The sequence below is a fragment of a genome, unplaced genomic scaffold (genome assembly GCF_019419815.1).
Source record: "Pyrus x bretschneideri cultivar Hongxiangsu unplaced genomic scaffold, Pyrus_bretschneideri_v1 Contig4, whole genome shotgun sequence".
NCBI lineage: Eukaryota > Viridiplantae > Streptophyta > Magnoliopsida > Rosales > Rosaceae > Pyrus > Pyrus x bretschneideri.
In genome coordinates this window covers 1,417,659-1,472,879 of record NW_025999723.1, presented here as the reverse complement: position 1 = coordinate 1,472,879, position 55,221 = coordinate 1,417,659, and the positions used below count along the sequence as shown (strand labels likewise).

The 55,221-nt window shown below is 37.7% G+C and overlaps 5 protein-coding genes across 5 annotated transcripts; 1 reads left to right on the top strand and 4 right to left on the bottom strand.

Moving 5' to 3' along the window:
• The first annotated feature begins 1,385 nt into the window (after window positions 1–1,385).
• Window positions 1,386–8,505, top strand: LOC103967217 (histone-lysine N-methyltransferase ATX4). Its single transcript, XM_009380495.3, has 23 exons — window positions 1,386–2,982; window positions 3,089–3,144; window positions 3,231–3,420; window positions 3,756–3,884; window positions 4,019–4,087; window positions 4,188–4,256; window positions 4,359–4,450; window positions 4,539–4,631; window positions 4,816–4,951; window positions 5,059–5,164; window positions 5,244–5,343; window positions 5,481–5,605; window positions 5,725–5,870; window positions 6,226–6,330; window positions 6,467–6,531; window positions 6,634–6,853; window positions 6,987–7,073; window positions 7,182–7,238; window positions 7,308–7,397; window positions 7,508–7,594; window positions 7,776–7,850; window positions 8,008–8,108; window positions 8,207–8,505. The coding sequence occupies exons 1-23, from the start codon at window positions 2,047–2,049 to the stop codon at window positions 8,295–8,297; spliced, it is 3,225 nt and encodes a 1,074-aa protein (XP_009378770.2). The 5' UTR covers window positions 1,386–2,046; the 3' UTR covers window positions 8,298–8,505.
• A 787-nt stretch (window positions 8,506–9,292) lies between these two features.
• On the bottom strand, window positions 9,293–11,325 carry LOC103948029. The gene is made up of 2 exons (XM_048565329.1): window positions 9,809–11,325; window positions 9,293–9,555 (listed from the first exon to the last, which is right to left on the bottom strand). The coding sequence occupies exons 1-2, from the start codon at window positions 11,192–11,194 to the stop codon at window positions 9,502–9,504; spliced, it is 1,440 nt and encodes a 479-aa protein (XP_048421286.1). The 5' UTR covers window positions 11,195–11,325; the 3' UTR covers window positions 9,293–9,501.
• Window positions 11,326–19,998: 8,673 nt separating this feature from the next.
• Window positions 19,999–27,137, bottom strand: LOC103948028. The gene is made up of 5 exons (XM_009359017.3): window positions 26,080–27,137; window positions 23,234–24,131; window positions 21,512–22,877; window positions 21,344–21,424; window positions 19,999–20,843 (listed from the first exon to the last, which is right to left on the bottom strand). Exons 1-5 carry the CDS (start codon window positions 26,705–26,707, stop codon window positions 20,169–20,171), a joined length of 3,648 nt encoding a protein of 1,215 aa, XP_009357292.2. The 5' UTR covers window positions 26,708–27,137; the 3' UTR covers window positions 19,999–20,168.
• Window positions 27,138–27,914: 777 nt separating this feature from the next.
• LOC103948027 (splicing factor SF3a60 homolog) lies at window positions 27,915–32,823 on the bottom strand. The gene is made up of 12 exons (XM_009359016.3): window positions 32,545–32,823; window positions 32,264–32,377; window positions 31,849–31,953; window positions 31,321–31,463; window positions 31,141–31,237; window positions 30,509–30,673; window positions 29,905–29,976; window positions 29,391–29,549; window positions 29,185–29,262; window positions 28,932–29,060; window positions 28,480–28,626; window positions 27,915–28,410 (listed from the first exon to the last, which is right to left on the bottom strand). Exons 1-12 carry the CDS (start codon window positions 32,716–32,718, stop codon window positions 28,264–28,266), a joined length of 1,530 nt encoding a protein of 509 aa, XP_009357291.2. The 5' UTR covers window positions 32,719–32,823; the 3' UTR covers window positions 27,915–28,263.
• Window positions 32,824–33,298: 475 nt separating this feature from the next.
• LOC103957973 (LON peptidase N-terminal domain and RING finger protein 1-like) lies at window positions 33,299–34,313 on the bottom strand (the record flags this gene model as incomplete). Its single annotated transcript, XM_048565812.1, has 2 exons — window positions 33,299–33,302; window positions 33,661–34,313. Coding segments are annotated over 2 exons (657 nt in total), but the record flags the coding sequence as incomplete, so codon positions are not given.
• Between the last annotated feature and the right edge of the window lie 20,908 nt (window positions 34,314–55,221).

Here is a 55,221-nt window from a genome sequence, read left to right as displayed (position 1 = left end):
TAAGCTACTGCTGTCGAACCTTTTTGGTGTCAAAATTTGTTGAAACACCATAACCATCAAAGCTTCATGGAAGAACGAACTCGTATACGCCTGTACGGGCGGCCGACCCTTCTAAATTCTCACAAGGCGGGACTCCGAGCAGGCGTTAGCGACACAAGAATACAAAAGTCCTAATATTGTAATACACGTGGTTCTATATACAGGCATATACGTGATCCAACTGTCGAACACAAGACTTTCTTTGTGCCCAATCCCTTTCTTCTTAAAATTCAACTCCAAGAACACATTGTTTGACGATTGTCTTGTGCTGGTAGGTTGGCGTTGACCTCCCAAAAAATTAGTGGTTGGTGAATCTCTACACGAAATCTCAAAAACCCATCCACCTAAAAACACAACCAATCTCAAAAAACAAACACCCACCTTCGCAACACAACCCACAACATAAAAATGTTGGGAAAAACATCCTCAACCGTCTCTCACGAGCTATCCGTCGATGCAACCAAAAAATAAAAAATAAACAAACCTTATCGAAAAACACCAATTTACAAATCGAAAAATATGAAAGAAAATGTCTAACTTCCATTTGGGCCTGAAAACAGAGGGAGGCCACGATGCTATTCAGTTTCAAGAACAGAGAAGTTCAACCCAACACCACCACCACCACCAAACCAAAACTTCTTAGCAAATTTTATTTTTCCTTGTACCGCAAAAACAATAATTTGAGAGAAGGCTATCTTCGCCCCTCCCTCGACAACTTCAAAGTATCATTTTTTTTTTTTTTTTTTTTTTTTTTGGTCCTTGGCTCGGAGACGGCCTGCTAGGTCCCCACCGATTTTTTGAAACAATGTGACGACCCCTACCCGCTGAGGTCAATTTTTAGAACAGGAGTTGTACTAGCAGGAGAACCAACATGAAAGTTTTTGTGAAGACACCCAAAAAAGAAAGGGAAAAAGAAGATACCCAAAATAACCCCACTAAAAAAAATTGGTGGGAAAATTCTTCAAGAATTTTGAAAACCCAAAAAACAAAAACAGTACCTATGCCGCCGTGCTCCGGTGACCACCATCCTGTTACCAACCCCCCCCCCCCAAATTTTCAGCGCTCCAAACAAAATCCAACAGACGTCAATCAACTAAACAAAACCATCGTACTAAAGTTACAAATTGGTTCAGAACAAAACCAAGAACATAGAACTTCGATTCAATGCGACATTTGTTGTTTCGGATTTAAAGTTTCCAACTTTATTGGAACACAAGACTTTTGCGACATGTCTTTGCACTCTGCAACCAAAAATTTAAAACAAAAATTTTTGGGTTTAAAAGACTCATCCCAAAGAATGGTACTATACTACCAGATTGTCCAAGACGACTATGCTCTCTCTCTCTCTTTCTCTCTCTCTCTCTCTCTCATGACCTTGCCAGGAAGAATTGCGCTCTAAACACGTTAGGTGCACGTTAGCCCGTACCACTGCTCTCTCTCTCTCTCTACAATATAACGCTTTGCAAAGATAACGCCGGCCCCCTCTCTCTCCCCTCGCTCGTTCTCTCTCTAAAAGCTTTCGCAGAAAATTAAAACAGAAAAAATATTCTGGTATCAAATTTTATTCCCTTCCGCTGCTTAACATAATTACATTACAATCACAACAATTTTATTTTCTCTCTCCTCTCTCTCTCTCTCTCTGCGCTCTGAAGCAGTTGGAAAGAGACTTCCTGGATATATAGATAGATCCCTATTTCCCAATCCAACTTTTTTCTTCTCAATTTCCATCCTTTTCGTCTAATTCTCGAGCATTCTTTCTGCGCTGTTTCTCTCCCAATTTTTCTGTTTGTTTCCCGAGAAAACGATTCTGTAGTGGGTATCGTTTGAACTGCTCTGTTTTGAGGAAACCCAGTTGGGGATTAGGGTTTATAGGCGATTTGGGAATTGGGTTTTTTATGAAATCAAAAGGGTTTGTTGGATGTTAATGCTGCAGTGAAAAGATTTCACCTTTTGGGTTTATGGGATTCATCGATTCGTGGAGTTTGTGAATTTTGATTTTCTGATACAATGATTATCAAGAAGAATCTCAAATCCCAAATGCCGAGTCTGAAACGGTGCAGACTCGGCGAGTCACCGGGTGAGGACGACGATAACTCGGGCAGGAAGAAGAGGAAGGCTAATGGGTATTACCTTCTCAATCTGCTCGGCGAGGTCGCCGCCGGTATTATCCCCGTCAACCTCCACGGCTTGCTCGGCTCAGTTGGGGCCGCCGGTATTATCCCCGAAGTCTCCTGCTCCCCCGAGGATGAGTCGAAATCGAAGAACAGAGAGTCAGCCGCCACAGCGAAGACGGAGGTTTCGCGGCCGCCACTGGTGAGGACGTCGCGGGGCCGAGTTCAGGTACTTCCTTCTCGGTTTAATGACTCGGTTATTGAGAATTGGAAGAAAGAAAGTAAGACAAGTGTAAGAGATTGTAGTTTAGATGAGGAGACTGAATGTAAAAAAGAGAAACCTAGCTTTAAAGCCCCGAAATTTGTTAGCCAAAATGCGAAAAAGATGAGAAATGTGGATAGAATTGGATATAACAGTAAGAAGTATTCGACTTTGTGCGAAGAAGATGAAGACGAGGAAGTTGAGGGGAGTGTGCCGTTTAAGAGTTTCGATATTAGAAAGTTTTCAAGGTCGCCAAGCACACTTTCGTCAATGCGTGAGCAAATGGTTGAAGATGACAAGCGTGCAGTTGTGGAAATTGATGAAGAAGATGGTTTAGTGGGGACAGTGAAGGCTGCAAAGGAGAATGGCGAGAGGAAAGATGGGTTGTATGGACCTGAAGATTTCTATTCGGGTGATACAGTGTGGGCAATGCCAGGGAAGAATGAGCCTTTCTGGCCTGCCATTGTCATTGATCCAATGTCGCAAGCGCCCGAGCTAGTTTTGAGGGCTTGCATCCCCGATGCAGCTTGTGTGATGTTCTTTGGATACTCTGGAAATGGGAATCAACGGGTATGAATTACTTCCCATACGGAGTTCATCTGTTTTTCTGAAATTGTGATGTTTTCATGTTTGGAAGAGTGGCATTTATTATAAGATTTTGTATGATCTTGAACAGGATTATGCTTGGGTTGAACGTGGCAAGATTTTTCCCTTTATGGATTATGTGGACAGGTGTGTGTGGCTGTTGTTGTTTCGTAAACCTTTGAGTTGCAATTTGGTAACTGCTTTGTCGTTATGTAACATTTTACTTGGTATAGGTTCCAGGAGCAGCCTGAATTGAACAGTTGTGAGCCCTGTGAATTCCAGATGGCAATTGAGGAGGCATTTTTGGTGGAACAAGGATTTACAGAAAAGTTGATAGCAGATATAAATATGGCAGCAATGTATGATGATTCTCTACAGAGAGGGGTTCAAGAGGCTACCGGTTCAAATCATGATCTGGACCAGGCAAGTTCTCTCACAGCACTGTTTCCTGTCTTTTAAATTCTGTAGTTTCTAGGACACAATATTGAACATAGAATTGCTCAAACATCCAAAGATTAATTCAAACAGTTCTGTATCATCAGAACAGGGTTTGCTGATGGAAGTTTGGCTATTGCTTTGCTTAGTTATTGAGAACAGAACTGTGCTTCATTGCGGAGATATCCAGTGTTGATATACCTTAGGTTCAAAATATCTTCTTTTTCTTATTCTCTTAACTATTGAAAGGGAAAGGTTTTCACTGCAATAGTAGACACTTTTCTTTTAGATTTCCAGTGTATTGAATTGGTTTCTTTGAGCAGGATGTATCTGGGAGGAAGAATGACATACGACCCTGTGAAGGCTGCGGCTTGTATGTTCCTTTTAAAATGATAAGGAAAATGAAGGATCCAGCTTCCGGAGGCCAATATCTTTGTAAATTGTGTGCTAGGGTTAGTATGACCTACCTTGTGTTAGGTGTTATTTATTGGTTTTAAATTCTGTTCTTCATAAAAGTAAAAGAAGGGTTTCTCTGTGTTCAGGATATTGTGCATTGTTGACAATGCTTGCGTCATTCTTATTGCAGTTAGTAAAATCGAAACATTATTGTGGGATATGCAAGAAGATTTGGAATCATTCAGACAGTGGAAGTTGGGTGAGGAAACCTACAAACTACCTTGGATTGTGATTATCCGTCCTATCTTTAGAGTGCAGTTCCTTGTCAATTTATTCATATATATTTCCTTTGTGAGTAGGTCCGATGTGATGGTTGTAAAGTGTGGGTGCATGCAGAATGTGACAAAATCTCCAGCAACCATTTTAAGGTCCGTCTAATATACTAAATACCTAAATTCGTTGTTTTTCTCTTTCATAATGAGTTTGAAGGGATTCTAGACTTCCCTGACGATGTTATTTCCTTTTTGAAGAATTTGGGAGGCACTGACTACTACTGCCCAACTTGCAAAGTCAAGTTTAATTTTGAATTATCAGATTCTGAAAAGGGACAAGCAAATGTAAAGTAAGTCTATTTGACTTTTAATTTTATGAATGAGTTGGTTCTTTTTTTAACCGACTTTTCCCTAATGATTATAGAGTTTTTGGTGCAGATGGAGTAAAAATAATGGTCAGTTGGCGCTGCCTAACAAGGTTACTGTTCTTTGCAACAGCGTGGAAGGCATTTATTTTCCAAGTCTTCACTCGTAAGAATAAGAATGAATAGTTTTCGTTTTTGGTTAGGACTTTTAGTTGGTATTAGTCTTGCTGGTTAAATTCATGTTACTTAATCGTTACATTTTTCATTTTAATATGGAAGTCAATTTGATGTTTACTTTGGTTTGACATCTGAAAATATTTTATTCGTACATTTTCCTTCTTATGTTTCAGTGTTGTGTGCAATTGTGGCTTCTGTGGGGCAGAAAAGCAAGCACTTAGTTTATGGGAGCGACACACAGGTTCCAAATCGAGAGATTGGAGGACTAGTGTCAGAGTGAAAGGTTCCTTACTGCCACTGGAACAATGGGTACTATTTATTGAGATTCATGTTTTACTCCCCACCGTTCAATAGTATGCCCTTGTCCTCTCAATTTGGGAAACATACTCAAAATGCAATCTCACTTGACTTTGCAGATGCTGCAGTTAGCAGAGTATCATGAAAATGCTCTCGTGTCTTCTAAGCCTCCTAAGCGGCCTTCTATTAAAGAACGAAAGCAGAAGTTGCTTACTTTTTTGCAAGGTATATTTGTTTTCTATGTTTGTGCATATAATTTTACATTTGATGTAAATTAACTGTATCTCTCTGGTTGCTATGACAGAAAAGTATGAACCTGTTCATGCCAAGTGGACAACAGAACGATGCGCTGTATGTAGATGGGTTGAAGATTGGGACTACAACAAAATCATCATCTGCAACAGGTATCATCAATAGGGTTCATTAGTTTTCATTGTCAAATCCTGATGTCGGAGGACCAACTGTTCGATGCCCCTTAGAGACTCCATAGATTATAAAGGCATGAAAATCTGGCTAATGTCTAATGTTTCTTTTCAATCAGATGTCAGATAGCCGTCCATCAAGAATGCTATGGAGCAAGAAATGTTCGGGATTTTACTTCTTGGGTCTGCAAAGCATGTGAAACGCCCGAAGTCAAGCGAGAATGTTGCCTCTGTCCTGTAAAAGGCAAGTTTCTAGCTAGAGTAGATTTGTTGAGTCGTGCTCTGTCATTTCACCAAGTTTCATTTAGCTATCATGATCTCATGTCTTTGTTCTGATTGTGCTTATGCACTTTTTCCCTGCAGGAGGTGCTTTAAAGCCAACTGATATTGACGCATTGTGGGTTCATATTACATGTGCTTGGTTCAGACCCGAAGTCTCTTTTGCGAGTGATGAAAAGATGGAGCCTGCTCTTGGGATCTTGAGTATTCCATCAAATTCTTTTGTGAAGGTGGGTTCTTTGTTCTTGTATGTTGTTTTTTGGCTATTCCATTTCATACCGGTGATAATGTTTATGATATATGACATCTAATCACATGATTGACATTGTTCTCTCAAAGACATATATTCTTAAATGTAACAAACATGGTAATGTAAAAAAGTGACACCTAACCCTTCATATCTACAATTAGTGAATAAAGAATTGAGTTGTACGATAACTTTGACATAGTGGATCTAGAAATGTTCCAGGATGCATCGTGTCATTGATTGTGATTCTAGTTCTTTTAATTTTGTCTTACAGAATGAACCCTGAAATATTTAGCTGATCCAATCTGAGTTTTAATTTTTGTTCGCATCTGCTTCAGATTTGCGTTATCTGTAAGCAAATTCATGGTTCATGTATGCAATGTTGCAAGTGTTCCACTTATTACCATGCAATGTGTGCCTCACGGGCAGGTTATCGGATGGAGGTGAGTTTCTCATTGCTCCTTGTTTGTTCTCATTATACTCGTATTTATTAGTTTGTGGCGCCTTCTCATTGTGAATCAGATTACCATATATCTGGTGATATGTGATTGCATTTGTTTGTGCATTCTTAATAAGCAGCTGCACAGTTTGGAGAAAAATGGAAAGCAGACCACAAAAATGGTTTCTTACTGTGCTTATCACAGGTTTGGGTTCTCGTATTGTCTTATGTCCTTTTGCTTCCAAATTGTTGGTTTTCTTGTACATATGTAAGTTCCTAACTCTTTTGTTTTTCATTTTTCATGCAGGGCTCCAAATCCAGATACTGTTTTAATCATACAGACTCCTCTAGGGGTGTTTTCAGCGAAAAGCCTTCTCCAAAATAAGAAGACTGGTTCAAGGTTAATTTCATCTAATAGAACAAAGCTTGAAGAGGTTTTGACGGTTGAAACTACGGAGTCTGAGCCAGAGCCAGAGCCATTATCTGCTGCAAGGTGCCGGGTATACAAAAGATTGAAAAATAACAAGGTATTCTACCTTGATGCCTAGTTGCCTCTACCATAAACATTATAGTGATCATCAATTGACATAAACAGTTAGATTGTTGAATTAGTTTGATCTGTAATTAGCCTCACGATTATTATTTTTCCTCTGATTCTAGAGAACCGAAGAAGAAATCGTTGCCCACCAAGTGAAGGGACCTTCCCATCATCCCTTGGAAGCAATTCGAAGTTTGAACACATTCAGAGTAATTTTCTTACCTTTCAGAATTTGATGGAATAGATAGTCTTTTTCATGCCTTTTTATATGGGATGTAAAATAAATGAACCTCGAACTGACATTTTTTTTTCAATAGGTTGTAGAGGATCCTCCGACATTTTCATCTTTTAGAGAACGGCTATACCATTTACAGGCAAGGATCTTTCTCATTTGCCATTCGATATTCAATGTTCATTTTCTTACTGTATGTATATGAATGCAGAGAACCGAACACGATCGTGTTTGCTTTGGTAGATCTGGGATACATGGATGGGGTCTCTTTGCACGTAGAGACATACAAGAAGGAGAAATGGTATGAAATTTGAACATTGTCTATCGTTAAGATGACCAGCTTTTGTATCTTTAGAAATTAATCCATTTTGTTGAAAACAGAATGTACTAAGAAGTGTGCGTCTGTTCCAGGTTCTTGAATATCGGGGTGAACAGGTGAGACGTAGCGTTGCAGATCTTAGGGAGGCACGGTATAGATCAGAAGGCAAAGACTGTTATGTGAGTTAAATTCTTTTCAAGTGGTTTAAACAATTACCTTCAAGTCGGCTCTAGTTGTCTCTGTAGCCATGTGATTCCCAAGTTCTGCTGTTTCCAGCTAGAATTTCAGCTCTTAAATTCTTTGTGCTCCTTTTTCTTTACATTTTTGCTTCTTTTCTCATTGCTCATGTTTACTCTGCAGTTGTTTAAGATCAGTGAAGAAGTGGTGGTAGATGCCACTGATAAAGGCAATATAGCACGCCTGATCAACCATTCAGTAAGTCATTGTGATGATTGTTAGGGTGCTGTCCTTTTGTGATTTGCTCCTCTACTGTTCTTCAACAGATTCATTCGTGTACTTGTTGCCAGCTTGTTTCTGTTGTCACTGTCACTCGTCTTTACTGGTTTAATATTATTGCCTATCTTTACTACAGTGCATGCCGAATTGCTACGCGAGGATCATGAGTGTGGGTGATGAAGAAAGCCGGATTGTACTTATTGCAAAGGCTGATGTAACTTGCGGCGATGAACTAACGTATGTCTCTCCTTTTCTCTTTCTCACCATCTCTCAGTTCTTTACGAGGAAGCTATTTAGCTTAACACTGCTGCATATTCCGTTGTTGACTCTCGCAGGTACGATTACTTGTTCGATCCCAACGAGCCTGACGAATTAAAAGTTCCATGTCTATGTAAAGCTCCCAACTGTCGCAAATTCATGAATTAGTAGGATGATGATGGAGATATACCCGCTCACTTGCTCGGCCATTGTTTGTCCGCAAGGAACAACAACTAACCCCCCCCCCTCCATATACCAAATTTGTAATTTTGCCAAGGATAAAAAAAGAGCAGAAAAAAGGAATATTGTATTTTTATTTTCTTTTTTCTTTGGACAAACTTCTAAGCTTAATAAAAGCTAATAGTTTTTGCCGGCTTTTCGGTTTGGGGTAATTTTTGTATATTTCTGTTTATTACCCCCGAATTCTAATCGAACATCGTAGTTTCTTCGTTAGCGATGATATCAGGATAGCGATTTTAACACTCCTCTTTATATTAGTGTCTTAACATCGTTGTTTCTTCGTTAGCAAGGATTAACATGTCTTAATCGAGTGTTTCACCACCAGAACGCGGCGTTTCCGTCCAATCCAAGTACTCGTCATGGAGATTCGCTGGAGACAACTCGGTATCCTGCGTACGAGTACTATTGGCGAGCACCGAAATCATCCTCATAAGCCCGGACGGCAAGATACTCAAGGCCCCATTTTACTGAGAGCGTGTCGCACGCTTTTAGCACAACAGTTGCTATTTTCTTCCTCCTGAAACTCTTCAAAACAGCAATGCCGGACACGTAAAGATATTCCGGTGCCTGAGATGGGAGATACTGAAGGATAGCCTGGTCTCTGGACACCGTGACGTCCGCAACTCCCACAAGTTCTTGTCGCTCGGAAGTTTATATACAAGCCCAGAAAGCGCTTCAGCCTGTATATGCAGAAACAAAATTTAACTAAAAATTATTTACAATATATGACTCTAAATCTGTCTTGCACTTTAGATTAGTTTAAAAGGAAAACTAATTAAAATGGTTTGAAAATTTTGAGTTTTAACAATAAGGACAAAATAAAAGGTAAAGTGAATAGTACCAAGATTGACTTTTTAGCGTAAAAATATGATTTTTCGTTAAACTTATAAAGTATTTTATTTTTATTAATAAAAAAAAAATGCTCAAAGTAGAATATCGCCGTATAAAAATAATAATAGAAAACTGGAAGAAGGTGAAGAAGAAATCATGAATGCTCCAGCTTGAACATAAGCTGCCTTCCTCAACTCACCCCCATTTCTAAACAAACTCATGACCTTCCAACCAAACTCACTCACCAAATACTTGAACTCTCCCTTTCTGTCAACACCAAACTTCCCACTCCCCACAAACCCTACTTCTTCCTGATCGGCTGACGACGTCTGACTGCTGCTGCTGCTGCATTGCACTGAAGAAGAAGTTGTTTTACAAAAATTAGCAGGTCTAGAAAGAGTAAATCCGTATGATGAAATTTCTGTGCTGACTTTTGCTGATATGTTGGGATAGCTTGCTGGTAAATGATAATATTTTCTGCTTTGTTTTTGGTTTCCTTTTTTTATTTATTTATTTTTATTTTTAGGTATAAACTTGTCATGAAATTAATCAACAAGTATAAAACCTCTCTTTATATATTCAAAACAGGAGAATGGTAAGTTTAGTACATTTTCCAATTCAAATGATTTGGATATTAGAGTCTCCATGATCACATCCCTGTTGCAATCCTCACCCGTAACCACAAAACCTCTGCACACGACCAGAGAAGAATTGCACAGCCACGGAACTGAAACTGTAAACCCCAAACCAGAATCTTTCCTTCCCACTACCACGTCCTTGTATGCCTGCAGGCAAACCCTCGAGACGTACTTTCCCATTGGCAAAGTTTGCTGCAGAACGGATGGTGCGGAACCGTCAGGGTTCAAGATATCAGAATCTGAATGAAGGTTCACCACAACTGTGCCATGATCCGGGTGAAGCCGGCTGCTAAGGGCTTTTAGAAATGGGGAATGTGGATCCCATAACTTGCGTGGGAATATGTCTTCCCCATCATAAGCATCAACGAAGACCATATCATACTGAATGGTGGTGTTGAGAACGAAATCCTCAGCATCGGATTCATGGAGGAACAGCCTCTCGTGGATGCCTTTCCACATAACGGTATCCATGGTATTGGGTGACACGGCACGCTTGCCTGATGGAGTCATAATTGAGAAAGCCGGAAATCCCATGGCTCGAACTGAGGCTGAGATAACAAGAGGGTCGATTTCAACAACATCAACAATAGCACCTTGAATTTTACTAGCCAAAAACAACGGTAAGCTTCCGCCACCCTGACCAATGCACAATATACGAATATTTTCGGTCCCGGTCACCGCGTTCATGAGATTGTAATTAGAAGATGCTATAGTGGCCAACCCAGCTGCTATCATACTCTTAAGATAAGGAAGAGCCAAGCAATGAGGCTGCTGCATAAGGGCGATCGATTCCGGTTCCGATCGCCGATAGGCAGCCAAAACCTTAACGGTGCTCTGGTGGGTGTCGTCGTTAAAGCGGAGAGAGCGCCATTGATATCCGAGCACTCTGAATCTCTCGTTGTCCTGACCGCACTCCTGTATCTCTTCGTATCTTTGCTGCAGCCATCTCTCTGTTGATGCCCAATGGAGTTCATTGGGTTTTGAGGAAGGATAGGCGACGACTGAGACAACGCCATTGCCTTTGTCGGATGTGAAGCGGAGGACGGTGTAGCCTTCGGATTCTTCCCCCCGCCACTCCGAGGCGTAGGACCAGTCGCCTTCGTCCTCGATACGGCGTCGTACTGCGGTTGAGAGCTTCCGGAGGTTCAGTCCCGAGCTCAATCCAGCTCTGGGCCACATGGCCGTACCCCGCAGGAAGTGAAAAACCCTAATCCAGCTCTGCGCCACATGGCCGTACCCCGAGCTCAATCCAGCCCTGTATCTCTTCGTACCTTTGCTGCAGCCATCTCTCTGTCGACGCCCAATGGAGCTCGCTGGGTTTTGAGGAAGGATAGGCGACGACTGAGACAACGCCATTGGCTTTGTTTTTGGTTTCTGTTTTTCTAATAACTTCCGTTACATCTTGAAATTTATTATTCTCTGTAGATAGTATATGCCATTGAATTCTGCATTTTCTGATCCATTGTTTATGTGGAGAGAGTGACGAAAAATTGGTAGGAGGGAAGATAAGATGTCGTGTGCACGAGTGGTCCTAATTTCTCTGCATGGTTTAGGCCAGAAATAATGATGCCACGTGGTCAAGCCTTAGACCATCTCCAAATGATGTGTCAAATTTTAAGTGTTAGATTAGAATTAATGGCTGATATGGCAATCTGAAGACTTATGTTAAATTTTATATATATTATCAAATATTATTTTATTATTTAAATATAACTTTAAATTGTTGTAATTATTAAAAAAATGTTGAAACAAATTTTAATTGGTTGAAATGTTAGTGGAACAAGGGACTCACCATTAAAATGAAATAAAATTAAATTTGACATTGATGTCAAATTTGACTCCAAATCACAAAGTTTTCAAATCTAATCAACAGATAACACTTCGGTTAAAGAAACTTTTGATGTCAAATATGCACAGTGACATTTCACCTAGATTTTTGACATCTTCTTTGAAGATGCTCTTGGCCTACCACATGGACTTGTAGAAAACTATACATATGCACTGCCAGTCAACACTAAGGAATTCTTGTGTCCGACCAACCGTAAATATGCAGCACTCGTTATGAGTTTGATCATGAACAAGTCTGTGTGATGCACAATATAGAAAGGTTTTGGCTTTGTATATATGGTCAAACAGACAGGGTAGTAAACCTTACTTTCTCTAGTTGTACTGGATTGTTGGACATAAGGTGCTGTCTCTCCGATTTTGTTTAATTTTATTTCATGTCCATAACAAAACTTAAATGTTGACCTAACAAGGAAAACCAAGTATTGAATAGAAACAAACTGATATAGTGAAGCAAAAAATCAATATCAAAGAAATACAAAATTTAATCAAGTATATTAATTAATTGCATAAATGTAAGGGATTTATAAAAGCTTTCATCTTTTGGCATGTGAGTTTACAATTTAGGGTTCAGAGTTTTGGTTGCACGTCCGCATCTTCTTTGCTGCTTCCACTAGGGTTGGGACTTGCATGGTCTCCACCAGGGTTGGGACATGCATGGTCTCCTCCAGGGTTGGGACTTGCATGGTCCGACCCATTGATCACAGTACTTGCCGCACTAGCATTCCCGTTGTTATCATCCTTTTTCTCTTCCATTATCTCAGTTCCTGCTCCGCTACCACTACTTGTTTCACCCTCCACAGCTATACTCCTACCCCCGCTATCGCTGCCATGACTCTCCTTACAATCCCCCTTACCGCCACTCTCCTTAACCAAAACCAGAGCCAAGTAAAGCGCTCCATTAACCCGGAATGACCAAACCTGAACGAGCTGGCCGTGTTTGATTTTGTTCCTCTGAGCAACCGCACCCCATTGAGTTCTCAACACATACAGTTTGCTGCTTTTCATAAGCCAGAGTCTCAAGTTTATATCTCCTTTTACAAGACCAGGGTCTATTAACTGAACCTTCATTGTTTGCTGTCCCTCAAGTAACTCCTTCTCTTTCCCTTCCAAGAAATCCATCGATACAATTTGGGCTTCAGGCATTGACAGTCTGTTTTCGCCGGGAGATATATCAGTCATGGTAATTCGCTTCTGTATCACCAAGCCCAGCCTAGTCCCCTTCAACGTTGCAATTTCTCTCTTGAATTCGTCAGGCAAGTCGTCATATTTCGGAGGCGTGGAAGGACCACCAATCGGTTCTTTCTTCTTCGGAGAGTTCTTGGTCGATCCCTTGGCTTTCTTGACATTGTTCTTCGGCATCACCTTTCGTTTCTTCCATCCCACGTCACCCCTACCAATAGCATTATTCTCTCTCAGTGAAGACTCCGTAGCAGAAGCCGTAAGCTTCGCTCCATCACACGACCTCTGTTTCTTCGGCGCACGATCATCATTTATCCCATTGCTAGACCATTTTCTTTTCAGAGAATGATCTGTTCTAGTAGAATCGATAGGGGGCGACCTTTGTTTCTTGGGCGGCTCGACTAGCCTTGGCTTCTTGAGAGCCCCCTCTCTCATCAAAGTTTCTCTCTTTTGCTGCATTAACTCAACTTCAACCTCAGCAATTCTAACCAACCAGTCCAAACGGGTAAAGTTTTGAGGCCACTCCGTCAAGCCATTGAAGTATTTTTCACTTAATAACCGGGCCATCTTATCTTCTTCCTTTTCTTCTCGGAGAGATTGAAGAAGATACAATTTGATGTAAAGCAAAGTATGGCACGAGCTTAGAACGTAGGACGAGTATAAAATGTATTGTTTTGGTTAAACCTGCAGGGGTGTGATTTTATAGGGTTTTTACAGTACTGATCAGTGTCTGATTAGGAGTTGCTGATCGACTACAGACTTGCCCTTCAAGTATACGAATCTTAGGGTTTTAGGAAACTAAACACGCACAGGTTTAGGAATCCTTCCAAAACTAGGTATTGTAATTGCTCAAACATTGGCTATATGATTCTAATCAAGCTTCGAATTTCTGAAAAAATCCGTATCTATATAGGAAACAAACCGCTTTGGCCACAGACAAAAGGAAAATTTGACACTTGTAAAACTCGTGCAACTATTCCGGAGATGTCTGGTCCTCCAGAATTCACTTCCAAAAGAATTACAGTTCTCCCTAGAAATAAATTAATAGAAGAAAAAGTATGACCACTTCTTCCAAATGGTTTAAAGAATTTTCCTTAATACACACGTAAAAAACATTGCAAAGCCTCAAAATATATTTTTCTCAAAAATTATGAACTATACCTAAGACAGAGTCAGGAATTTTTTCTCGAGTGGGCTAATATTATTCTACGCTACATAACACGTTATAAGAGCTCCCAATATTGTTTTCACATCCACGACTAAAATGTACATATAAAACATATTGGGCATGAATGAAATCATAATAAAGAAAACTATACTTAATTAAAAATGTAATATAATAAGAATAGCCAAAGACTCTACTCTCAACTCCCAATTGTAATATACATGTTACATTAACAAATTTCATCTTTATAAAGTCATTAATTGATGTGTTATGTTACTGAGGAGAATTTGTTGGTTTTATTACCTTTGAGATTAATCTTGATTATTATTATTTTATTTTTTAAAAGCGGGCCACTGTTATCCACCATTTCAGCTTTCTCCTGGCTTGAGATTAATCTTGATTATTATTATTTTATTTTTTAAAAGCGGGACAACTAGTGGCAAGCCACTGTTATCCACCCTTTCAGTTTTCTCGTGGCCACAGTCAAGCAGACTAACTAGCTTGGAGCCTCGAACCTGGGACCTGCCTGTATTTTGTATTTTGAGAGCCGAAATCCGCGCCCTTACCACTGGGTCACTTGATGTGGTTGATTAATTTTAATTATTCAATGAACCAAATTCAATAAAAATAGTGCTATGAAACCAAACTAGTCTAATATTTTTTTTTTTTTTTTTTTAACTTTTATCTTGGAACCCTCCGATCTTGAAATCCTAGATCCGCCACTATTTACTACTCCTGCCATCAACAATACTACTCTTACACTCGCTATCACCATCATCACCACTCTCCTGATGATCCCATCCAACACTGCTCCTCTTAACCAAAACTAGGGCTAAGTAAAGCGCTCGATTAACCTGAAACGACCAATCAACTTGAACGATGTCGCCTGCTTTGAGCTTGTTTTTCCGAGCAACATCCCCCCATTGAGTCCTCAATACATATATTGCACTTCCCGGTTTTTTTTTCCTTTCCCATTACCAACCGCCTCAGGTTTATATCTCCTTGTACAAGACCAGGGTCTATCAACTGAACCGTCATTGTCTTACAGTTCTCAAGCATCTCCTTGTCTTCATCTTCTAAGAAACTAATCGAAACAAGTTGGTTTAGAGGCATTGACATCCTATCTATACTCGAACTTATATCAGTCTTGGTCAATTGTTTCTCTATCACCAACTCCACTTTGGTCCCGCCCAACCTCTCAATTTCTCTTTTGAATTCTTCAGGCAAGTCCCTCATGATATCCAAGAGGCGCGGAAGGAGTATTCAGTTCTTTTTTCTTCAAAGCTATATTCATCGTGTCTACGCCTTTCTTGGTATTGTTCTTCAACGACATCTTCTGCATCTTGAGTTCCACTGGCGTCCGATCCCCCATTTCTTTTGAAATAACGATCTGACGACCTATTTTTCTTGGCCGCCCAATCGATTATCATAGGATTCTTGATTTTACTCTTTTGCTTCACAAGTTCGTCCTGCATCAGGTCCTCAGTAGCGAGCCTAGCAACCTCAAGCTGTGAAGCATCAAAGTCTTTTTCTGTGAACTCCACCATCTCGGCAACGTTGTCTTCTTCTTCTTGTTTGAGTTCTTCCCCTTGGGAGATTGGAGAAGAATGCAATGTAGTACTGTATTTGTCACTGAGATATTCATAGCGTACTTATAGTCGTCTGTGTCCCAAATTGCAAGCATAGGAATCCTCTCAAAACTAGGGTCTAATGATAAATTCTCAAAAAACAAAAAAAACTAAGGGAAGAAAGGAAGGAAACTGCTTGGCCAGAAGAAAAGGAAAGCATGAAGCTTCGATTTACTATATTACCTACCTTCCTGTTTTTTCCCTGACTGAATTAACAGAGAAGAGAAACTCTGTGGGTGTTCTTTGTTATGATTTATGTTGGTTCTCTTGTTGGTCAAGGATTAGGGTTGCATTGTGCTCCTCCATCGAATCCAATCCACCTGCAAGTTTCGACCTAACTCAAAACAGAGAAACAGAGCTAGTAATCATGCCAAAGAATAAGGGTAAGGAAGGAAAGAACAGGATGAGAGGTAAAAATGAGGCTGTTGGCGAAAAGCGTGAACTTGTCTTTAAGAAATACGGACAGGAGTATGGCCAAGTGCTCCGAATGCTTGGTAATGGCCGGCGTGAAGCCATGTGCGTTGATGGGAGGAAGCGACTTTGTCACATCCGCGGTACAATGCATGGATAGTGATGAATTGGGACTTACTTAGCCATTAATAGAATCCGGAGCCACTCTCCTCAGAGGTGGATCCAGGATTTCAAGATCAGGTCCCAAGATAAAAGTTAAAAAAAAAAAAAACAAAAAAAAAAAAATTAGACTAGTTTGATTCTATATCACTATTTTTTATTGAATTTGGTTCATTGAATAATCAAAATTAATCAACCACATCAAGTGATCCAGTGGTAAGGGTGCGGATTTTGGCTCTCAAAATACAAAAAACAGGGAGGTCCCGGGTTCGATGCTCCAAGCTGGTGAGTCTTCTTGACTGTGGTCAGGAGAAAGCTGAAATGCTTATGTGAGTCTTCCAGACCCCTAGAAGGGGTGGATAACCGTGACTTGCCACTAGTTGTCCTGCTTTTAAAAAAATAATAATAATCAAAATTAATCTCAAAGGTAATAAAACCAACAAATTCTCCTTAGCAACATAACGCATCAATTAATGAATCTATAAAGATGAAATTTGTTAATATAACATATATATTACAATTAGGAGTTGAGACTAGAGTCTAGGATTAAAATACTTAAATGAATTTGGAAGAAACAAAATTAGGTAGCTAGAGGTGGTGCAACGGCAAATGGTGCTAGGGAATGGGGTAACTTGAGTTTACAATTGAGAGGTTGCGACAATTTGGAGGATTAAAATAAAAATTAGAAACCTCTTCTTCTTCGTTATAAGCATTGCTGCATGCACATCCATGGAGGCAACAAGCCTCTCCGCTGCACCTGCTCAAATTGTTGGAAGGTCCCGAAGGTCAATCACAAGTGTTTCTTCAGGCTTTCAAAGGGTCTCGGGACTTCCCGGGTCCCTATATGGATCCGCCCATGACTCTCCTTGATCCATCACGAATCGCGAATGAAGAGTATAGACTTCTGGCACATGGTCAGCTAACTAAGGTCATCTTCAATTGACACGGCCAAATGGTCATAGGACTAAAAATAACTCGAAATGACATGAAAACCTTCCAACCGAGGACTAGGCCAAAGGGCTTGTGGGCCCTACCGGGCCAAAACCTCCAAATCAGGCCAGCAGGCTGGTCATTTCCAGCCAGTCAACCCTCCAGCGCCAGAATGTCAAGCTTGACATTTTGTCAGCCCTCTAGCTCAGCCTATTTGAATGACAATGGCTACCTGGCGTCATGCTATCGTCAGGTTACCGTTAGAATTTGATTTTTTTTTTTTTTTTTTTTTTTGGGACAAATTTATAAAAAACATCTAATTTTTTTTTCTTATAAATACCTAAGCCATTCCTACACTATTTCTCACATACTTTTCACCATTCCATATTATCTTACCTCATTTTATTTCAATTCTTCACATTCTATTCTCTTACCCCTTCCAATAATCTTTCCTTTAATTTTTTCAATAATTTTGAAATGGCCACATCTACAATGAAAGGAAGGGCTTTAACCCAAAAAGAAGATAAAACTCTTTGCATGGCTTATAGATGGGTCTCGGAAGATAGTGTCAAGCGTAGTTCTCAAACAAGTGAAGGTGTTTGGACTCGTACGTCCAAAAAGTACAATAAGTTCTACGAATGCATCTGTTGACTCTAAAAATTACAAAACCTACGTGGCGCGCAGACCGAGTAACTAATAAGCTAACTACGTCCTTCGATTGAATGCAGGGCGTGCCAACTCGTCGGCCGAGGAGTAAAATTCGTTGATGTCGCGTTGAGCGCGTTGCTGACTTCTTTATCTTGAGACTGCGACCGAGGAAGGAACACTATCGGTCTTTGGGTTCTAGAGCCTGAAGAAAAGGCTGCTAGTTCTGCGAAGTTCACAAATCGTCGGCACCCGATTCGGTCACCGTGATTATATTCGTAAGAGTATAAGCACGTCGAATCGACACCAGACTATACGAACACAAATATTCAAAGGTGATGTATGTCTTGATGGTGAACGTGGTTCGGCCGTCAGAATGCCGAACTCTAAAACTCACTTGTGAATATCTAATCATAAAATCACTCGGTGTCCAGTACGCCAAATGTCGTAATTCGTAACACCTTACATCGTCGAGAGGGCTAATAAGATGACCCCTGCCAATAAGAATTTGAAAACCCTTCTCGGCCTAGACTTGGATAGGTAACCAGTCGGCCTCGATGCAGTGCTGTTTATCCAAACTGAAGGTGTTCCTCGGTCGGCTGATTCTACGGCAACAGTGCTGTTTATCCAAACTGAAGGTGTTCGCCGGTTGCCTCCACAGTGCTGTTTATCTAAACTGAAGGTGTGTCGGCGGAAAAAGGAAAATGAAAAATCTCAAGATGTTTGAGAGGTTTTGCGCAGAGCAATTGTGTGTTGAGTTGAAGGTCCTCAATTGTTGCATGATTTTTTGTATTTATAGCACCAACTCCTTCTTGAGATCGAATTAAACTCCTACCCGGATTGGGAGTTCCTGTTTCGTTCCGACTCTGCTTCGAACAACTCTACTCTCACTAGGACTTTGAACTCACCCCCTTTTGGGGCTTTATTCATAGTCGGTCTAGAATCCTAATTGCACCACGACTTCCTCGACCCTCTTTGCTTATCTGAACTACTCCTTCTTACGATAGGACTCGACCATCCTTGCTAAATGGACCGGAATCATCAGGCAGCCCATAGTATTTTTGACATGGCTTTGGGCCGAGCCCAACCCTACACTCGGCCCAACAATATTATTTTGGGCCCAAACAACATCACTCCACCGAATCCCTAAAACCACAAGAGTTGTTCTTCAAGATGGAAACAACACAATCTCCACCCTAGTACTACTTGTGGCACGCGAACGTATCATCCTACGATGCCTCATGTACTCATTTAAAGAGATATTACTAGTTCTTGGATTCAAATGCAAATTAGGTCCATCATGTATTTTCGCATCAGCAGGAGAGGCAAAGGCCAGCACTGGGAGTGCAATGATAAAGGTCTAAGTTTTTAAGATAGAGACAGAGCGCAAAGTGTGCAAACAAATTTCAATCTTCACAGAGGAATTTCATCGAACAGTTGGCGGACTTGTTGTCGTCGGCTGAATCATGTTGCACTTTTATCAACAGATATCAACATTTACCGAAGCAAATTGATGAGTACCATCATAAGCATTTGTAGACTGTTGTCACCGCAACATTTAAAAAGTCTCCGAAAAACCTTCACGTACTTGTTTCCCGACCCTTGTATGGTCTTGGGACCACCTTGATTCAATGTACATCCGCCCTATGGTTTTGTATTTCCAGATGGTGAATTGGTCATGTTCCATGTAGCATCTGTTTTTTCCTAATATATCTATTACGCTTGTCTTCAAAAATTGATTAATTGTAAAATACAGCGGATATAAAAAAAATCATTTGGATAGAGAAAACTAAAGCAAACCCTAAACATATAACGAGCAAGAAATCTTAATTCTTGACCCACAAGAAAAGAAAGAGTACAGACACTTCAACTCCAATACACCGAATCCAAAACAGAGAAAATACGAGACAAAGTGACAAGTCGTGATCCATCCTAATCGCAGTTACGCATGCAGCAATCTCATGACAAAGATACTCCAAATCATGTTCAAGTGCTCATCCAAAGACAGTTAAACAATTATACAGACGTCCTATGAAACAAAAACTCGACAAGTTACTGCACGTTTGTGGGTGAAGCAGAATGCACAGCATGCAAGAAATCCAAGCAACAAATTATCGACTTCGAAGAAAATGGTGACAATGCAGCACAACAAAAAACCAGAAACAGTAAAAACGAAACGCAACAAAGACGAGGGCTGGAGGAGAAACAGGACTATGGGCAAAGCTCAAGGGAGCCGAAACCCCAAATTTTGATTTTATTTCCTTGCTGAAATGAGAAGCCACAGAAAATAAGATGAGCATAACGAACTTAAAAACGCAATAAAAGGAACGGAAAAGAAAAAGAACATGGATATAGAAGAAATTGTTCAATGTGTACTTTCAGGAGAATGATGTATCCGACTTAAATTTACCGAATCAGACTCATTAGACCCCGAAATCAAAGCCTCACAAGCCTTTGGGGAACCCTTGGGTATTATTAAAGGACCAGTTACTGCATCTGCCGCACCGTCGATAGAAGCCTGACCAATTGAATTATCATCTTTAGTCTTGCTAATCACATTTGAGTCATTAGCTGCTGCAGGTAAAGTGGTGGTAGCAAGAGATTCGTTATCAGGTGATGAGAAACCATTTGCATCGCTATCATCTAATTTCGCCTGGTCCGAGGATTCTATTTCCACCCCATTTGAGATTGTTTGGGGATCCCCTGCTTTGTTTCCACCATTATCATCAACTGGCATTCCCAACATAGGAGAAGGGACGCATGTGCCATTCTGCACCTCGTGATTCGGAGATGAAACTGGTACCTCCAGTCTCTCCTCGGCGCCATCACCCGATGCAGTGCCAGCATTTTTATAATCTGGAGCGTCTGCCATTTCTATATCAGAAGCCGGGACTAACTCCTCTACTTTCTCCCCATCGCAATGGACTTTTGCTTCCATATTCTCCTGATTAGATGCTAAAATAATGTCCAATGCTCCTCCAGCAATAACTGGCAAGACTCTCGTTTCCATCCTCTGCTTCTTATAAAGATTCATCGCTTTCTGCAAGTCAGAAAATAAAAAAAATGTCGGGCAACTAGGATGCAAGTACGCAAGCAAATACACTGTTTGACTAAAAGAAAACAGAGTTGAAATGTCATAATAAAACCAAAATGAGAAATAGTAAAGTAATCCGAGTAAATTAAACAGTAACTTAACAACCAATTTAAAAATAAATTAGTAAACCATATATCCATTATGATAATACTCCTACCAAATAATAATGCCCAAGAATTATTAACCCGCATCTTGCTCATGCATCAATTCAATATCCTGCTTTTCTGAGTAAAGAAATTTCAGCTATTTTTTTCAAAAAGCAAAATCACAAGTTTAAATATTTACAATAATGTGTTCATTAGCATGCATGCCTCTTAAATCACGCCTGCATTCATACCACTAACCTCAAAATGCATGTCAGGAAATACAACAAATACAAAATGTATGACTAACTTCAGATAGAAATGAACAAGATAAATAACATTATCATTCATCATAAAGTGTACCTGAAAGACAGAATCCTTCAAGGGAGGAAAAGGCGAGGACCTCAATAAGATTTTGGACGATTTCAATCCTGCCCTTGCACCCTGTGACATTAGGAGAGAAGATGCAATCAGTAAGATTAGATTCTAGAAGCAAAACGCAATAAAGAATGTTTGAGAAAGAATCCGCACCTCCAAAATTGTGTGTGTAGTAGCATCTTCATCAACAATTGGGCTCCGCTCAATACACTGCGTATACACCTCGGGATGAGTAAGTTTTGCTGAAATGTCAAGCTTGGAAAGATAATAATGACTTAAACAGAGGATGTCATCACTTCGTAATTTAGAGCGACCAGGTGACTTATCATGACCACTTTTAGGCATAGACTCCTTTAGAGGAGAGGTCATAGTGGACCTTCTTTCAACAGTTCTAGAAATTCCAAGATCCAGGTTATCCTCATGGTGAGGCGCCTGACCCATCTTCCCAGCCACAGCATCATCCATAGCAGCCTGCACAGGATAATCATCTTTCTGAACTGGGGAAGGCAAGTCCCTTTTCACATCGTTGTTATGTACTTTCCATGCCTCACCGCTGGATTCCCATCCACGAGCATTCATTGGATGCCTGCTTTGATCCCATTCAGCACCCCCATACATGTGATTCTCATCCCTAAAGGCACCATTACTCACATCCCATAGATGCATGTGGGAAGGGCCTGGACCATCCATCATGTTCTGCCACCCAAGTGGCCGCAAGTGACCGGGAAATCTCTCAGCATCAGCCATATGATAAGGCATCCCAGAGTGGTTGATATCCATTGAAGGTCTAACACCAAAAATTGGTGGAGCTGGAAACTGCGGTAACATCCCCTGAAAACCACCATGAGGTGCCCCATGTTGGAAATGCATGAACCCATTTGGCACTGGTGAAGTCCAGCTTGGAATGCCCCTCCATGCATTACCATTACCATGCCCTCGAACCACATTGGGATCACTACTCCTTCTGTAACGTGCACTGGAGTTGCCTCTACCATCTTCTTCCATTGAACCAATAAAAGGGCTGTCAGCTCCGGCCCTGAAATTGGGATGAGGAGGATACAGAGAAGACAAATTACTCTGACTACTTCTATTGTGAGCTGACGAATCAGCAGGAGATGACTCGTCTACCAAAGGCTTCTCTGATGGTAGGTCCCGACCCAGTCCATCCTCAGTGTTAGAGAAATCTATATTGTCCATGGAAGCACTGCTTCTTCGACCTGTTTCTTCAATGTCAAGACTCCGTCTGACACCAGTTCTGTTGATGTACCTGCGGTCAATACTTGATGATGAAGGAGACCTTTCCATCAAGGGCAGGGGTGAAGCCTTGGAAATTGAAGACTTGTCATTTGACATCTCGCCTAAATGGTTATCATCCATTTTATTGGGTCTCTCCATGGATCTGTACTTGAAACTTCTTTCTGAAACTCCAGCCAAACCAGACCCATCTCTAGGAGGCATTGCTTTGGACCTATGCTCTACTCCAGAATCCCTATATTTCAAATCTTCTGGATTCGAATACCTTGGGCCAGGAAAAAAAGATGACATATTAGCATATAACACAAAAATTCATCACAAAAAACGAAAGGGTTAAACACAATCACAGTATTTCCTTTCCAACCATGAAACTTTTCTCATAGATTAAAGTTAGTTTGGTTCAATGTTAAAGAGCATCTTATTTCACAGGATCCCAAACTACCATATTCTATGTGTGCGTGTTAAACATATATATCTAAACTATACCAACTCCAAACACAATTTTCCCATTGCATACAGAACTCTGACGGGGAAGAGACAAAAAGGGTTGAGAAGAGAGAGAGAGAGAGAGAGAGAGAGAGAGAGAGAGAGAGAGAGAGAGAGAGAGAGAGAGAGAGGTACCTGTACTCATCTATGCCGCCATGTGAATTAGAAACGGGGGAAGTCCTGCGTTTATTGCTACTCAATTTAGTGTCTACATAAGCTTGCCGTGACTGAGATCTTCCCTTATTAACATCAGGCTCAACTCTATCACCACTCGATGACTTCTTTTCCAAGTCAGAACACCGAGCTTTCATACCTCTAGATTTATCACTGCCATCATCGCGGTCATCCGGAGATCTTTTCTTTCCCCTGCTACTATCTTTGTATCTAGTGCTCCGATCATCAATATGTGACCCATCATAGTCCCGATCATAATCTCGATCACCATCTCTATCACGGTCTCTGGCCCGATCACGGTCATGATTGCGGTCTCGCTCGCGGTCCCCATCCCGCTCCCGATCACGGTCCCAATCCCAATCACGATCATAATCACGGTCACGACCATGATCCCACCCATGTTCACGTTCACGATCGCGATCATGGTAGCGGTCGCGATCACGAACATGATATGAGTCACGGTCCCTATTGCGATCGCGATCATGATCTACTTTGCTTTCCCCATCCTGGATCTTGGATCTCTTCTGTTGCATTTCTATCAAATCTTTTTCATCTTTCAAATGCTTGTCATCAGACTTGCTGCTTGCATAATCCTTTGGAGGGCGCTCATCTCGGTGCTTATTGTCCTTATCCGCATCTTCCCGATGCTTTTCTCTGTATCTCTCATCCTTCCGCTTCTCATCCTTCTTCCTGGTATCCCTGCCAGAATCATCCCTATAAGATAATCGCCCATCATTGATGTCTTCCACATCATCTAGATGCTTATCCCCATCACCAACATCATCTCTTCTTTTCCTCATTCGTCTATCAATCTGGTTATCTGCATCAGGACTTTCCAATTCATCCCGTGCATTTAAATCTGCAAACCCACATAAAATAAGACATAGATTTGCACTCCAAAATAAAACTGCGGACACAAAATTTAATTTTAACAGTCATCTATCTACTGTAGAATATTGGCATCTCGTTAATATCAAACAATATGATCTAATCTATTTGCCTCTTCATTAACAGCAGTAATTCACATCTTAGCAATTAATCCAGCAATTGACATCCATAATTTGTGCCTTCAAACATCTAGTTCCATTCCAAACCAATATTAAATGTTAACTAAAATAAAAATCAGTTAAATGATTATAACTATTATTAAAACAGCCGACAGGATAAGCCCTTTCACATACAACAGTTATTAACATTTGAGGAAAAACAATTAAAATAACAACCGATGTGGAAAAGAACAATTAAGAAACTAAACCGATCAACCTGATTAAGGAAAAAGGGTGTAATCACAGACAAGGGAAAGATAACATTCAACTACGCAAGTAATAAAACGATAACTCATAAAACCTATGAATAAGAGAAACGCAAACCAGACTCAAAACAATCATTTAACATCTTCATGAGAACAAACAACCATTTAGATAATCAGCAAGACAACCAAAGTATCATAAAGATGAAAATCATTATCAATCTGGACTTAATGAAATCAAAGGAAACAGCTACAGCTCCAAATTTTTCTCAAGTATGTTTCAATCAAACCCCGATTCACATATGGGCATGAGCAAATTTCAGCAAGTGATAAAAGAAGGTTAAGTGCACAGACTCAATAGAATGGCACCTCTGCGCTGCCCCATGTCTTAAGTGCACAGACTCAATAGAATGGCACCTCTGCGCTGCCCCATGTCTTACTCCGACCATTCATAATCTTAAAAATTAGTATTAATTCCAAAATGTAGAAATGAAACAGTCACATCAAGGAGACCAATGAGAATTTGCCAACTAACAGGCCAGATAACCGCACTCAACCCCACGCAGTCACGTGGGTCATTCCAACATAGCACCTAATTGTTGGTTTCCCCAGATGTCACATTAATTGATTGCATCCAGCGTAAATTTGGGAACTAGAAAATAAAAATTTGACCATAACGATCACTGACAAATTACCAATGCAAACCCAATGTATTTCAGTGTCTACAGAACTAATAATGACCAGGGATGTAAATACTAATGTACAAATACATAAGTGGGTCCCACAAATAAGGCAGACTGCAGCATCCAATAGATATGTGATAATACAAAGGCCACCCTAGCAATCACTTTTAGATCATCAACTCAAAATTGATCTATATATCAATATGATACAATAACTGCAACATAAAAAGCATTAAAATCTATGCAGAACTTTTCTCACATTAAGGATGGTGATATGATTTTAAAAGCATACATGTGATTGTGTTTACCGTGAACGTTCTCAGTGTTAAGCTTTCCATTTAGTACCACTCCCACTTATGATATGCAATATATCAAAATCCAAATTAACCAAGATTCAACAAATCCAAATATACTTTCCAATCAAATTATGCTCGAAACTCTTGTTGATCTAATACGGCATGCTCCAAGTGTTTATAATCCCTAAACCTATTGAAGAGCTCAATTCCCACCAAAATGATTGTTTGTATTCTTCCAAACCCAGCGTCAGCTATTCAAAATCATATTAATGATCACGCAAGGTAAACCATGAAAGGAATTCGTTTCCACTAGTTAGTGCTGTAGAGTTGAAGGTGCAATGACATGAGAAAACATAACGTTGTATTATATTGTCACTCATCACAGTAAACTATGTTGAACTAAACTGAGTGAAAAGTTACCATATTCAAAATTATCAACATTCTCCTAATGGGGAGTAAAACGGTAAGAGTAAGTCCGTATAGTTAACTAGTCATAACAAGTAACACATTGCTGGAAAAAAAAATCCATATAGATGTATAAACTACAAAATAACGAACAAACCCTATCAGTTACCATACCAGTTTTTTCATTGACTTGCTTGGCAATGACACGTTGTTCATCGACCAATCGCTCCGTTCTCCCATCTTTACCTTTCTTTTCCCTTTCTCTCTCCCTGTCCCTTTCCTTGTCCCTCTCTGCTCCACCACCTTCCTTACCATCCTTTCGAATCGACTCCTTATCCCTATCCCTATCCCTATGCTTCCCTTCACCCTTTCCACTACTAGTCGAACTCTTCTTCACTTCGCCTCCCTCTGCATACAACTCCACACTCTCATCTCTCTTCTTACTCTTGGACTCCCCTGATGCCTTCAATGACTTCTTCGAACCCTCACTGCTTCTTCGGTTATCATTCTCCCCGCCATTCCACCTATCACTCCCTCCATCATCAACCCTCTCCTTGCGCCGCTTAGCCGATACTGAATCCTCCAAATAGTCCCCGTTCCCGGAGCCGCCATACGAGTCCTTCCCATTCTTCAAATCAAGCTTCCGCTTCTCACTCGAACTTGAATCCTTTAAAACCCTAACTACACCGCTCTCTTCCTTGCTCTTACGATCCTTCAAGCTCGAATCCTTCTCCGAATCCGAGTACTCCCTGGCATCCCTCGAACTATGCTTGCTTGATTTGTGCCTTGTACTCCTCGGCATCACAGCGAAACACTCAAAATTCAAAAAATCTAAAATCTCCCCCGACGAAAATTTGAAATTCCAAATCGAATAACGAAAAAACCCCAGATGCAAATCGCCGAGACAGACTCAATGCTCAGATTGGAGATTGAAACCCTAATTATAACGAAACCGAACACTCCAATCCAATGTGCAAAACTGGAAACCCTAATTCTTTGAGGGTTGAACCAATCGCAGAAGAAAAAAAACTCGCACTGGAAGGGAAGAGTGGGCGGCGGAGGAGAGGGCGGATCGCCGGGGGATGGAAGGTGTGAGATTGAAACCGAATATGGTGAAAATTACAGCCGAGACAAAGAGGGAGTGGGCGTCGGCTGGGGATAAATGTGGAAAAACATGTGATGAGAGAGAGAGAGAGAGAGAGAGAGAGAGAGAGAGAGAGAGAGAGAGAGAGATTCGGAGAGTGAAATGAGCTAATGAGACTCGGAGACGACTTGGTGCCTTGGTGCCTTGGTGCCTTGGTGGACAGTTTTTGTGTTTTTTATCTGACGCGATTGCCCTTCATATTTTCCGTTTATTTCGATTCCCTTTGGGATTCCGCTGATTCTGCACTTTCCCACTTGAAAAAATTAATTAAATAAATAAATTTGAGAAATTCTTATATTTTCCTTTTCAGTTTTTTCATTTTGTTGGAGCCTTTTCCTTCTTAGTTGTAAACAGTGTTTGAAATTTTTTTGATAGAGTCATTAATTTTTGTAAAAATATTTTAAAAATTAGAGAAACTTATAGAAAGCGAGTAAAGTCTAAATTTCTCAAGATATCGGATAAATTCTTAAATTTCATCTAAAAACACCATATTTCATCAATATTTCTAACATTACAACAACAACAATAATAAAACATTTTTCCCACTAAGTAGGATCGACTGTACAAAATCCTAGAACGACATTACGCTCGATATTTCCAACAATTCCAACATTACAAGTTAAATATTGACAAACGATCATATGTTCCTAAAGTTTTACTTTAAATGTTCATGTTTTTTAGCAAAACTTCCATCATTTTCATTGAAGGCTTCCAATATTGATATTAGTATATCCACCAATATTCCACAAATTTACATATCAATTTTCTACTGATACCGATATTTTAAACGTTGGTTGTAAATAACCCAGAGGTAAGGGTGAGTACAGAATAATAGATAAGTAGGAGTAACTAGACAAACAAAATCAAAAATTCATAATTTCTCGTTTGGTTTCGATTAAAGTTGTAATTTTCAGGGCATTGTCTCGTTAGTGATAACAATTCAAATGCACAATGGATTCAAAGGGATGGTAGAATCATCGACTACCTTTAACATCAAGGGCCTTGCTACGTTTCGCAAGTTAACTACAAAAAAACCTACAACCTCGCCCGCCCGCCTCAACCGTGTTGCAACCCGAGACTATTGCTCGGGTTGTTACGGTGCCACTTGACACCGTTACATTGTTCCCGGAAAAGAAGGATGGAACATCGACCATAAACATTGTTTTTCCCTTAGCAGTCGATTAAACATGGGATTTTCCGAACAGCTGCATTCTTTAAATCAGCCCCTGTCGCTGCAGATCAGTATATGTCTTCTTATTGTATATGTTACCTTCTCTGTCTTCATACTCTTCTTCAAGATCCGGGCGCCATTTGTTTACACCTTGCCGTGCTTGTATCCTCTTCCATAGTTCTTTAGCTTCCTGCGTAAGTGAAATGGTTTAGACTTCGGTAAAATACTAAGCTAGCGAATTATTCGAAAAAGAATATACCTCTATTGATGTGATCTCGTTGAAGTTCTTCGTGTTTGGTATACCTAGGCAACGCATACCATGCTGATGGCGCCATTCCTTAAAATGTCTCTCAAATGCTCTACGCCCCCAGTAACTGTAATTCCCGCATATCTCGCACTTGAATTCCTGAAATGCATGAATAGAGTTGCAATCACCTGACCTCTAGTTTATGCAAAAATAATACTAGAATGTTCAAGAGATAACTCAATTGGCAACGCCAAGCTGGCAAAAATACACATAATAGTGAAAAAAGAAGACTGAAATTTATTTAGTTCTTTAATAAAAAAAACAAATTGTATAGATGTTATACATGCACCGGCAACTTGAAGATAAGAAATAGTCCCCGGGCACTTGAAGATAAAACACGATTCAGATTCAACCGGGAAACAAGGACGTAAGTATAAAATCATTCTGGAAAATAAATAGCTTACCTGACCAAGACCATGAAGCTTATACAGCCAGTAGGGAATGGGCTTCCCATCCCAACCCATTGGCAATTTCAGTGGATTGTAAATCTGCTGTTCATCATCATCACTTTCAGTATCGGCCTGTGTCTCTTCCTGTGAGGAATCAAACCCAATCAAGCATCCGTTAGAAACCATTACAAATTTGATCAACAAAGAAAACTAACTATTCTATGATTTCATTGATGTCAACATATTTCTTCAGGGGGTGATTTCTTACCTCTTCACGTTCTGCTTCAATTTCTTCATATGTCAAAGCCTGTTTCTTCATGATGTTGTCTTTTGTTCTTTCAATAGCCTGCACAAATCCGACGATAATTTTTTGTAAATGTGTACTGATATTCAAACTCCAACAAAAACAATGAAAATAGGCAACTACAGAGACACAAACATGTAAGACTGGGAAATTAGGAAATATATGCCAACCTCAGTCAGTAAGTCGCATAATTTTTTTGTTTTGGCCTCCAATAAAGCAATTTCTTTTAAATTGTCAACTTGTTGTGGAGCTGCAGCAGCCCCATTCTGTTCTGCACCACGCGAACCTTTGGCAAAATGTTTCTTGTCCAACTTCTCCAGAGGTGTGTCCTGCGTAAAATAAACAGATATTTAAGTACTACGTGGCACAGAGATTTTATTAGAAACGGTGAAAAAATGTCAAATTATCTGACAGGTTTCCATAAGGATTCAAATTTGTGAATAACACATCATTAACATAACATGAAGTGCAATGACTTGGGTAAGCTAGGGCATTCTGATTTTTGGCTAATTTAGCAGTCTTATTGATCCCCATCAAAACAAGAAAGCAATTTTAGGACATTTCAAGTAGTTCCAATTGAAATACTCCCTACAATACTGATTCAGAAACTAGAGAACAGAAAATGTACAAGCACATATCAAATATGCCACTTTTCTCAAAAAGAAAAAGTTACAGAACAATCACCTTCGTAAGGAAAAGCCTCTCTGCACGCTGCTGAACAGTACCACCTGTCTTCAGTCCTAATGAAGCTAGTGCCTGGCAGATAATTAAAGAGATAATATAAGAAAATTTTCTTTTTTATTTTGTGAGAGAAGAATATATAGAGCTTGCTTAAGATGTGTTCTAAACTTAGGATTGAACTTGGATTATATTTTTTTGGGTGAAATAAATTATATTTTTTTGGATGAAATAAATCTGTTCTAGTTCTTTAATTTCATACACATTGAACAACATTTATTGAGTACAAGATATTTTAATCCATTTTCGATTACATATGAAAGACTGCACAAGTAATTTTGGAAACTACTCGACTTTGAGCATCTAGAACAAAAAAAGAGAAGACAAACCCTGATCACTAACTATTAACTTCCTCCCATTTTTGGCATTCGCTTCTTTCTCTATGTCTCACTTTAGTACTAAACCGTTTCTATTAGTCAACAAGTTAATGTTGAGCTTTTGACAATCATTATTTACTATAACTTAGTAACTTTTTACCTCAATCTGTGAGCATTTAGGGTCTAATTTTTTGCCAATAACTTTTCTTTTAAGTTGTAAATGTCACCCTTACCTCCTTTAGCTTTTCAGGGCCCACTTCCATCAGTTCTTCCACCGTGCTATAATAATCAAGATCGATCATAGTAAGTTGATCTTGAACATGCCCATTTTCTTGCTTCTCATTTTCCCATCCTTTTACCTTGCCATCTGCCCATTGCTCTTCAAATTCGGTTTCAACCTGTCAAAAAAATACCGTACTTCAACATTCCAAATCCAACCACAGTCCAGGATCATAGATACCATGGAATTATATCGAACCATGCCTAAATTGCAATAGCCCAATCAACAGAAAACATTAAGTTCACAAAGACAAAGGTAACTATGATAAATTGGTTTCATAACTATATACATACATAGACGTTGTTAACGTCCATGTACAAGATGAATTACTACTATGCTCAATTGTGATTCAAGCCTTCAAATCATTTAAAGATAACAAGGTATGCTTGAGTACAATGTTTATCATTATTTTGGGCAAATTTACTAGAGTAATAGTGAATTATAACTTTCTAGCCAAAGAAAATTCATAACTGGAAACTTAAGAATGAAAAATATATATTTCAGATTCACTTTCCTACAAAAGCAAGACTAAATTGATGCTATTGCATCACTCTAATATAAGTAAAGGAGAGTATTGATTTGGACCTTCAAAAATATTCTGTCAAGATCTTGCAATGGCTCTGTCCTCTGGAAAAAATATATCAGGTATGCAAGTAGATTTTCCATATATTCCTTGTACTGCCTGAAAAATAAAACAAAATCATTCCCAAATTTCATGTACATGAATTAAAAGTAACGGCGGAAGAAAATAATATAACACTTCACCTTGCCGACTTCAGCTTGTGTGGAATCTTTTGTGGTTGTGAAAAAGCATCAAGATAAGCAGAGTACTCGATAGGTTCTCCAAATTTGGAATTAATATACTGGTTGTATAGTTCATGCAAGTCAAGGTATCTTCCAAAAGCTTCCTGAAAACAGAACTAAACAAATCAATGAAAGGATATGAAGTATAAATGTAACAACTAAGTAGTGCTTATCAAAAAAAAATGAATACAATAACCTGAATAAATAAAGATAATAACCAGATATACCCATCTGTATTATTTGCCTATCTATACAGTTACTGTCCAATTGGAAAACAAACAAACAAAAATGAAGTAGCATTTTATGAAAAATTGATATTTCCACAGCTTGTGTGCAAGGGAAAATAACTGAATCAATCTAGTTCACTTGTCTTTGTAACTTCAAGCATTTTTTACACAGGCATGCATACACACAGACATAGATACAGAGACAAACACAGAGATGGAGAAAGAGAGAGTGAGAGTGTGAGAGAGAGAGAGAGATATTGACCTCTCCACTGAACTCGATTTGAGGTTCCTCCTTTAGCAGTGCTTCTTCTTCCTCATTAGCATCAACAACACGAGCAACTGGGTGCTTTCGGTGATACTCACGAATCTGCAGATATGGCAAACATTTCACCAATAACTTAAATTACCTTCAGATTTTGGCAATTAATTGATAGACGGACTGATAACCTACTTAAGTACTCTGAGTTCTCGTTTTTGGTTTCCCAACTAAATTTTGGATAATCAGAACACAATGCACACACTCGTACGCGCAAAAACACAACTTTGAAAAAACCCTCAACCCTCACCCTTCCATCGATGAATAAACACCATTAACATCAGAAGATTCAGAGCTATAATTTCTTCATCCAATAAAATCGACAAACAAAACAAAGAGAAAGAAAGAAAGAAAGACATACCTCTTTCAATCGATCATAAAATGCGCTGAAAACGTTGGTGCCAGTGGCAGTCTGGCCTCCGAGAGCCGCAATCTCGTCCTTCCTCGCATTATCTTTATCTTCATAGATGTCAATCTAAAACCAAACACACAGAAACCCCAATTAGCAGTCAAAACCATAAACCCTAGGGTTTCCGCAATTAAAAAAAAAAACCCTAAGTTCAAAAAAATCCACACACATTCCGTACATTCTCAATCGCACAGAATATAGGAGGTGAAGAGAGAGGCAATAATAATACGTACCAGTTTTTCGGTGGTGGAGGTGATGGTGTCGATCATTTGGCGGACGCGGTGGCCCTGGTACAAGCGGTCCTTGCTGGACGGCGGCTCGTTCATGAAGTCCTTCACTATCAGCCGCTCGAGCCGCTCCACCTCCTCGTGAGCGGCACGTGTCTGCTCCAGTAGCGTCGACGACATCTTCTCTGCCAAACGGAGGAGCTACCGAGCCACGGCTTCTCTCTCTCCCTCTCTCTACGCTTTGCCTCCGTCTCTTTGCGGACGAAGCAAAATCTATAATTTTTAGAGTGAGAAGGAACTGGTGACGTGGCTTTTAGCTGTAATGCCATCTCCAACCGATTCATACAAAAGAATATAATAGTTCAGAATGACACGAAAATCATTTCCAACTGAGGGCTAAGCTAAAGGGTTTGTGAGTCCCACCCCAGCCAGCCAACCCTTCATCCCAGCCCTCTGGCGCCAAAATGTCAAACTTGACATTTTGCCAGCCCTCTAACTCAACCTATTTGAATGTCAACGGCTATTTGGCATCAATATGACTTCAGCCAACAACGGCTAGCAAACGTCATGTTGTCGTCAAGTTACCGTTGGAATTTGAATTTTTTTTCTTGGAAGAATTTTTTTTAAAAAAAATAAAATCTATTTTTTTCTTATAAATACCTACAACATTGAAAGTTGATGATAAGAAGTGTCACGTAGATAAGAATCTTATCTAAAATTTGCACAACCAATTACATCTCGACACATAGCACTTAAAATCTTATCTGAAACATTTTTAAGATTACATAAATATAAGAAATCTGGAGAGTTACTCACTTTAGCATCACGTGTTACTCGAAATCTTATCCGAAAAATTATTGAGATTACATGAAAAAGCTTGACAGTATTGATCTATCTCCACTAGGGCTGGGCACGGGCCGGGCCGGGCCCAATTTTGAAGGGACCGGACCGGACCTAGGTTCAAAGAGAACGGGGCGGGCCGGGCCGGGGATTACATTTTCTAATATAAGAACCGGACATTACCCGGCCCGGTTGAAACGGGCCGGTTCGAGCCGGGTCCACGGGTCCTTTATTTTTTTTTTTTTGGTTGTTTGAAAAAAAAAAAAATTTGTACGGGTCCACGGGTCCTTCTCTCTCTTCAACCGCGCCGCCGTGTCCTCCAGTTCCAGCAGCGCCTGCTGCTCTCTCGGTGCCCCTTCGAAAGTGCTCCCAACGAAAAACGAAAACGGCGTCGGAAACAGGTTCCGTCGCAGGTCCTGCACATCCTTCTCCGGCTTCCCGCCCAACCGATTTGACAACCGAATCACATCCTTCATATACGACTCGACCTCGCTGGCCAACGCCTCCAGGTCCTCATCGCCGTCGTTCGACGGCCGGTCTTCGAGCCATTGGACCTCCGCCACCAGGTAAGGTTTGGTACGGACGAGGTCAGTGACCCGGAACCGCTCCTGGCCTTTGCAGATGAGGAAGAACCGGTCATCGACGAGGCGCTCGTGCTTGACGACCTCGCCGACGCAGCCAACATCGGCGGTGCCGGAGACGGCATCATTGTAGATAACCTCGAATCGGAGATCGGTCTGGAGGAGGGAGTGCATCATGATACGGTAGCGGAACTCGAAGATCTGGAGGGGGAGGATGGCGCTGGGGAAGAGGACGAGGGGGAGGGGGAAGATGGGGAGCTCGAGCGAGGTCTGAGACGAGAGAGGAGAGGAGATTTGGGGAGTGGGGTGTCGACTGTGGGAGTCTGGCAGGCAGAGTCTGAGACTCTTACTTGAGTGCGATCAGATTAAACCAACGGATTAGATTAAATCTCAAATTTTTGGAAGGTGGAAACGGTTCGGGTCGGGGACCCGTTTCCTCAGCAATTAAGACCCGTCCCGCCCCGCAAATGACATGGACCCGCCCCCCCCCCCCCCCCCGCCCCGTTTCAGGATTTTAAAAACAGGATCCGCTCCGTACCCGCCCCGAATCGCTCGGACTCGCCCCTACCCGCGAGTCCAGGCCCCGTTTGCCCAGCCCTAATCTCCACTAGCACTAGATTTCTTCACTCTTATGAAATTAGCCATCAAACCTGAATTTTTAATAATTAACAAGTTAGAAGTTAGTTGTTAGGGAGAAGATGAGTCAATAGAGATCAAATCCGCACCAAGATGCATATACCTAAATGATTTTCACCACTGTGATAAAACGTCATTTGCACCACACTGACATCTATCATCTATAATTTCGTTAAATATGAGAGCATGACTTGTATGAAAACGCTTTTTGAGGGGCATTTATAAATTTACAAGCCATGACATGCATTTTGTAATTTTGTTCTCGTTAAAAAGATTATAAAAAATTTTACACAACCGTTAGATTCATTAACGTATATCAACAATTGTTATCTTAGAATTTTGCAGAAAATGAAGGAAAATGATTATGATTTTGGGTGAGAAATAATTTCGTATATAAACATCTTTTATGATTGAAAATGGGAGGATTTTATTTTTAAACTACACTTACGAACGGATAAAAGTGACCTTGGAAAAGAGCTCACATGCAAGTCGCGTTCTCTTGTTTGGCAAAGTTGTGAACGAAAATTAGACGAAGGTGTAATTTTGAGATCTTTTAATATTTTGTCTGGTGGTAAATGCACAAAAATTGAAAAACCAATCGGTCATTTATGCAATTTCCCTTACTTTTCTTTTTAAAATAAACCCAGTCTTTTCTCATTATTTTCTGCTGTGTGCTGTCAAGTTCCTGGAAGCCGTTGGAACTTGCAGAGTGAGAAGGGGAGATCGAGAGGAGGAGGAGGAGGAGGAGAGAGAGCTTATTGGATGAAGGGCCCATATAAGAGCCCATCTGAGGCAACAGGAAAAAAATGTTGGGCCAATGATGGGCTCTGATTTTCTAAGGTAAACGTGTCAGTAATCTAATGGGCCCAAATTATTAAGGCCTGAAAATGTTGTGTGGTGACAGATGGGAACTGAACACCAGAAAGAGCATGTGAAATACAAACCCACCCACCTTTAATAACAACTGCCTACCCCATACCAAAATGTGATTTAAACTATCCTAACTTGCCCAATTGATAAAATCATCATTTTTCTCCTTTGTTTAATCTGGTGGTATTTTTGTAGGACTGAAAGATGACAATGATATAACCGGACTCCTAGGCCCCTTCCCGAACACCAAGTTCCCCATTTTCCCCTCCTCAATTGCCCTTCCTCCTAAATTTCTCCTTCCCTTCACAGTGTAGGGCCTCTCTGAGCATATAAGACTCTTTGTCCTTGAAAAGTCTGGCTCTGCCACTGTCAGTTCGTCCCCTTTGACTATAAAATGTAAGATATGGACCACTTAAATGAAGTTTTTTGAACTTCTACCATCTTTTTTATGAGCAATACTTATTTTCTTTGTGTGAATGGGGACTATCAAGACATAAAAAATTGGCCTAGAAAGAAGCCCTTGATAAATAATGGAAATGTGTTTCACGATGTTGCTTTATATTGTAGCCTTCCTTTATTTTCTTTGTTTCTTGGTCCACTCCAAAAATGGAAAGATACTCAGCTCACAGAAGAGAGATTTCGGTAGGAATGTCAGACTACAGCCCACTGAACCATATCAATGTAAGATTGAGTAAAACCAAAATATACAATTTCATTATTTCGTCAAATTTGCTCTACAAATAACGTGACCAGTCATTCCGTCCAAGTTTTTCTAGTTAAAATCTCCCACCAAAAAGAAATATAAAAGAAGAAAAAAAAACAAAATCTGTGTTGGTGATGATTTCAGATGCAACCAAATCTAGTACTAGTAGTAAAACTTTTCCTAAGTTGTTGCCAAACATATCAAAGCATTTTGTAACGTTTTTTGTGCTATGAAAATCTGAAAGACATCACAATCATAATTGACACATGTATTTCATCCCTAAACTCCAACTAGTGATTAAGGAACGTTAATTTAAAGAAAAAGTTGTTTTTTGACCAATCAAAAGACAAAAGGTAGTATAAAACTTCAATTACTCGTTTATTAATCCGTAATCAGATTGAGAATAATTGAATCGAGGAGAAAATAGAATTGGATTTCTGTTAAAGTTGTTTGCTAAACTATATGGCGGAGTAAGAATGATGTTAGTTATTTATAAGTTGTTTACTAATTCATTTCAATTGGAATTAAAAATAAGTTGATTACTAAATTGCCCTTACCTAAAATAAATTATTTTATGCTGATTAATTAAATTAATATATATGTATGTATATAATTGAACAAGGTTTTATTTTTATTAAAAGATTGTTATTTCATTCGTCCCGTCTCTATGTTTCTCACGCCTCCCCATTTGGAAGGCGTGCACTCATGCTTCTTCCCACTCTTACCTCGTTTGGTAAACACGCCACAAGTCAAATAAGCTGGAGGGAATGTAAAAAAAAGGGTTACTGGGGTTGGTGGGAATAGTAAATCACTTTGTGATGATTCATGCTTGTGACCTTATTATTTAATTCTACATTAGTATTGTTTAAATATCATTAAGAGGAACTATTAGATTAATTAGCTTCACATTAATCTTAATCCATCCTCCAATAGAGTTTTGCGCTACCTACCCACTCATATTGCATGGTCCATCAACCTCTAATAAACCAACCCACAACCATCTAACCATTGGAATTCGGAGAGCCATGAGTCACCACCAACACCATCTTGGGACCCTGTACATTTACTTCCATCACAAATCATGTTGATAATTCTACCAACTTTTTCACGACAAACACTTATCTATTATGAAAATTTCATTATAACAGTATTTCAAGTTAATCAAGTATTTTCATACATTTTAACATTAATTTTTTAGCCAAAATGTTTCCTGAGATTGTAATAACTCATCACTTTAGTTTTTGAGATTTAAAATCGATGGAACTAGTCTCTAAGTTTGTCAAGCATCAATCATTTTGGTCATTCCGTGAAATAATCTCCATTAAATAAGGAGAAAATGTCAAAACTGCCCTCAACTTTTGTCAAATCATTTTGGTCTACTATTTATTAAATTGACGATATTTTTGTCATTTTGGTCCTTGTTTAACAGTAATTTTCACCAAACGACTGAAAGGATTGACGGTGGACAAACTTAGAGACCACTTCTATCGATTTTAAATATCAGAAACCAAAGTGAGTAGTTATGTCAATCTTACTATTTTAAGATAAATTTAAAATTTAAAAATAAAAAAAAATAAAAAAAAAAACCTTTCATGTTTTATGCATAATAACTCGCGATTGACTCCATGAGATGCCACTCGTGTGCCACCCCCGCTGCCTGAAAGTCTTTTGTCGAGAGATCAAAAACTTAATTTTTGTGTATTTTCTTTTTGCAAGAGACTCAATGGAGTTTACAATTCACCGATTGTTTATGTACTAAGCACGTCAAAGATAACTAATTAAAGAGTCTTCTTATGCCTTCAACAACAACAAAATTAAAACGAAATCAAGTTGGATTAGTTACTAATAGAGTGAATAATGTCTCGGATTTGGGGTATCAATTTGTGGTGCATTCAGCTTTCTTAGTGGACTAGTTACACTTGTTGATGTGCAAATCTCGAAAAGAAGAAGTCTAAGCTCTTTCTCCTTTGCATTGTAAAATACAATTTGACAATTGTATATACAAATACAATCAACCAACTATTTGACCAGACAATAAGAAGAAGAGTGAGAGGAAAGCATAGAAACGCATTCAATGACAGCAGCATGCGGAACACTGGACCCTGCAACTGCAAACTGCAAGTCAAGCAATTGGTTCTTTCATTTTCTATATATTTAAAGTTTAGGAGAACGTGTTTTTACTTTGTATTTATTACTTAGGCTCGGCAAAAACGTTGTGTTTGTCATGTTCGTTTCGTTGGCGTGTCATGCTCATTATCTTAACGGACCGTGCATGTTAAACCCGTTATTTTAACGAGTTCTTAACATGTAATATGATAATGACTTGATTTGTTAATGGTTTCTATCATTTCGTGTCGGGTTAACAAGTCATACAAGAAATATCATGCCTAATGTCTAAATTTGGCAAAAAGTATCTTATGGGGTTCTTAACGGGTGACCCAATAACGATTCGACTTGTTAATGGGTTCTTAACGGGTGACTCGATAACGACTCGACTCGTTAATAAGTTGACTTGAAATATGTTTTTTTTGTGCCGTTTCAAATCAAGTTAACCGGTCGTGCAAAAAATTACCAAGCCTCCATATGATATGACGATTGATGGATTTTTTTTTTATTGATTTGATGAATGGATCCAACCATCAACTGTTATGTTATGTGATTTATAAAATATGATTCAAATATATGATCTATCTAGCATCCTCTATATTTAAGACTTCCATTTCAGCTATTTTATGTTTTGCACCTTCTCAAGTTGACCAGCACCAGCTTAATTTATGTCCAAGTAGCATTAGATTTAGAGACCCTAATTGACATGTCCTTATTTCATTTGTTGTGTGTGTTGAGCTCCCTTTTGAGGGCTTTTAAGTGTGATGAAGACACGTTGTATGCTACTTCAGTATTATAATAAGAATGAACGATATATTTGGTATTTTATGGACTCAAGACAAGGCAATAATAATTAAGTCTAATAATTATAATCACATGCATGGATTGGTAGTTGCCGGTGTGAAAAATCGTACTAACAAACTTATTTTAATTATGAAACGTAACTTTCACTTAATATATCTTAATTTTATTGATTCAAATGATAATCAATACCTTAGACAGGGCATTCAAACTTATGTGCAGACTGGAGAAGGAACAGTGCCCTAGGCAACTTGGCTAAACCTAACTTTACACATCTCTTTTATTTTTTACACAACGATACTAAAAAGATGAGAATTCGAACTCGAAACCTCAAATGCAAAGCTCAATGCCACCCTTTTACTATTGTAGCATTCACTCCTTTCAGACCCGCAGAGGCTATGAAGAATTTTACCTTACCCGTGACCACAGTTAAGCAAATTGAGATCCACTCTTAATTTTGGCAATTAAAAATATAAGAAATTATTATTCACTACGCAGCATTATTATTTTCCAATATTTAATTTTAATTTCATATAAACAAAATAAATGCTGGATTTTAGCAAGATAAGCATTGACTCTTGGAATCTACGAAGGTGTATTGAGCATGATGATAGAGGGACTCCTCAACCACTCAAAACGACCATTTGCTTCCAACTATAAAAACCAATCAAACGGCCAAATCTCATTATTTTTCTAAATTTTGACCAAATTTAATTAATTTATTAATTAACAGTGAAATAAAAGGACGTCAAGTAATTGAAAAAAGTAAATAATTAAAAAGCAAGAAAGTATTCGTGGACTTTTATTCATAAAAACATCGTTTTTAATTTATTTTTTAACGATCGGCATGGAACTAGATGTTGTCATTCTACTTATGTTAAAAAATTTGAATACTTTTATCCATACTACATATTAGGCCCGTAGTTTACCTATTATATTATTCATTCTTTATATACACACAAACAGTAGCTGCATATAATAGTATAATCGTCGCTCTACAATTTTTATCGTTATAATGGTTTAATTTAGTTTTTATGTGATTAAGTACATAGATTATTTCACAAGAGTCGTTCAAAGGGTAGATAGAGAGATTCGAATCCTTGGTGTGTGGAGATGAGCTAGTAGAATGCACAAATGAAAGTCGTAAAATTAAATGAGCAGTCCACATCTTTGAGTTCGTCGGCTTTGCACACAAAAATCGAAGAGGATATAATTCATCATAGGATCTGGTTCTTTCCCCTTTGCCAACTGCTGGGTCTACGCCGTAATGCATGGGATATTTCTTCACCCACAGAGTCTCCAAACCCTAGCGAGACACAGTCACGACTCACACCCAGCGCACACCGCAATCAAATTCTGATGTCTCCTCCAACCAAATAATGGATTCCATGTAAAATACAAACAAAAACAAATTAGCCAACTGCTGCGAGAAGCCGCATCTGTGATTGGAAGTTAGTATAAAAATATAATTATGCATGCGCATATGACTGAATGCTGATAAGTGGGTGATGTTATGGGTTCCATTCAATTATTGTAACCAATTAAATTTTAAAGTACTCAAATCAAACAAGCAACTCTCTCTACAACTAATATAGTACAGCAATTTGGTACTAGTTTTATCTATTTGAAGTTGCGGTTTTATGTTTTGGCTTATATGGATAACAATGATGTATGATATTTGTGTTGAATTTAAAAGCTAATTATGTACAGATCAGCTATAGGAGAACCATGAACAGAAAGCTCCCCCCCTCCCCCTGCGTCTCCTTTTTTTACCCGACTCTTTGGTCTTAAAAATGTTGTTTTGATTTACACATTGTGTGACTTAACTTAATTCTATTTTCGTTACGATAGATATGTGCATCTCCTTATATTAGAATATCATTATATATAAAAAAATATTTAATCTAACTCTCTCCAAATCTCATTATTTTTCTAAATTTTGACCAAATTTAATTAATTTCTTAATTAACAGTGATATAAAAGGACGTCAAGTAATTGAAAAAAGTAAATAATTAAAAAGCAAAAAAGTATTCATGGACTTTTATTCATAAAAATATTGTTTTGAATTTATTTTGTAACGATTGTCATTCTACTTATGTTAAAACATTTGAATACTTTTATCCATACTACAAATTAGGCCCGTAGTACACCAACTATATTATTCATTCTTTATATACACACAAACAGTAGCCGTATATAAAAGTATAATCGTTGCTCTAAAAAATTTCTCGTTATAATGGTTTAAAGCTCGTTTAGATGTATTTTTAAAATGACTGAAAATATTTTTGAAGGAAATGTTTTTGGGTTCCAAAAGCACTTGAAGTGCTTTATACAAGAAACATCAGTTATGTGCTTCAAAAAATATTTTTACCAAAAGCGTTTTCAATCATTTTAAAAGTACATCCAAACAGACACTTAGTTTAGTTTTTAAGTGATAAAGTACACTGGCCATTTCATAGTAATCGGGATCCTTTCCGGATCTCTAAGTTTGGAGCTCGCAGACACACAAAGCTGGGCAATTCAAAGGGAAGATAGAGAGATTTGGACCTTATGAGCAGTTCAGATCTCTGAGTCCGTCGGTTTCACACACGGAAATCGAAGAGGATATAATTCATCATAGGATCTGGTTCTTTCCCCTTTGCCAACTGCTGGGTCTACGCCGTAATGCATGGGATATTTCTTTACCCACAGACTCTCCAAACCCTAGCGAGACACAGTCACGACTCACACCCAGCGCACACTGCAATCAAATTCTGATGTCTCCTCCAACCAAATAATGGATTCCATGTAAAATACAAACAAAAACAAATTAGTCAACTGCTGCGAGAAGCCGCATCTGTGATTTGGAAGTTAGTATAAAAATATAATTATACAGTCACGACTGTATGCTGATAAGTGGCTGATGTTATGGGTTCCATTCAATTATTGTAACCAATTAAATTTTAAAGTACTCTAATCAAACAAGCAACTCTCTCTACAACTAATATAGTACAACAACTTGGTAGTAGTTTTCTCTATTTGAAACTCACGGTTTTTTGTTTTGGCTGATATGAATAACAATGATGTATGACATTTGTGTTGAATTTGAAAGCTAATTATGTAAAGATCAGCTACAGAAGAACCACGAACAGAAAACTCCCACCCCCCCCCCCCCCCGGTGCCTTTTTTTTTTTATCCGACTCTTTGATCTTAAAAATGTTGTTTTGATTTATACATTGTGTGACTTAACTCAATTCTCTTCTCTTTATGGTAAATATGTGCATCTCGTTATATTAGAATATCATTATATAAAAAAAGGATTTAATCTAACTCTCTCCAAAGTCCCCAAGCCTCTCAGTTCATTAACATGGCTTCATATAGACCGACCCCAATGACAATGCCCTCTAGGGGGTGGCATAAACTTCTTTTTCAAAGGAATGCACATGTTGCATAAAAATTCGTAAAGTTTCCATCTCATAATGTTGCCCAAGAAAAACACTATTCCCAGTTCATTTCTTGTTCCCTGCCGATGCTCCAGTTAAAGAAAGTGGTTTGGACATGTGAACCGAAGATTTACAGATGATTCGATTAGAAATGCGATTATAAGATAGAGGCTCAGGGCAAAATGAGTAGAGGAAGATTAGGAACACTTGGAAAGAGACTTTTTCTTTTAAAAAAAGACATGGAGTATTTGAAGCTAACAGAAAGATTTCGCGCAAAATCGAGCGTTGTGGCGTTCTAAAATTTATATAGCTGATAAAGCTTTGTTGTTGTTATTCCCAACCATTTAAGGACAACTGATGAAAATGGCTTGAAAACTTTGAGTTTTAACGATAAGGACAAAATAAAGGGTAAAGTGAATAATACGAGGATTGACTTTTTAGTGTAAAAATGTGATTTTTCGTTAAAATAAACAGTACTGTGAGCTTTTCGTTAAAGTTCCCTTTAATTTACCATAAATTTTCTATGAAGTAGATTTTTGCCTCAACAAAAAACACTTCAAACAAAATGGAATAATGCATGTCTCCTTTGGGATCTAGAGGGCGCTACTTTTTTTTGCAAATATATACATTTTCTTTAGTTTTAATTAGTGTTTTGGGTTTAGAGATTAACTTAAAAACTAAACACAAACAAAAACATGAGTTGTAGATTTTGACTTCAAATTTTATATATAAGTAACAGCAATGTAATTAAAAATAAATAGTCATCGACCCAGCAAACGATTTGAGTATAAACATAAGGCAAAAGATCCTCCAAACTCTTATAATTTAACCTTTTTCTTAATCATCAATAAGTCAAAACGAAAAATTTTACTTATCAATCTATTGGAAACCAAATAAAGTTGAAGTAGCTAGCTACCACTACTAAAGTTTGCAATCACTTGTCTCAATCAGTCCTATTGCCTCTCTTTTCCGCTCTTAGGTGCATCAATAAGTATCCTTCCTATCTCTTTGAGGGCACGCATAAACAACTGTCTATATCCATGCTTGATCAAGTCGTGTTTGATCCATTTCAGTTAGGTTTAGGGTTTATATAGAAAGATTTCATACATCTTTCAATGACGTGATGTGTGACATTTCCGATCCTTTTCTGAACAAAATGAAGACAAAAAAAAAAAGGAAAAGAGAAGATCAACTTGATCCAAAAAAAATCCTACATCAACAACAACCAAGACTTATTCCACTTAAATGAGGTCGGTTATATGATCTCAGAACGCTATTGCGCTCAGTTTTGCACTAAATCTTCTGTTATCGCAACCAAAATAAATCCTACATGAGGAAAATTTGAAATGACAAATCTTATGAAGGGATAACTTGCATGCCCCAACTTATACTACTATTACCTATCCAATCCAATATCTATGCCATGCTTGTGTGATTTGGTGTTGCAAGAGAGGGCTAAATGACTACATTGCCAATCAATTTGTCATAGATTTGTCTTTCCATGTAAATTTGAGAAGAGGATCCTCTTCAGATTCACTTTGTGGGAGTCCTAGGGATTCCCACATTCTAGTTGTTCATCGTATATCGTGCGGCTAGTTTTCGTCAGATACTATTTGTGTTTAATTTTAAATAATAAAAAAATCAAATGATTTCTAATTGCACGATACACGATGAATAGTTAAGATATAGAGATCCCTAAAATCCCAACAAAGTGAATCCGAATGAGATCTAATTCCGTAAATCCCATGCCATTAGTAGACAAGCAACTAATAAACTTGTTTAAGATTTCTTTCCTTTTCTTATTCAACTACACTCATCAAGGAAGATGTCAAACAATGCTATTCAATTTGCAAATCACATAATCTTAAGCAAATATGTCATTATTGGAATAAAATACGCGGCGCACCATTTTTCTAATATGTTGAAAACCATTTTTTTATTCACTCGTATTACTTACCATTGAATAAATTTAAAATTTCGAGATTTAGTATTGCTCATAATATGGTGATAAATAAGGTGGTGAGGATAAAATTTTAAGTGTGCCGAAAACACAACTCAGCACACCAAGTGTCATAAGACAAGAGTTTGAAATTTTTTTTAAGTATTCAACCATTTGTATTATGACATTTGATATATCGAATCGTGTTTTCAGCATACTAAAAAAAATCTCTCCATTACCATCAACTCAAGGGTATTGAGCAAAAATGTTTCAATTCAAAATCTTGTTCCTGAAAGGTACGGTCAGTTGCAATTTTTTATAAAGAGATCCAACTTTTTCTTGTTCTAAATGCTCATTGAATATGATGACATGATTAATTATACTAAGGGCGGAGCTTACAAAATATGCCGAGAGAGAAAAGTTTCTCTTATTTTAGGGTTTCTGTTCCGTTTGTTCATTCGTCGATGAAAGTCATGCAACGAATTGCCTTGCAAAGTTGGCAGGGCATGTGGTTCGGACAAACTCCATCCCTCACTTCAATCTTGCTTCGGAATTGCTGTAAAACTAGTTTTACCCTTGGGAGAATTAGTTTAACTGAAACTAGTTGCAATTTTAGAGTTTGCTAAGCTACTCTTAAAGTGGGACTCTTAGTACTCTCTGTCATCTCATGCGTTTCTTTTGGCACAATGTTTTAAATGTTGGCACGAGAATTGTGATGTGACATAGTTCATGGAGAGTGCCGTTTTTTAAAGAGTTTCACTTAGCATTCCTCTTCTATATTTTCTAAAAGGATATATTTTTGCTCGCCACCCTTTTGTGGTGTTAATGTTTTTCAATCTACTTATTATCATTAATTAGTTTAAATTTTAAGATGTGTATTTATTTACTATACATATCTTGAAATTTAAATGCATACAACAATAAATCAGTGAACATCGCTCAAGAATTGTGAGCATCACCAACAAAAATAAAATCAGAACAAGAGATTGTTCTATGCTCTTGTTGGATGGCAGTTGGCACTCGGCAGTAGGCATCTTTCAGAATCATAATACCCAAAATCCTACGTCAAATCAAAAGAAAATTTTAGGCATGCAGTTTTTCCCTTGACGGTAGGTGGGATATTAAACCTAGGCACCTGGCTAAATTAGTGAACAAATTCTCAGCATTAACACTTATACAAGAAGAAAACTCTTTTAAAAGCGAAATTTTCAATGGATGCTTTGTCACCTCATATTTATTACATAATATTTTATAACGTTGATATAAAAATTAATATTAAATTGTGAGATGAATGTCCTTAGCATTTTTCTTGTACAAGAGTACATCGAAAATTCTACAATGTACTGAGGTGTGGAATGTATTTCTACATTAGACTCTTAGATTTGCATATTAGATTTTTAACAATTTTAATCTAGCCATTCATTGGATATGCTGATGTAATTCTCAATATAGTCTAATTCTAGGGAAAAAGATCCTCTTTGGATCTTACGGTCCGAAGCACAAAGAACAGGAAATGCGGACCACTCAATTTAAATTTGACGGCCCCTATTAACTCATTTCGCTAGCCCACCTCACATCAAGGGCCTATATCTCACTCTCTCTCTCTCTCTCTCTCTTGAACGGTCTAGATTTCCTAATTCTTAGGTTTCGGATAATGAGGTCTGGAAAAAATCCAAATTCCCTCAGGATGACCTAAAACCACGATTCGATTTGTACATGAATCTAATTAGTAAGTGTTTATTTAAAATAATTTGTTTGTTTATTTGTTCGTTAGTTCCATGAATGCTAGTGTACGTATAGCAACCAAATATACACAGGTAAGGCATCATTTTCCTCATATTTTCAATCAAACTATATTTATTACCATAAAAGATTACGACAGAAGAGACAGAGGACCTTATTTTAATTATTTTCTTTTATTTATTAAAAATGATCAATTAACAAATAAAAACATTAATCTGACTATCTGAGCACCAAGACTTTTTTTTTTCTTTCTTCAAATGATTATTAGACATGATTCATTATTTCAGCAAGAGTAGCACTTGCCGACAATTAAGAATATGCTAACTACATTGGAGAAGTAGCAAAGATGAACAATTACCAAATCAAGAAATGAAGGTTCACAGAGAGAAGAGAAATGTGAGAACGAAATGAATGAAGCTTTTGTATTAAACTCAATGAACTAACTTTACTATCTGTTTACAATAGCTATATATAGCTAACTAGAGGACTAACTAACTATTACATCATCCAATCCTTTACAACTGTTTTGATGAGCTGGCAGAGATGAGTTGGCAATGATATATTCAACAGAATATTCTAATTAATTAGTATGTGGCTTTACCCAAAGGGAGGTTTGGATGCATGTCGAATAAAAATGAGGTCACCATAAAAAAATCAATTAGCCCCAAAGGGAGGTTTGGATGCATGTCGAATAAAAATGAGGTCACCATAAAAAAATCAATTAGCAGATATATATATATATATATATATATATATATATATATATTGGCACCCATTTTGTAGGGCTTACTTCGTAATGTGTTTCAACAATTCAAATTGTCTATATTGTAGTATAGCATTCATAAATCATCCTTGAAAAAAAAAACCAGAAAATTTTAAAATCATTAAGATATTTATTTACAATCAAGAAAATAAACGGCTACGATTTTACAAAAAAAACTAAATTTAATCAAACGGTCATATCATTTATGTTTTGACACACATTTTGCACCATTTTATATGACTCACTTTGTAATGTATTTCAATGATCCAAACAGTCTATATTTTAGTATATCATTCATAGATCATCCTTGCAAAAAATTAAACAACTTCAAAACGATTAACACATTCATTTGTAGTGAATAAAATGTACTAATATGGTTGTACAAAGAAAAACTGAATTCAATCCTAAGTTCATATATTTTCAAATTTATATAATTTTTATAGACATAATCTTTTTTTTTTTATTTTTATGAGCAAGATAGATATTATCTTTGAAATAAGACATAAAAAAATTAAAAAATTGAATCTTTAATTTAACCACATAGATTAATCATCTCAAAACTTTTTTTTTTTCAGTAACATGGAAGAAGAAAAAGAAAACACTAAGAAACAACTAATCTAGCTGTAGCAACTCCAGAGCAGCCATCCGAGAGAGTTTGAACTAACCCCGAAGGAGGCTTTGCAACCTCTTGAAACTCCATCTCACTATTTAAACTCAATTTTGCTAACTCGTCAACTACAAAATTACGTTCTCTATGAACATGTTGCAGATTACAACTCCAATTTTGTTTTTTTTGTAGACTACCTCAAAACCCCTCTTCACGTGTTCTCTCACAAACCTAAATTCTAAAGCTCATAATTGTCAATACCCTAATAATTAATGGAAGAATGTCCCACTCGCAGGGCGACTCTTTAACTAAATCATGATTCATGCTTGTAAATATTCTTTCATTTGTTTATATACATCTAATATAAAAAATAATAATAAATAGAAAGGAACTTATTACAGACGGAATTGAATCCTCTCTGGAACTTCTCACTAGATATTATGGGGATTAATTAATATCAACCATTAATAAAAAATCGTGTGGCTACAATTTTTTTCCTTTTTATATTTTCAACGGTAAGACAGCTTTGTTTTGCGTGAAAAATATAAAGAAAAACTATGGTCACACGTTTTTTGATTAACATTTGGTATTAACTGATTTCCAGAATCCCCAATGAGGAGATTGAAGAGGATCTAATTCCATTACAGATAGACTCATAGATAAATAATCATGTCTAATCAAGTGTTTAAAGACTAATCCAGGTGAGGAGGTGTGAATTGAATCACATTTACAGAGAGAAGAATAGTGTGGCGGATCAGTTGGCTAACTCAAATTATAATATGAATATTGGTGCTCTTGTTTTTTATGAGTCTTCCGTTTGGATTAGATCAGCTCTCATTCATGATGTTGCTGGAGTCCCTCAGACTCATTTTGTTGTTGTTTTGTAGTTCTATTTGGGTTGTAATTGCCATTTCTTCACGCCAAAAAAAAAAGAAAAAAGAAGAAGTAAAAAGACTAATCCAGGTGTTAAGCCAGTAAGCTTAATTAGATTCACATTCGGCTGGGCAGAGACCCTTGACAAATTAATATATAATTTCTCACATCACTAGTCGACTGTGGGACGGTGGGAAGATGGTGCCAATATGGACCAATTCCCAAATATTTTAATTGCCACAACAACAAAAAAAATGTTAGAATCGCTGAAGTGTGGTTGTGAACTTGATTGTAATTATGGTTGTATAGATCCATTGATTAGTCAATCATTTATCTGAACAATATTTTAAGAGTTGAAATAAGGGAATTAGGATCATCTTCGGAATTTACTGTCAGAGTTTGAGGGTCAGAAAATTCAAACATTTGGTTTATGTGTAAGAAAGATCAAAACTCTTAATTTGTGTGAAATGAAGCAAGAAAATTTGTTAATTTGAACCAAAGAATTTAAATCGAGTGGTCCAAATTATTTGACCATTGAACTCCGGAAAATAATATCCGCAATAGATCCATGGTCACGGTCATGGGGTCCTAGTGAAAAGATTAGTCATGGTCATGACCCTTGATTAGTCATGGGGTCCTAAAGAGTGAAAAGATTTATATCCCATTCACATTTTGTCACATAATAGTGTATGATAAGTTTTTTTTCGAAGGTTAGCAAGCGCCAATTATAGACCGATTTCACGTGTACATAACGTGGTATTATATGCACGCATGGTTATTTTGGCACTCGCTTAAGACTGTCTGGTTGAAAATCTTCGAACATTTTGATCTTTACCTTTGTGCTTAGTGTTTGCAGTGTGCTAATGAGCAGTTTATTTAGGTCAAGTGTGGTGGTGGACGACGCAAATTCAGGTTGCTGTTAATTAAACAAATAAGATAATGCATGTGTTATTTCTTGAGAGAGTTACTTGTTCCTCTACTTACAATTAACGAATTTTTATCGTTTGATCATATTGAAATTATTTATTCTCTTTATCATCATTTAAAAATCATATATGCCAAAAAATAAAAATAAAAACTCAATTTGGAGATCTTTTAGCCGTTTATGTTCATATGCAAATAAACGGTTCATCGTAATAATGTTACTTGTTACCAAAACAGTTAATTGGTTTAACACATATATATGGATGATTAAATGATCTCTAAATTAAGTGATTTTTTTGTAAATATGTTCTTTATATGATAATAGAAATAATGAAAAATTCCAATTATGATGTTCGGAAAATAAAAGTTCGTTAATTGTAAGTAAAAGACAGAAAGATAAACCAAACACATAAATAGAAAATAAATAAATTGGCAAGACAAAAGACTATGAAGTTTCTGATGTATTCCTTTCATAGGTGGATTGTATGCCCTTCCATTTTCATAATTTTCCTATGTCTTTTTGTTTATGTAGTCACAGTTAAGCCACGTTAATATTCTATTTTCTTATTACTTTTTATTTTATTATCTTTATAAAAAATTAATATAAAATGTTAACTGGCTTAACCGTGATTACAGATCACAGAAGGACATGGGAAGACTATAAAAATAGGAGAGTAGACAATTCAACTCCATTCCTTTCTTACGATTTGACAGAAGTGACAAAAGTAACAAAACAGTGTTGAACTGAATTGACCAGTGGCCGGCCACTCATATCCGAACAGCTGTCAATGACACGTGTTCTTTTGTCAGTGTGCACTGTGCTCCGTGGACCATCAGTATCACTGCCCAATCAAGTTTCACCGATTCCTGCGCCTTTCTTCCTTTTTCCACACCCAATTTTGCCTCCCCACAAATTGACACTCAAATATTGCAGCATAGGGATACTTAGCTCAAAATATTTGAGGTTTGTTTTATTCAGTTTATGAGTTCGATAATTAATTATTGTTACTAATTTTAATAGATAGTTTGATTAATATTGACTCCATTATTTTGAAAATAAATTAAATCTCAGCTGTTGAATTTTTTTTATCAACATGTACTTTTTTTGAAAAGTACGATGACATTTCATTACTCTAACTAGTTTAATTTAAAAACAAAATGAGTCTTAACAAATTTCTTAGTTCATTGATGTAACTGTAAATCATAATTAACATAGGTCGATACAATGCTTTAGCAAACTGGTTGTTTGATACTTAATTATTATGATTGATCCTAACAAACAGTTTAATCTGTTCGTCTTCATTGATTCATCATAAGGTACTTTCTATGAAAATGACAACTCTCAATTATTCTAATTAAGGATAAAATGAGTTCAACAAATTTACTTACTTCGCAGATATAATTATAAGGGGAAACATAACAGAGGCTGACACACTACTCTGTCAAAACTAGTTTGATCCACATACATTAGTTCCCATTAAATTCATGCTTTAATTATACGTCCTCTTAATTTCTTAAAACTAAAGATTTCAACCGTCAATGTTCGTATAAATTTTAGTAAGAATATGAATTATGAGCATAATCCAACCAAAACATACTCGTCGATAAAAAAGACATTCATGATCATGGTCACGCTTCTAATTAAATTTTAATCATATCCAACCCAAGCCATTTATTTTGGGTTGTATACGACAAGCAATATGGTATGCGAGGTCTTTATATGCAAATCCAGAACAACTTTTACAACAAACTCAACTTATCGTTTGTGTATGTATACATCAATCAATTTAATTTCCTCTTATTACAAAGAACATATTAAAAACTTGCCTATTTAAGCATTTGTGTACACATTTAACTAATCATCATCATTTTCCATTGTAATTAGTGTTAATCACGTACGATATAACGTATAATGGCATAAGTTTAATTTACAAAGTATCAAACTTTCGATATCTGAACATACGATTCTCTCTTTTTGTATGGTACATAAAATTAACTTGTGCTTCTTTATCTTTCTTTTTCCTTTTCATTTTCTTTGGTGCTAACCGCTAAGGAGACTCAAAATCCAAAAAAACCTTCAAACCCTATAAATGTCTTCGATAAAAATAACTTAGCCTACTTTACTAGATGATGAAATGAAAACTCAATTTAGATGATGAAAGGGAAACTCAATTTCAATATTAAACTCTCATGTAACAAGAATACCATTATGGTAGTACCACAATTCAATTATACATTATTATGTAAAAAAGTTAAAACACATAAAAGTTAGATTGTTTTAAAATACTGTCACAACATTGTGATTATAGATAAGTTTGTTCGCTTCTAAAAAACTCATTGCATTCATTTCTTCTGTGTGAAAATACATGTATTTGGTAAGTTACCAAACTAACTCAATAGACTAGAAATTCAGCATTCGAAATTTTTTCTTCTTAAAAAAAAAAGAAAATGATGATTCTTCCAATATATCCTAGACGTATATACTACACATGCATGGATTTGGAAAACCAGAAGTTCCACTAGGTTTGTGAAAGTAAACAAATCGTCACAAAATAAAGTCTGCATGCCTCGAGAGATTTTTTAATCTGTCCATAATATAAGCACATACGTCATATGTATTATACAAATACAGAAACAATTCAAAACAAATTTTCTTTTATTTATATAATAACATATGACATATTATCCCGTATTCTTTGCACATTAAAAAATCTCTCGCATTTAACGAGTCTCCAACGATTTGATATACAGCGTATCGTATAGGCGGACAACCAAAGTCCACGTTGCGACTTTTAACTGTTAAAATCCCACCAACCATAACAGCGGTTGTGACCACAAAATCCCCACCACGTGTGTGTTTTTCTGGTGTTTCCTTAAACCAAAAATGTAAAAATTAAATCTAAAATAAAAATTGCAAAATTAGAAAATTCAATGGGGTAATTTTTGGAATTTGCGCAAAATTTGACATCGTTTTCGAGACAAGGTTTTCACTTTGACGATGAAAATTCTGTCGGGCAACCGTACTTTTCATATTTGATACAAAGGAGTCCTTATAATTTGGTTTTCAAAAAGTGCCCTAACTTATTCAAAATTTTCATGATATAGTCCCTTTGATCTAGACAGCTGCATGAGCTGGTCCCATCCCATGCCCCCTTGATCTCCTAGTTGGAGAGATTTTTCAGTGTGATCGGTATATAGAGTGGTACTTTACGTATTATTATACAAATTGTGGGATATATGTGCTAAAAGTTAATAACTTAAAAAATAAAATTTTTCACCACTCCTATTAAAACACATGGTGTATCATTTGTGTTTGTATCATAACTAAAAATTTCTCCTACTAGTTGATAGGCTAAATAGGATGTGGGATTAGATGACGACACGTGAGTTGCAGCTATTTAATAACAAGAGTAAATTGGAGCATTGGTCCCTCAACTTATCAAAATGTGTAGTTATGATCTTTTTCCTCAACTTCGTCAGAATTTTGTCAAAATAAGTTATGTTGAAAGGACCATTGCTACAGTTGAGGTCCCTCAACTCATCAAAAGGTGTAGATATGATATTTTTCGTCAATTTTGTCAAAATGAGTCATGTTGGAATGACCATTGCTACAATTGGGTTAAAGTTACGTGACCATTGCTCCAATTGGGTTAAAGTTAATGGACCATTTCTCTAGTTGAATTAAAGTTGAGGGACCAATGGTAATGAATTTTTAGTTGAAGAACCATAGCTGCACATTTTGATGAGTTGAGGGACCAATGGTAATGAATTTTTAATTGAGGGACCATTGCTCCAATTGAGTTAAAATTGAGGAACCATGGCTATAATTTACTCTAATAACAATGTAAAATTTAGAAATGGTAATTTCACTCATAATTTTGGTAAAAATATGACGTTGTTTATGTCAAGTCATTAAAAATAAAGCGTTTTGCGAGCATAAACTATTGACAGTTGTTTGGGAGTGAAAGGATGTGTTTATAGATGTTGTTGAGAGAGAAGACATGTCGACAGCCGTTGAGTTTTGTCGATAAAGCTTGCCGACAATTGCTAATTGTTGCAAGCGAAGCATTTTGTTGAGCACCCTAGGGTTGTACAGTAGCGATCCATTAACATCGATTGATTCATTCTTATGCCTTTTATCCATTATCCACGGGGTCTTCTATCACTGTTGTCCATTTGTTTGTTCACTCACGAGACAAAAGGACATCATGAGTCGACTTGAACATTAAATTTTGAGAAAAATGTAAGTTATTGACATGATTAACGAACATGAACTAGTAAAAAAGAGCTAATTGTCCCAAGATCTTTGTCTTTGCAAGGTGTTCTAAATCACCCTTCACACTTAAGTGGCAATAATATGTTTGAACTTTATTATGTGGTTGAATAATTGAAAAATGAGATTATTCCTTTCAATTATTCAAGAATAATCATTGAATAAGAGGGGAGAAACATTATCGTCTTTTTGACAGTTCAATAACTAAATAAGCCATTATCGTCTTTTTACTGTTGAGGGTGAAAAAAAATAAGAGGGGAGAAACATTAAAACAGGGGCAAGACGTAAAAACACTGTGGTTAGAACAATGTTCTCCTTGGGTTTTAGTATATATAAAGTGTTATTGGCACTCCAAAAATCTCATTCTACACTCCTCACAAGTGTATTTTTCTTTCCAAATATAGAAAGTTTGGAGTGTAGAATGAGATTTTTGGAGTGCTAATAACAATTCTCTTTCTCAAATCTCAACATGGTTTTAGCTTATCCTCTAACTATAAATATTAACATTGCATCTGTGTAAGTCTGTTGACCCTAAAAACTACCAAGCCTACGTGGTGCGTAGGCCGAGTAACTAATGACCTAACTACGTCATTCGGTTGATGCGGAGCGTGCCAACTCGTTAGCTGAGCTCAGCGGAGGAGTAAAATTTGTTGATGTTGCGTTGAATGCGCTATTGACTTCTTGATCTTGCAACTGTGACCAAGGAAGAAACACATCTCGGTCTTCGGGCTCTCGAGCCTAAAGACAAGGCTACTAGTTCTGCGAAGTTCACGAATCGTCGACGCTAGGTTCGGTCATGGTGATTATATTCGTAAGAGTATAAGCACATCGAACTGGCTCCAAACAATACAAACATAGGTACTCAAAAGAGATGTATGCCTTGATGGTAAATGTGGTTCGGTCATTAGAATGCCTAACTCTGAAACTCAATTGTGAGTATCCAATCATAAAACCACTCAGCGTTCAATGTGCCAAATGTAGTAACTTGTAACACCTTACTTTGCTGAGAAGGTTAATAAGATGACCTCTGCCAATAAGGATTCGAAAGCCCTTCTCGACCGAGACTTGGATAGGTAACCAATCGGCCTCGACGTAATGTTGTTTATCCAAACTGAAGATGTCACTGGTTGCTTTCACAGTGCTATTTATCCAAATTGAAGATGTGTTGGCGGAAAAATAAAATTAAAAATCTCAAGATGTTTGCGCAGGGCAATTTGTGTTGTTGAATTGGAGAGGGTTTGAATGATCCACCCTCTCATATATATAGTAACCAATCTCATCTTGGTCGAATCATAACTATAAGGATTAGGATTCCTTATCCTAGTCCAACCAAGGCTAGGCCAATCCTACTCATATTAGGACTTTGAACCAAACTCTCTATCCGGCTACATTCACTTCTCAAATCTCAGCATCCTCACTCCATTGAGACTCCTTATCGTACTAGGACTTCGACCCATCGCCTCTTATCCAAATCACTCATTCTTGCAATAGGACTCGACCGCCCTAACTGAGTGGCTTACGACCGCTAGACAACCCATAGTACGTTAGGAAAAGCTTTGGGCCGAACATAAACCTATGCTCGGCCCAATAATATTATTTAGG

Bases quoted from the DNA above. Each gene is read 5' to 3' on its own strand.
- LOC103948029 (XM_048565329.1), bottom strand. From the start codon at position 11,194: ATGGCGTTGTCTCAGTCGTCGCCTATCCTTCCTCAAAACCCAGCGAGC. The intron at 9,556-9,808 runs GTACTAAACTTA...CTTCTTCTTCAG, and splicing joins AATCATTTGAATTGGAAAAT to TGCAATGCAGCAGCAGCAGC.
- LOC103948028 (XM_009359017.3), bottom strand. From the start codon at position 26,707: ATGCCGAGGAGTACAAGGCACAAATCAAGCAAGCATAGTTCGAGGGAT. The intron at 21,425-21,511 runs GTGCGGATTCTT...CTAATGTCACAG, and splicing joins CTACACACACAATTTTGGAG to GGTGCAAGGGCAGGATTGAA. The intron at 20,844-21,343 runs GTACACTTTATG...TCTGACTTGCAG, and splicing joins TGAAGGATTCTGTCTTTCAG to AAAGCGATGAATCTTTATAA.
- LOC103967217 (XM_009380495.3), top strand. From the start codon at position 2,047: ATGATTATCAAGAAGAATCTCAAATCCCAAATGCCGAGTCTGAAACGG. The intron at 6,331-6,466 runs GTGAGTTTCTCA...CTTAATAAGCAG, and splicing joins GGGCAGGTTATCGGATGGAG to CTGCACAGTTTGGAGAAAAA. The intron at 7,074-7,181 runs GTAATTTTCTTA...TTTTTTCAATAG, and splicing joins GAAGTTTGAACACATTCAGA to GTTGTAGAGGATCCTCCGAC.
- LOC103948027 (XM_009359016.3), bottom strand. From the start codon at position 32,718: ATGTCGTCGACGCTACTGGAGCAGACACGTGCCGCTCACGAGGAGGTG. The intron at 29,977-30,508 runs GTAAGGGTGACA...ATTATCTGCCAG, and splicing joins GCCCTGAAAAGCTAAAGGAG to GCACTAGCTTCATTAGGACT. The intron at 28,411-28,479 runs GTATATTCTTTT...TCACTTACGCAG, and splicing joins ACGAGATCACATCAATAGAG to GAAGCTAAAGAACTATGGAA.